The sequence below is a fragment of the Urtica dioica genome, chromosome 10 (assembly GCF_054948205.1).
Source record: "Urtica dioica subsp. dioica isolate 48M chromosome 10, U.dioica_male_clone48M_v1_H2, whole genome shotgun sequence".
Lineage (NCBI taxonomy): Eukaryota > Viridiplantae > Streptophyta > Magnoliopsida > Rosales > Urticaceae > Urtica > Urtica dioica.
Genome location: NC_142765.1, coordinates 23080361 through 23145118, shown reverse-complemented (window position 1 = coordinate 23145118; position 64758 = coordinate 23080361). Strand labels below are relative to the sequence as shown.

The window sequence follows — 64758 nt, the reverse complement described above, 5'->3', positions numbered from 1 at the left end:
ATATCTTTACAAAGAAATGCGCAGCTAATTTTTTTTCTTTTCTATTATTTATAGTCTATTCTCTTATAATTTCACATAAATAGTTCTTTAACAGCGCAACAACTCATGATGAAAAAAAAATAGGAATATTTTCTTTCATGCAGATTCTCACTGTCCGCTCAATAGTGTAGCGTTACACTTTTTTAGTCATTTTTTTTTCCGGCAATATTTAGACCTAAAAAAAGTTAGCAATTCATGACATTTTATTTTATTAATTTTAAGTTTGATTTAGTTCGACTTCAAATATTTAGATCAAAGATATTAGAATATATTTTAGTCCAAGTTTAAACAACCTTGTTTGTCATAATTAGTATATATTGTTAAATATCATTTACATAAGGAACAGCTTGGCTTTCCTTTTCCTCTTCAAAGTAGTTCATTTTCATTAAGACAAAAGGAACAGCTTGGCTTAATCACTATCTTTCTCTAATCCATTCATCTATTTCTTATAATATATAATCAGCAATATTTAAATCAAACGAACATGTATCTCCACTGATAAGTTGTGTCGTCTCTAATATCTTTAATTACTTAGCCGATATCAGCACGTGGAGTGGCCACTTCTTTGCCGTTTTTCTTTAATAAATATAAGATAATTATGCATTGTTAGCCAAATTAATAACGGCTCTACAATCCCTGTTTTGTTGTGTCCTTAAGATACCACAATTTCTAAAACATTGCTACTTGTTAATGACTAATTGCAACATTTACATTTAAAAAAAAATAAAAAAATCTCAATATCTACTGCTACATACTTAGTATATATAGATATATATACTTAGTATATATATGCATACTTAGTATATATATGCATATGTATATATATATATACATATGGAGTTACTGACGTCAAAATTTTGAAGAATGCATGTGATACTGATACACATTATGGATGATCCGCTATATTACAAGAATGCTTTTTATTTTCACTCCTTCTCTCTCTTATTCTTATTCTTACTTTTTTTTTTTTAATTCCCTTTATCCTATCTAATCTCTTTTAGTATTATATTTCTCCTGCCTCTCCCAAAAAGTCTTAGCCACTCCCTCTTCTTCTCTCTAAAAATTATTAGGATTTAAAAATTCGTGTGCGGTGGATTTGAGATTCCAGTAATCTTAATCATCAAAGGGCTCTCGTCTTGAGGGAGGTGCTTCTATTTTTTCTTCTTTGTATCTTTGTCGATTTCCTTCAACTATTTCGTCATCTCCACCGCTACGAGTCCGTCTCCGTTGTGCACACCAACGTCGATCGAGCATCTCCAATAGAAGGTGTTTTTATCGATTTAAATTTTACCTAGTTTTACATTTTAATAATCCATACATGAATCTGGATTTTGTACCACTGGATCTTTGATCAGACGGGTTTCATTTTCATTCTTTAGATCTGAACCTTTGATATGAGATATGAGTTCTTTTATTTGAGCGTGGATCTCAGTCGAGCAAGATCCTATAGAAAGCAATCGTCAACAAGTGGTAGTTTGTGTTACCTGAAAAGACTGGTAACTCACTATTCTTGATGTATCATTGATTGTGTTTGTGATCCACTTTACATCTTTTTTTTAAGGGAACTTTTGAATTTTTCGTGGAACTTAATTTGCATAATGTTAATTCTGTTTGTATGCCTTAATTATGTTTGGTCAAGTCGGGTGTAGGGTTGGCTTCCATCCGAGACGCAAAATTGGGTAATAATCAATTATGGTACTATAAGCTATGCGGAAGGTCTGACCTACAATTTGGGTCATGGGCTCAAGCGTTGACGCTATACGTATCCCTGGCCAATCTACAACGTCCTTTGAGCTCACAAATCTTAAGAATAAAACTTCGTATTCAAAAGCTCATAGATCTCATATGAGTTTTTAATTATTGATATCAATCAATTTTATTAAAGGATAAATGACAAAATCTCTCAATTTATATTTGTTCTACATGCTACACTCTAACCACTATATACTCTTCATAGAATTTTATTATATTACCTTTTGTAAATATGAGTGACTCAGTCCCAGGCGATCTTTATTTTAGAGTTGGTTGGTCATAGATCATGCCATGGTCATATACAATTAGTCTCGAAAGGCCAAGCCTTGCCCGACACGTCCCACCCGTCCACCTGACTAACCGACGTACGCAGGGACGAAGCCAGGATTTCACTTTAGGGGGGGCTAATTTGTAAAAAAAAATTCAGGGGGGCTAATTTGTAATTTGTAAAAAAAAATTCAGGGGGGCTAATTTGTAAATTTTTAGGGTAAAAAATTGTAAAAAAAAAAAATGAAAAGTGAGTAAAAAGTGCAAAAAAAAAAATTGAGGGGGGCTACCTCAGTTACACGTGGCTTCGTGCCTAGACGTACGGATAGCAGCGGCGCGTATGGTATAAATGAGCTCATGTGCATTCTAGTTTCTCTACAAAATTGGATCACCCGGTGAGAGATCAATATTATTTTAAGAAAATCGTCTAACGAGCTCTGATGTCGTTCTTTGAGTTTCTTTTGTATCAGCTTAAGGTTTTGTATTTATTATTTTATTTCTTAATCAGATAATTTTTTCCTTGTCTTCTAATTTCATTTTGTATATTATTATTTTGTTGAATTATTTTTTATTCTAAATTTCAAGAACTTGCCAATTGTCACATATTCCCGCAATTATGTATCTAATCATTTCTAACACCAATAATATGCTATGTGTTTAAAGTATTTATAGCTAATAGTTTTGAATTCATGTTTGACTATTTCATTAATTGTAACCCAGCGGATGGTATGAATATAACGTGTATGCATTTATATCTTTTTTTTTTATTATTATTATGTATATGCATATTGTTTACTGTATAATATAATACACTTACATAATATCCATTGAAATGTGTAATGTTGCCCTTCTCCTTTTATACACGTGAGATAAGACGTCAAATCATGCAGGCCCACCCCGCTTAGCGCCTATGGCATTACTTGATGATAAGCCGACCCTATTTGACTTTCACTTTAACCCTTCGGGCTTCTATTTTTTTTAAAAGGATATATCATTGAGATTTAAACATAAATATTACTAAACTCTTATCAGTTTATCAAAACTAATTAAAAATTGACAATTTTATTACTAAATGAGTTGTGCAATAATTGAAATATCTTTCATAATTTTGTGACAGATCGATCACAAAATACAAAATTCTGTGACAAAATTATGTATTTCTTGAACAATTTTAAATTTTTTGAATAAATTGGTCACGAAATAAGTGTTGCGATTTTTATGCACACAAAAACGCATGTATCGCCTAAGTAATGTAGAATAGTAAGTACGGATGACGAACACTGTCTATAATTAGTAAACAATTAGTAACATTGTTTATAATTAGAAAAAGAACAAATGTAAATCGTTTTCTCATGTATATGTGATACTGGATAATTTAACTGGCCACTATCATAGCTATAACAAATATTAAAAACACTTGTTTTCCATAAACAAGCCAAGTTTTTTTTTTTTTTTTTACCTTTTTCCTTTTAATAGATCGGTTACTGGATTATTTGAATAGAGTTATACAAATTAAAAATGAGTTGTTTAACTATCACTACTTCCAGGACCGGCCCAAACTCACCGGAGACTCTAGGCGATTCAATATTTTGGGGCCCTATAATACTAAGAAAAATTTAAATTTTCATGATAAAAAATATAATTTTTTTAGAAAATGGACCAAAAGTGTAAATTTTTAGGGTAAAAAAATATAAATTCTCTTAAAAATAAACAAAAAAAGTGTAAAATATTTTTTTTTAAGTCCAACCCAATTGAGGGCCCAAGGCACAAGCCTTGCATGCCTTAGGTCAGGTCCGGCCTTGACTACTTCTTTAGAATGTTTTGCCAATTAATTTACATACTGCAATGATAAAATGCTCATGGGAAGAAAAAGCAATTTCATTGTCCCAAAAAAATTGATAAATAATACTTTGAGCTGTTTACGGTGCTTATTTTGTTAAAAATTTTGTTGTGTTACTTGATTTTCTCAAGTAAATAAGAGCTTAAATAAACTATATCTATATATAGACATATTATTATTATATATATAACAATCATGAGAGAGAACATTCTAAGAAATCCGCCTAGGGATCGGTTAACTAATCCAATTTTCAATAGCTGTGATTAACTCAACAACACTTTTTCTCACACATTCACGCTCTCGTGGATATATTTTTTAATCATATAATTAAAAATTAATTAATTTCACAATTTATCACTCTTGACAATGCATTCTACAAACGAATATGAAAACAAATTATTATATAACATTCCTTCCTGAAAACACTATTTTTAATTTATTGCCCTTGAGTTATTTGACTACTGACTAATTGTCCTTTTATTTTTCGGATTTTAGTTTTTCGGATTTTAATTTATACGCATGTTATGTGATTTAATGACTTTTGATCAATATCCATACTAAATTTGAATGATATAAAATGAATTTATGGTAAATTAATATTATTATATATAAAATATGAAAATGAAATGACTTTTGAGTTCGTTTTGCAATTAATTAAACTATTTATATATTGTTAAGATCTCACTCTAAAATATAGTTAAATGAATAGTAAAACTATATATTTGGAGCTTCACTGTTTTTCTCTTCTACAATAAAGTTGGATTGTAAGAAATCTAACTCCATTTTATCTATTTTCACTTTTATTATAGAGTGGATTAGAGATTATCTAACAAAATTTATTAATGTTTTTTTTATCCTCGGGGTATTGTAGTTGTTTCAATTTTAAGTACGTAAATGCAAATGGATGTTGATTTCCGAAATTACTAAAAAAAAACTATACCGGAGGAAAATGTAGGCATTTATATATTATAGTGTTTACTACGTATAATTATTGTTAAAAAAAATTGTCAATTAGACTTTGACAATGGTTGCTTGTGAAGTTACATAAATTGTTTAGGGTGTGATGATGTGACGGTTTTGAAATATTATAACTTGGTGTGTAAGACTTTAATTGGCGTAGGACTTGGTTTAGGTGTTATAAACAAATTGGCAACAAGACTTTGGCTGATGAGAAACACGTGGCATTAAAAGCGGGAAATGCGCATCGCGTCACGTGATAAAAAAATTGTGTGGCCAACTACATCGTCTCACACTCCCAATCACGTGGCCAGCTCAGCCCTCCCATAGTGGGCCCCACATTCAAACGCCCCCACAATCTCTCGCGCAACACTTTTGGTAGGTGTTTCGAACATCGCTTTGCTTCCCTCACTGATTTTCATTGCTATTTAATTTTTATTTTTTTTTCGTTTGAATAATTAATTAACCTTATATCATTTTGTTTATTGCCAACTTATTTTCATTTAAAAAAAAAATACTAGGATGAGTATGATACTTTATTCTCCATGCATTAAAAACAGTAAGGTATTTAGGTTGCAAATGTTTGAACGAATTATTCAAATTTAGAAATAAAAGTTATGTAACTCTTATAAGTTATAAGCAAATCAATAAAAAAAAGAATTAATGATATTTTTGGCCCCTCGTCTTTGACCACTTTAACAAGTTGAACCCTCATAGAAAAAACTGTCGTTTTGGTCCTTTATGATAGTTAAATTTTCATTTACAACCCTTCTGTTATTTTTTATGTTAAAATAAGCGGAAAATGATTACGTGTCTGTCACACGTTAATTTAAAGAAGGGTATTACAGTAAATTAGCATTATATTAAAAAACAATTAAAGCCATCTCTCTCTGTCTCTCTCTCTCGTCAGAACCACCGACTTCCATGGTTCCCGAGCCTTTGATTCCATTTTGACCCCGGCCGAGCCAGTCGCAGTTTTGGCAGAGAGAGGAGCGCTCGTCGGAGCAGCGCACGGTGGCCGGCTGGGCGTTGCAGCACTCGCAGAGGAGCGTTCGAGAGTGCCTCTTCGACAGGATGTTGGCCGAGTGCACGTTGCGGTCGCACGACAAACACAGGCAAGCCGAGTCCGACCGGCAATACACCATCGACCGCTGGTCGCCGCTAAAATCGCACAAGTAACCCATTCTTTGTTGTTGTTTCTTCTTACTGTTCACTGCTCCCAAGCTTCAAAGCAGAGTCTGCAGAGAGAGAAAGAAAGACCAAAACTTTACAATCAGATGTCGATGAATCTAATCCAGAGTGTGAAATACTGAGGAATTTGAGCTCAATCACAGTAGATCTGTCTTCGCTTGGGGTTTCAGACTTTTTATTTATTTATTTTAGGAATTCATAATTATACCCTAAGGGGATGAAGATAAGAAAATTTAGCAAATTCACATCGATCAACAAAACGCTGAGGGACGACGGGCTGCGATCAATTCTGGGGAAGCTTGAGAGCGATCATGACAAGGAAGCGTTCGGTCTGGTCTGCAAGCGGTGGCTTTAGTTGCAGAGCGCCGAGAGGAAGAAGCTCTCCGTTCGCGCCGGACCTCACATGCTCCGCCGCATCACCGCCAGGTTCTCCGGCCTCCACGAGCTCGACCTCTCTCAGTCCGTCTCTCGCTCTTTCTACCCCGGTGTCACCGACTCCGATCTCGCCGTCATCGTCGACGGTTTCGCCTCCCTTAGAGTCCTCAATTTGCGTATGTGTGCTGCAAACGCTGACTCTTCCTTTTTTTTTATTTAACAAAACTTGTTATTAAAAACAAATAAGTCATATAGATGAGAAGGGCATTTTAATAACTTTACTCTTTTTATTCGACACGTATGCATTTTCTGTCTATTTTGACACCAAAAGTAACAGAAGGATTATAATTGAAAATTTGATTATCATAAAGGATCAAAATGGCAGTTTTTTTTTATGAAGGTTCAACATGTAAAGTGGTCAAAGACGAGGGGCCAAAAATGTCATTAATTCTAAAAAAAACAATTATGATGCTAAATATTCATTTTTCATCAGGGAGTGTTTATTTATATATTTGTCAACATCCCAAAACAAATCATTAGAAAAATACAATGTACAGATTTGCAAGACATTTCTTCAAAATTAGTTTAAAGCATGGACCACAATGCCAATCTATTGATTAAACGGATTATCAAATCTAACAATGGACGCTTAGGATATATTATTGATATCTGGATATGACATAGATAATTGCGACTCTAGAGTTTTTCATAGATATCTAAAATAATTATATTGAAAGAGAACAACGACGTTTGAATATTTGAAGCCAAAACTATTTACAAGCCTTGATTTCACAGACAAGCTTATTATTACCTCGATCTTGAAGTGAGGGCGCAATTTTTTCACACTCCATATCATTTGACTTAGCCAATATAGGCAAAATTCTAACTGATGGATTAAAAGCGACTTCTCGTTTGCAAATACATCACCAAGATATATAAAAAGCGGTATGTTATAGGTGATTAATTTAACTTTAGAAGCGACAAATGTCGCTTCTAGAATTCTGTCACACTGTTAGAAGCGATTTGTCATTTCTAATTTTGGGGAGAAGTTGAGCGGATCAAAAGTCCCTCCTTAGTGAACTCTATCGATATCAAGAATGAAAATGTGAAATATATTTACAGGTTTGAAGCTTTTTTTTCTTAAAATTTAATCACACGGGTCCATAAAATCACAACATTGAAACAAATAAAAAGATTTGATGGACTAGCACATTTTGGGAAACAAATTCAAACTTTTTTTTTTAGCATAAGTTGCTTATAATTCCAAATAAGTTTTAGGCTAAACGTTTTTCTCAATGCCCAAATTGCCTAGGCATTACATAAAATATTAAAATCCAACTTAATTGTTAGTGAGTGGCAAATAAACTAAGGTTAAAAGGATAAGAAAACTTGTTTCTTAATGACACATGTATAATTTCCTTTTTAGTCTAGATTTAATAAGAAAGATTGATGAGGTGTTACATGTGAATGAGTTTTGACTCACTACATGAATCATGGCAAGATTTTGAAGAATAGAGGAAGAGGTGGCATGACCTAAGAGATGGTCATTTGAAAATAATAGAGTTTAGAATCAAATGAACTTAATACATGTTTTTATGATTTTCATTTGAAAATCTATTTGAGGAGGAGCGAAAATGAACCGTCACTTGTTTCTTTCTGGCAATTAGTATTTGTTGTCGATCGTTCTCGGAAAACTCGAAAACAAGAAATTCTATACGACTTGCATTGAATTCCGAATTCTAAGGCTCAACGGACGGGCCACCAAAAAGCTCAACTAGGCCCAAAAGAAGCCGATGCCCACTCAAAACATCCCATCAAGCTCATCCACAAAGCAAAGCCCACACACACGACGCGTAGAAGCACTCACGCGGCGCGCGAGGGGCTCGGCGCGCTGAGGAATCTTCTTCGCGTGCTCCTTGAAATCTGATCGCGCATATGCATGCTTCAAAATAAAAAGCGCGCGTCGCGCTAAGAACATGGAACGCCGCGCCATACAAGTCGCATTGATGGAATAACGTATCCGAGACCTCGGCCCAGTGCTGATGGACGACGCCTAACCATGGCAGACATGTCAACGAGCTCATGTCATCTAGTATAGTCATGGTTAAGTCTTGACGAACAGGATTGGCCTTGGACAAACAGTTCTTGGACCTCATTATGATGCGGATAGATGGGGTTGATCTGCAGGTTTGGCTGTAGATGAACAGAGCCTGAAATGTTTGGGTTAAGTCTGTATAGATGGGTCACTAACATGACACATATGAGTTCTAGACAAGCTATATATAGGCCGCTAACAAATTTAGATGAGCCATCAGTAGACAATATTTTTGTCTCTCGTGATTTTTTTTACCTAGGCCTCTTCGGCTAAGTCCCACACACAGGGACTTGGCTTTATTTTTGTAATTGAATCTAAATTTGATTTTGTTAGAATTTATTGCCTACAAAAAAAAAATCAGGTAATCACACTACAACAAATACGACATTTACCGACGATTTTTTTCGTCGCTAAAAACCCCATAATCGTCGCTAAATCTCTTTAGCGACGATTTTAGCGACGATAATAATCGTCGCTAAATATGCGTGCCTAAATATATTTAGCGACGATTTTTTCGTCGCTAAATATTTACCGACGATATTAGCGACGATAATGTCGTCCCTAAATGTCGCGACGAGAAGTTTTTTTCCATTTTGAAACAGGAAATTAGCGACGACTTTGTCGTCGCTAATTCACGCGCGAAAATTTCCCGCGTGAATTAGTGACGACAAAGTCGTCGCTAATTACTTCTATGTAATAATATTTAGCGACGACTTTGTCGTCGCTAATTATTATTATTATTATTATTATTTTATTTTTTTCGTCGTTAATTATTTATTTTTTATGGTTTTTTGTTTATGAAATTCTAAAATGAAAAATCAAATAAAAACTAAATTATATTATCCAAATAAAGAAATATATAAAATCCGATTACGTACGTTTTCGGTTATCGAGAAATATGTAAATAATAATCTACTATACATAAAATTTCTAATAAAACACTACTCGCGACGTTTGCTTTGTCGTCCCGCCGCTCGTTTTCCTCCTCCTCGACGTGAAACGCTCTTTTGCTGGCGCTGAAGTTCTGCAGGCTGCGGCGTCGGAGTAGACTGACTTGGTCCGCCGGGCGTCGTCTGCTGGCTGGCGTCGGGAGTCCTCTGCTGGCCGCCCGTCGGAGTGTGGACGTCGGGCGTCGGAGTGTGGACGCCGGCCGTCGGAGTCTGTTGGCTGTGGGATGACGGAGCCTGCTGCGAACTCTGCGAAAATTGGGACATGAACGAGCTAAGGTTGAGGCCGGGCACCTGACTCTGTATTGTCTCGGCGAACGCGGCGAGGGTCGATGTCAACACCTCCTGCGAGACATATCCTGGTTGCGACGTCCCAGCCTCCGAACCGTAGACTTCGGCGACTTCAGCCGCCATCCGTGCTCCCTGTGGCACCAAACGTCCGATGCCGGTCAAGTGATCAGTCCGCGAACCCATAATATCGCGGATCGCCTGCTGCTCTAGAACGGAAATATCAACGTCCGCTCCTTGGTGCTCAGCCTCCGCTCGCAACGTGTTGAACCTAGCGACCAGTCGATCCTGATATAATTAACTAGTTAGTATATATTAAACGAAAAATAAGAAAAATAAATGTAAACTTACATAACGTGCGGAGGCTTCAGGAGTCAGCCATTCGGACTTGTCGGACTGATGTTGACGCTTGTAGTTCGCAAACAAGCTCTCGAAAGCGCTTGTCTCGACGCTCTTCTGCATGTAAACAAAACTTCAAGTGTTAGATAATTTTAACGATTTGATGTATCATATAAACATAAAACTTACGTTCTTCATGTGGTGGGTCGAGAACCCAATCGTCCCCTGTCGAGTCTTCGTCTTCTTCTTCGCGCGATTCGCCTTGTTCTTCGCTTGAATGGCCTGTAATATAAGTAACCGTACACGTAAAGAACAAATCGTTTGATAAAAGGGTAAACACATATTTAACGTAAATGATTTGATTACCTTAAATTCATCGCTCGTATATCGTTGTATCAGCGTCTCCCATTCGGTGTCGAGCTTAACGGTCCTCGGTTTCAGCGACCGCGCCACCTGTACGCTGCTCTTGCAGTCGATGTCGAACCATGACCGCAAGGTATGCCTCCAATCGCGAAGACGAGTCTTCGCGTCTCGAATGATTGCCGCATCGACAATCGCCTTCTTCTTCCCGGTTGCATCACCATCGACTCGAATGTCGTACTTGTCTCGAATCGCTGCTCGGATCTCGGCCTCCTTCGCCGGCCCCACGTTCGCATTCGTCCACCTTGGGACCGTAGGCGAGATCTTGTCTCGGACGACCAACCCGAGCGTGTTCGCGAACGTCGCGAGATCCGGATCCATCTCGCGTTCTGGCTGCAAGAACGACTGAAACTCCTTATTATAAACGACGACTTCCTTCACCCCGGGGCGCTGTGCACGCTCAGATCGAATCCCGACCGTCGGCCCACGCACGGCCGGTTCGATATGCTCGTCTTCTTCTTCGACGCCATCACGTACGGGCGCCGACTGGCAATAATTCGGGAGACGGGCTAAGAAGTCATCCCCGCCTCCGCTGCCTCCAGCTCCTGTAGCCGCAGCCATCTGAAATTTAAAACAAAATACGATCCTACCGAAATTTCGGCAGAACCTCCCCTATAAACTTAACAACCCGGCATCAGCCTTTAACTTTAAAACCTGCATAGAAACATCCTAAAACTAACAATAAATCCAACCTCAGTGGTTCGATCATTTTTAAATCTATAAACAACTAATTAATTTCACAATTTTAGTCATTTCTAACAAAAATTAAATCCAATTTCAATTTCAATCCATAACCAATTAATTAATTTCACATAAACTACCTAATTTTCGTTAAACTAATTCACTAATTTAAGTTTGTTACCTTTAGAGAATCGGTTGGTAATTACCTTTAAACTAATTCGTTAAACTACCTTTAATTCATTAATTCATACATAAACTACACAAACTTAAACAATTTTAAATTTTCTAATCGTAATTAACAAAATTACATTTCCTAATTTATTAATCTCTAATCTACTATACTTATATACATAATTAATCTCTAATCCTAATTTACAATTTTAAATTATCAAACATCCGAAATTATATCGTAATTAAATCCTAAATACTAAATTATATACTAAATTATATCCTAAATACTTATATCCTAAATAATTATATATATAATTATAACTAATTATGTAAATACTTATATCCTATATAATTATAACTAATTATATAAATACTTATATCTATATACTAAATTATGTAATTATATAAAATATAACTTATATATATATAAATATTTATAACACCAAAATAAGCATAATATCACAATTTTTATAACTAATTCATACAATTCAATTTATTTATAACTAATTTAAATAACTTAAATTACCTAATATAAATAACTATATACTAATTAATACAATTCCATTTATTTATATAAAGTTATATATATATATATATAAATAACTAATATATATAACTAATATATTAATTATATAAATAACTAATATATATATATATATATATAAAGTTATAAAAAAAAAACTTACCGGGGAGTAGAGGACGGTGGACGAGGACGAGGAAGAGCAGCGCAAGCTGCCGGACCGGGGCGGACGAGGACGAGGACGGCGTCGGTGGTGGAGCGGCGACGGCGTTGGCGGCGGAGCGGCGGCGGAGCTGCAGACATGAGAGAGAGAGATGTGAGGAGAGAGAGAGAAGTGAGGAGAGAGAGACTTACCGGGGAGGTAGAGATCGGCGTCGACGGTGTCGGCGACACACGGCGGAGGAGGCACACGGCGGAGGAGGAGAAAACAGAGAGAAAAAATTCGATTTTAGGGTTTGGGAGCGAATGAGGGAATTGATACGCGACCTGGTATTTAAAGACATTTACCGACGATTAACTCGTCGCTAAATGTTTAAAATTCGTAGCTAAATGAACTTAAATTTTCAGTTCATAAACCAGGCATTTAACGACGATTTACTCGTCGCTAATAGATTTTTTACACATTTAGCGACGATAAAATCGTCGCTAAATCATTTCATTTAAATTATTTTGGGGGGATTTTCCCTCTTTGAATTTCGTTAAATTTCGAAATTAATTCCAAACTATTAGCGACGATTTAATCGTCGCTAATTGTTTTCCCGCGAACTTAGCGACGAATTTACACATTTAGCGATGATAAATTCGTCGCTAATTATCTTTGCCGCCAAACTTTAGAAGTTTTGGCACTAAATAATTAGCGACGGAAATACCGTCGCTAAAAGGTTGATTAGCGACGACAAATTAGCGACGATTTAGTCGTCGCTAATACTTCCGTCGCTAAATGTCATATTTTTAGTAGTGTCATTTATTGCTAACATGAATAAAAGGAATCGATATTTTTATTAAAAGAGAGAGAGAGAGAGAGAGAGAGAGAGAGAGAGAGAGAGAGAGAGAGAGAGTTGATTTCACATCATCCAATAGTAAGCATTTATTCCACTATTATTACTATAATTATCATTAAATACAGTTTTTCATGACATATTTATCATCAATACATTTTTTTCATGACAAGTGTTGTCATAAAAGTAAAAAAAAAAAAAAAAAAAAAAAAAAAAAAAAAAAAAGCCTAATTGCTAAATAAGGAGAAATAAAACTTTCATTTATTCAAATTTTAAAAGTGCACTATACAAATTCTCAAAATTAAGATTTGAGGGTCGCCATTAAAAACCTCTAAATTTAACGGCTCTTTTTGGGAGATACTCTTAAGCATTAGAGTCTATACTAAATAACTAGCAAATACATATGGATATAGTTATAATGGATGGTTTTCACTTTTCATCCTATAAAATGCGACAAAAAATAATGCAAGTATATGTGTAAACAAATTATGTAGTCTTAGTCATCAAATTATTTATGAAACATCATCGAATATGGAGATTTTTTTTTTTTTTTTCTGATTTGTGATATCAAGTAAATTAGTGTTGATCATTTGTATTAGGGAAAAAGAAAGGGTATAGGAGAGTGAGAGTGAGAGCGTGGGAGTGATGTTGATGGTGGTGGTGGGAGTGGGTCTGCCATGTGATATGCATACGTACGTGACATTATGACATGACGGGACTCTCTTCTAAACACACATACATCTGTGTGACGGATATTATTTTAATAAACTATATTATCTAAATAAATTAACATCATGCATATATATATATATCGTAAATTAATTAATGTTACGGTGTACATAAATTTACGGTTTTTTTTTATGTTATATATATGGAATGGATCACTAGAGTTCTTTTCTTTACTTACAATAAATTAATTATTTTAATTATCTACAATGAAATATAATTTAATTATATTACAGAAAGATTGTAGCAAAATAGTTCAGCTTTTTATTATTTGGTAGCTTGCTAATAGTTTGTGCGTAGTATCCATGTGATGAAGTTTTAACATGAAGAGAACAAAATAAATTATAAATTCATAATTAGTTGTATGATAAAATATTAATATTTTTTTTACTGTTGAATGAAATAAAGAAATCAGATGTTTTGAAAAGTATGATATAATTGTTGTAGTTAAGAGTTCTTCTAAGTCATTATCGTGTAGTGTGAGAGAGAGAGTTTGAGCGTAGTATCCATGTGATGAAGTTTTAACATGAAGAAGAGCAAAATAAATTATAAATTCATAATTAGTTGTATGATAAAATATTAATATTTTTTTTTGCTGTTGAATAAAATAAAGAAATCAGATGTTTTGGTAAGTATGATATAATCGTTGTAGTTAAGAGTTCTTCTAAATCACTATCGTGTAGAGAGAGAGAGAGAGAGAGAGAGAGAGAGAGAGAGCGTAGTATCCATTTGATGAAGTTTTAACATGAAGAAGAGAAAAATAAATTATAAATTCATAATTAGTTGTATGATAAAATATATATATATATATATATTTTTTACTGTTGAATAAAATAAAGAAATCAGATGTTTTTAGTAAGTATGATATAATCGTTGTAGTTAAGACTTAAGAGTTCTAAATCTCGTGTAGTGTTAGAGAGAGAGAGAGAGAGGAAAAATTCAGCAAAATAATTCTGGGGAGAACGCAGCGCACGTGAGGGGGCAAGAAGTCACGTGCACCCATCCCCTGCCGTTCATCTGCGGAGTCTGGTATCGCGTGCGGTGGGGACCTCCCAATGTGTCTCTATCAGCCGTGAAGTAACGCCGTTAGAGCAGTTAGCAGCGTTTACGGTTCGTTCGTTTGACGGTTTGGGAACTGTCGTAGTCATTTCAGCCCGTGAGAATTGCTTCAAATAGCCAATTGCCAAAAAAAAAAAAAAAAAAAAAACGCACGGATTACTGGTTTGCTTCAACTTTTGACACTCTCACTCGGAAAGGCACACACCACCTTAAACTAAATAAACTTCAATAGAGCCATGGTCTCGTTTATTTCATCATACCAATATATTCTTTGCTCTAAAAGTAAAAAACCATGGAAGCCAAGAAAGCTTTCTTTACGAAAGAGAGGAAAATAATTAAAGTCAAAGCTTGAAAATATATGATGGCCACACACACCGTGTAAGTGGTGGAAAAGAGGAAGGACAAATAGAAATACTGTATATAGTAGGGCTTTTTTTTTCTTGATTATTTTATTTGTATATATTTGGTAGTAATTAATTAATGAATGCTATTAATGATGTTAAAAAACAGTTCATGCCTATTTGTATATAATAACCAAGCGTTTGTTATTTAGCTAGACCTATGTTTTGTTTTGCCAATTAGATAATATAGATATCATAGAAGTAGCGTTTGACATTGCTTATTAAGTTTGCTTTTAATTTTGTCTAAAGTTATATTATATTTAAGTGTTTGCTAAAATAATTTTTTTTAAAGTTAAAACTTGTTTTTCAATGTTTTAACCAAAAATCTAAAAGCTATATATTGAAATTTTTTTATACCTTAACTTTTGTTTTTGGCTTATATCAAAGATTAAAATACCGATATAGGTACATATATCGAGGTTATGGTTATTTTGATATATCGATTACGGAAAAATATATCGATTGATATTTTTATAAAATTTTCAATACCGATTATCGATGAGACTGATAATATATCGACTACCGACAGATATATCGATGAAAATCATATAACAAAATATAATTTAAAAACTTAAACTTTATATATGTCAAAGATAAAATAATTTGTATTTACTTATTCGTATGTTAAAATAGTTCTCAAATACAACATATTCAAGATAACAAATAAATTCAAAAACACGCTACAAATTATATCGTAGTATTCAAATAAAATCAATTTTGAACATAAACTAAAATATTATTGATTTTTTTTATTACACACAATGAATTAATGATCTAGTTTATAATATATTTTAACAAATTATTAAAAAAATAAAATTATGATAATTATAGAGATTTGTAACTAATTAGGCCACTTTAAACATGTTATTTTGGATCTAACCTATGTTTGACAATTTTTAGGGATATAGCCAAATGACTTATTTGGCAATAATTAAGGTCTGATTTACCCTTATTTATTAACAAATTCGTCACTTTCTCTCTCCTATTTTTTTCAAATAATTTTTTTTGCATCAAAACTTCAAAAATTCGTATCTTTCTCATACGAACTCGAAATTGAGTGATTTCAGATCCTACAAATTCGTGGCGTCGAGATCTTCAAAAATAGACCCATTGTGTTTGATGAAAAATTATGTTTAATGTATTATATTTACATTTCCATTTATTTTTTTTGATAAATTTCAATTATTTCCATATTTAAAGTAGTAACATAATTTTTCTACATCCATGGTATTAAAAATGATTTTTCATCAAACACAATGGATCTATTTTTGAAGATCTTGGCGTCACGAATCCGTAGGATTTGGAATCACTCAATTTTCGAGTTCGTATGAGAAAGATATGAATTTTTGAAGTTTTGATGCAAAAAAAAATTATTTGAAAAAAATAAGGGAGAGAAAGTTATTAATTTGTTAATAAATAAGGGCAAATCAGACCTTAATTATTGCCACATAAGCCATTTGGCTATATCCCTAAAAATTGTCAAACATAGGCTAGATCCAAATTTCATAGTTTCATTTTGGCTATTTTGCTACACTGCCCATAATTATATGTATATATATATAGAAATATATATATATATATATATATATATATATATATATATATTCAAAAGTTGATTTTCTTTTACATATAAAAATTAAAATTATGATAGCTATTTGTAAATATACATATATTTATATGTATTATTAAATATAAATAAAGAAATATTGATTATAGTAATACTAAGTAAAATAAATAAGTAAACAAAAATAAAGAATAAGAAATAAAAATAATTATTTAAAAAAATTCAAATCCGGAAGATTTTTTCTTGATATTTTAGATTTTTTATCTACCAAAATATATCGTATTTTGTCGATATATCCTTGATATTCTAACAATAGTTATAAAACGATAACGATTATAACTTATATTTTACCGAGACCTCATCGGTACTGATATATCAGTGATATATCATCGATATATATATATATATATATATATATATATATATATATATATATATATATATGTATCGCGATATTTTAATCTTTGGCTTATACTTCTCTTTTATAGTTCTTTTATTCTTGTACTTTAACTTTTAATTCTAATTATCTTTATATTCTTTTATCAAATAATTTTTTTTATGTCACCAAAAATTATAATTTTTTTTTACAATCTATAGGCACCCACTTTAATATATTTTTTATTTACCATAATTGATTAATAAAATTTAACAATAAATTAAGAACTTACATTTGCGATTTCCCTTCTCTAGATAATTTTGGTGTAGGTCACATCCAGAGAATAAGGAAGGTCAACGAGAAATGGAATACCTTCTTTAATAAACGCCAAAAGGCGAATCCAGAGAGGAGAATTGATCCATCATAGGCAGTTTGCCAAACTGATCAATATGTGAGAGAGCCGGAAATCGGTATACAAAATCTCAAGCTTCATCATCGCAGTCACCGACATCCATACGTTGTATAAAAAATGGTGAATGCATCGGCTATCGCCCATGGCCAACATTAAACATTTATCCAAAAAAAGTTGCAATCTATCAAATAGAAGACAAGTTTTTCATGTTTAAGTGCATGAAAATGTCACATTGAAGCCACTGGTTGAGAACTACACGATTTTCATCGCCTCCAAATATAGAATTTTATATATGTCAAAAGATATATATACGTGGGTTTAAAAACTCAAACTTTATATATGTTAAAAGATAAAATATTTTGTATTATTCGTATGTTAAAATAGTTTCCAAATACAACATATTCAAGATAACAAATAAACTAAAAAACACGCTACAAATTATAAATTATAAAGTAGTATTCAAATGCAATCAATTTTTAACATAAACTCAAATATTATTGATTTTTTTTATTACACACAATGAATTAATGATCTAGTTTATAATATATTTTAACAAATTATTAAAAAATAAAATTATGATAATTATATGTTTTTATATATATATATATATATATATATTCAAAAGCTGATTTTTCTTTTACATATAAAAATTAAAATTATGATAGCTATTTGTAAATATACAAAAATTTATATGTATTATTAAATATAAATGAAGAAATATTGATTATAGTAATACTAAGTAAAATAAATAAGTAAACAAAAATAAAGAATAAGAAATAAAAAAATATTTTAAAAAAATTCAAATCCGGAAGATTTTTTCTTGATATTTTAGATTTTTTAACTAGTAAATTAATAATTCAAAGATAACATTATTAAAAGAAAGAAAAGAAAAAAAAAAACTAAGAAAGTGGATATCGCAGCTTGTGAGGAAAAAGCGAGACGACTCAAATTCTTTGAATGCGTGACTAAATAATTTAATCATGACATTAAGGAAATGTTTTAATTATCTCTAGAATGTACAAACGAATATGAGATGGATTAAATATTTCGAGTACATATTGAACAGCTAATCCTCCCAACAAAGGAAAACGAACAGCTAATCATCATTTGCCAGATTTTAATAGTCCAAACATTTATTTCCCAATTTTTTATTCCGGTCATTAAAATATAGCTATAGTTAATAGAAAACAATATTCATGCAATTCGTGGCAAAAGAGACAGGTTAGATCTTTTAAAAATTAAAAATAATAAATATACAAAGGTAAGGTATGGGCATGGATTGGGATTTTATAGGGCCAATGTATGTAAGAGCACGTGCTTGGAGGCTTAGGCGGTGGTAAGGAAAAAAAAAAAAAAAAAAAAAAAGAGTCTCTCTCTCTCATCCTTTCACTTTCTCGTGACGGTGTCACGTGGGCGTCGAGTGGGACCCACAAACAACCCCTCGTCTAGGGGGAAAAAATGATAATAAAATAAAGGGAATATCCAAAAGAAAAAAAGAAAAAAAAAGGAAACAAATTGAGAAGGATTGAGTGTGATTATAGTGGGGGCATGTGCTGGCCTCTCCAAAGTGACCTGTCGTTTTTTCTTTCTTGATGACGTGGCGCACTCACGTGGTTCTCCGCGTGAGCTTTTCCCATGTGGTCCTGACGTTGCCACGTGGACGAATAGGAGACTGGCCAAGTGTCGGAACATTAGATTCGGAGGAAGAAGAAAAGGTGAGCCCATTTGTTACGAGATTCCTGGACCATTGTTCCTTCAAAATGCAAAATAAATGAATCTCTCGTGATCGCTTCAACGCATTTCAAGCGACTTTTTTTTTTTTTTTTTTTAAGTGGTTAGGACTTAGGCACGTTTTGGTTTACTTTGGTCCATACTTCTTTCTCTTTGGATGTTATTCTTCTTTTTTTCTTTTATATATATATGGATTAGAAGTTATTCCTCGAGGGCATTACTTTACTGGGAAAAAAAAAATAGTGTCACAAAATGCTAAACTACATCATTCTCATTGTCAAGCGCAAGTCAAGTTAACTGATATTATGGCTGTAAATTAGTTATTTATTTATTTATTATGAAATATGATATGACATCGTTGTTATGTAGTGATTATTTTTCATGAGAAAAGGGAAACGGAAAAAAAAAATAAAGCTTTTTTAAATTTTTTTTTTTTAGAACCTATATTCTGCTCATTGGCAATGGATCATTCCTATTCTATGACCTCCACAATGATTTTGGACCAAAATCAAATAAGTTCAATTTAATCCTAAACTATGACTATCTATTTTCTTTAAGTACAAAAATACCCTCAATAACTCACTGTGACTTTTTATTGACATTAATACAAATAAGTTCTAATGTTTATTGACATTAATTTAAATAAAAAAAAAAACCAAACAAAATCCATAACAACTCAGTTACACACGGCAAAAAAAAACAGCATACACGGTCAAGTCTCACTGCCAAGTCCAAAACACGTCCAAAAATCAGCAAATCCATGGTAAATTCATCCAAAATTCGAAAACAGCCCAAATCAACAATCCCAAGCATAATTCCAAACACAAAATCGACTCACAATATCAACAATTCTCAAGATTATCAAAACCCCCAATTTCTAATGAACATACCCTGATTTTTCGGCCAAAATAATCAAAATAATCTCCGACGCTGAAGCTCCTGGGAACGACGGTCATGGCCGCCGAAGAGCAGCCCATGGCCATCCCGGCTACGGCGACCTCGAAGTGTCCGCCGGAACAGCCCGCCATGGATTCCGCGTAGAATTTATGTGGTTTTTAAAGTTAAAAAATCAAAGAAAAAACGATTCTCGGGATTCTGGATAATTTTGAAAAGTTTCTGAATATTTCTGGGTTTTCGTTGAAGATTTATTGACGTTGATGTCAATAAAAATGCATATTTATTGACATCAATGTCAATAAATCTTCAAATGAATTTTCCAGAATCGTTGAAGATAAATCTTCAACGAAAACCCAGAAACGTTGAAGATTTATTGACATTAATGTCAATAAGAATGCATATTTATTGACATTAATGTCAATAAATCTTCAACGTTTCTGGGTTTTCGTTGAAGATTTGATTCTGGATAATTTTGAAAAGTTTCTGAAAATTTCTGGGTTTTCGTTGAAGATTTATTTACATTAATGTCAATAAAAATGCATATTTATTGACATCAATGTCAATAAATCTTCAACGAAAACCCAGAAATTTTCAGATTTTTCTTACCCAATTCCTGTGAAATTCACTATCCTCGGTGGGTTCTCTTCCTTTCCCGGCGTTCGCTTCCCGGTCGGTCTCCACGGCGACGCGCGGCGTTCTCGTCTCCTCGGTGGGTTCTCTTCCTCTTCCTCCGCGAGCTCAACTCCGTCTCTCTCTCTCTCTCTCTCTCTCTCTCTCTCTCTCTCCCGAATTCTCGTTCTTCTTCTTCCTCGCTCAACTCGGCGACAAACCACGAGAACCCCAAACTAATTTTAGGGGTTTGAAACCCCCGTGATAAGCCTCGACGGAGTTCTTCTTCTTTTGGACGCGAGAGAGAGAGAGAGAGAGAGAGAGAGAGAGAGAGAGAGAGAGAGATTTTGAACGAAGAAGAAGAAGAAAAGAAACGCAGAAGAAGAAAAGAAATAAATGATAAAAAAAGCAATGAGAAAAAATTAAAAGAAATAAAAGGATAAAAACGTAATTGTGTAAAAAAGCAAGTCATGTTTTTGGATTAAATTAGAGATATTGGATTTTGGTCCAAAACTATTGTGAAAGTCATAGTTTAGGAATAATCCCATCTTTCTAAAGCTTCAACTCAAAGATTGACATTAGAAGTTCTCATGGGCCTGGGCTTCGGCCCAATGGGCCGTAGACGCTTAGAGATTCATTTCCTTTATATTAATTATTCTGTTCCCAAAAAATACTACTCTCTTACTCTTTTGTGTTGCTTAATATACCTTTCTCTTACATCACTACTTCACTAATTGTCAAGTTATGTTTTTACCACTGTCTTGAATATTTTCTTGTCTAAATGAATGAAGAAAAATATAATGAAAAAGGGAAAAACAAACAAGCATGCAAGTGCCAAATAAAAAAACAAGTTGTCATATAAGATCATATGGCGTCATAAAAAAAACGAAAGAGGGGGACTCATCCAAGGTTGATATGCGTGCAACGAGCACAAATAGGACGCCAAAATAGGACATGGATCAAGCATGTTACTCTATAAATAGGACGCCAAAATCGATCTCAACAATCACGAGCAATTTTCGGTTGAAATGCGTTTAGAATTTATTTGTGGATCTCAAGACTTTGTCATACATGAATAAAAACAAACTTTTATTTTACAAAATATACAAAAGAATTAAATTGAAGAATATAATTAATAAGATTATGCGAGATGACGTAAATAATATATTAGAAAAATTAGTCGATCTAAGTCACATCAAACGTTGCAATTGTAATCTAGCCAACGTTTCGTTTAATTTTCGAATCTAACCAAATTTGATGACGTGTCATATTTATATAAGATGGTATTTACTATATTAGCCTTGGTTTGGTTTCAAAAATACTAGCCCACGTTTTGAAACTTGGGTTTGTAGCCGAATTTGTTATATTCGGTTTATATTTCGAATTTTAAAAAAAATTCTATATTTGGCAAAGTTGGTTATTGAGCGTTTATTTCTTTAATGAACATTATAGCCGTGTAAGCAAATACAGTGTAAATGTTGTAAATTTTTGTTAATCTCCGTTGCTTTGTTAATTTCTGTTAATTATGGTAAATTTACATATGTGCATGTAGAGCCGATTTCTTTCATTTCCTTTAATACGCATTTAATACGGTATTTTTGTTTTCCAAATTTATTTTCTAATTTTGAACGGGTCATGAGTAATTACGTGTATTCATTATTCTGTTTGACTTATTCAATCAATAAATATTTCCTTTCCCTTTTAATTACATCACCGAATTTCCTATTATGAATTCAAAAAGCTGAAATTAAATTGCTGAATACAATATAAATACGTGTATATATTTCGAATTTAAAAAAAAAAAATCTATATTTGGCAAAGTTGGTTATTGAGCGTTTATTTCTTTAATGAACATTATAGCCGTGTAAGCAAATACAATGTAAATGTTTGTAAATTTTTATTAATCTCAGCTGATTTGTTAATTTCTGTTAATTATGGTAAATTTTTTGTGCATTTATTGCATTACTGGATTCACACGCATAATATCAAATAAACCAATTTCTTTTTTTTTCCAAATTTTGAACGGTTCATGACTAATCCCGTGTATTCATTGACGTGTTTGACTTTGACTTATTCAATAAATAAATATTAGCTTTCTCTTTTAATTACATCACTGAATCTCCTATTAAATTAGCTAAATATCCAATTAAATTGCAAAAAAATATGAAATTAATTAGCTGTATACAATTCAAACCGGTCAAACGTGGGCTAGTGTCTTGATCAAGTAAGTATAAGAAAAAAAGTCAATTATGTATTTTATATCCGTAAATTTCAGTAAATGGCTAGATTGCAAAATTTATCAAATGTTGGATAGATTCCAAAAACCATGTTTCAAAATGGCTACGTTGCTAGTTTACTCTATATATTATTAGTCTGACAAAATAATTCGATCGGTCAATCTCGACAATTTGATTATAGAGAAAGCCGAATTGAAAGAATGAATCAGAATTTCTTCTACATAAAAAAAAAATCATCCTCATTTCTTGTTAAATGAAATGAAATGAATTCATAGAAAGTTGAAATCTTTCTTTGCCTCTTCAATCTCGGAGATACATTGCTGAATTATGTCCCTCATTTCAAATTCGTCATGACACATGTCCTTTTAGATCTGAGAAGCGATTGACAACACGATGAAAAAGTCTGGGTTTTTTGGCGAAGAATGTTTTTTCAGTTACATATTGTGCTCTATGCGGTCTTGAATGATCTAAACGAGCCGGACATATTTGACGAATTGCCTTTTAGGACCAACTGACTTCTTTTGATCAAGCCTAATGGATGTAGCTTTAAACAGCAAAGGCTATGTTCAACCCTGAACCAAATAATTTCAAAGAAAAGGTTAACTTCATTATTAGACCATACCATTTCAAGGAAAATGTTAACCTTTTATGTAACCATATCATTGAAAGAAATCGAGATCAAATATTGACGTAATGAGATCTTTACAAGAAGAACACAACAGTTTGTTTTAAAAGTGACTTGAAAAACAATTATTTCAATAGCGCCATGATATTCGGCCACGTTGAGTAAAATATCTAGTTATTACAAGGTACATTTAGGAAGAAATAGTGTACCGATGGTTACCAGGGAACACAACTTCGACACCATGTATGATGCTAACATGTAGATCGGAAATGAACGCCAAATCTGATACGTCTTCATCAATAACTTCTCTCAACTTCCTAAAAATCCAAATCCACGAAGCATGACAGTCGCTCTTTGCAATCCAAAATGCAAGTGGATAAAACTGTGAATTCGCATCCATTGCAATTGCACAGTGCAATTGTCCACCATATTTTGTCTTAAAAAATGCACTGTCCAAAAATTCTATATGGCACGTCACAATAGAAAAGAAAGCGTACTTGAATTTGTCACAATCTTTCACAAAGTCAATCAAAGTCCGAAGATTCTTTTGTTGCAACATGTACAGCCAAGACGGTAACTTCTGATAAGATTGTTCTGGTGTACCCCTCACATACGCAATAGCTTTCTCTTTGGATCTCTAAGCCTTCAGGTACGATATGCTAACACCCCATCTTGTCTTGACTTCCTCTCTTAGGTTATGAGCCGAATATTCAGCCATAGAGCTAGTAGTATAGTTATCTTTAAAAACGTGCCAAAGACCCATGTGTTGCGATATTTCCGTACGCAAGTGCACGTAGTCGCTCAAGTAATAAAGTTCGTAAGTACGAGTCGATCTCTCGAAGACTTTGCTTAACCAAAAATCAAATGAGCTATCAACGACTCAAAGAAAACAAGGAAATCATTATCTAAATTGCAAAAATTAAATAAATAAGCAAATTAAAATACGAATGAACAGATATGAGGAAGGCAAGGGCAACGACTTCGCTAAACTCTCATATGGTCAGGATCCCATAATTACGTACGATTTTTCGGTTCTCTCTTTCTTCACTAATCATACTCACGTAATATTATTGCTAAATTTCTCTAGCGCATCTAACAACCTATGTAAATACCGGATTTTTATCTCTCGATCTCAAACCCTAAAAAATACGACAAGCATTACAAACAAGAATGTTCACACGATTACATAGCAACCTAACTATCTCTAGCTTATGAATGTATTCTTATGCACGATTATTAATTCTCTCTCAAGCAACTAAACAATCCTAGAATTCATGAATGAGGTCATGAATCTCAAACAAGAATTAAACACATAATTAATTTTAAGCGATAGGGAAGATGAATAAAAAAATACTTCAATTAAATAAGCATGAATCCACAACTATATTCAAACAAAGCTAAGTCATCACCCTTAAGAGGTTCAATTCATGGCGTTGATTAGAACAGAAAAATAAAATAAACTAAAGCACTCCATGATAACCATAATAAAATATACATATATATATATACATATATATATATATATATACATATATATACATATATATATATATACATATATATACATATATATATATATACATATATATACATATATATATATATATATATATATATATATATATATATATATATATATATATATATATGGGAGTTTCAAGGGCAGGGATAAGAAAAAAAAACACTGAAATCGCGGTTGTCGATCGCGAAAACGGTGATCGTGTTCTCCGATTTCCTATTCTCTTCCAACGAGCCAAGCAGAAAAACTAAAATGAAGGAAAAAGTGTAGTTTTAGGTTATAAGACTTATTATATAGGTTTCATGCTGATTTTTGGAGTGGTCTGGGTCATTAAAACTGGTCCGACGACTAAAACGATTCAAAAATCGTTAATTTCCTGTTTTTTCAGACGAGGCCTCGTGGCGCGAGGGGCATACTACGCGGGGCGATGGAAGTGGTGCGCGGCGCCCTTCGATATTTTCAAGAAGTGCACGGAGCGCTCATATCGTTCGTAGATGGTGCACAAGCCTTGCGTGGCGCGAGGTTGAGCATGTGGGTAATGCACGGAACACGCGTATTGTTTGGAGACTTGCATAACATTCCGTGCGGCGCGCGGAGAAGGGTATGCAGCGCGCGGCTTGTAAACATTTCACCACTTTGCTCCGTTTTGACCCGTTTCAACTCACGATTGCCTCATTCTGTCGCGAAATGACTCCAAAGAGCTTATAGAAGCTCTTTTACTCCTTTGAACCTGTAAATCATCATAATCACTCTAAACCATAAAAAAACACCTGAGAATTAGCTAGATTCAAGCCAGAAAATAGGAGTTTAATGCGTACGAAATACACATATCACCATGGTGCATCTCCTCGATGGCCTTTGGTTCGAACCACATGCAAGCAAGAATGTTTAGAGCGTATATGTGGATCTCTTTCTTCAATTGTTTCTTGCTCTCAAACTCATTCCCAAGATATATATCTTCTGAGCTATCTATTACATTCAAATGTTAAAATTTTAATAACGTAACATATTTTATTTGCGAATTGAAGTACATCTCTTTTATATTACTTGTGGAAGAAGTTGGATATTGATTTTGACATTGACTTGGTTCTTCCTTGACAACATCATCAACTGTAAACTCGGGCGCTTTCTATGAATAAGGCACGCACTTTATTAGTGATCCTATTCTAGAAGGCTCACGTGACAGTTGACCGTGTACCTAGTGTACTTTAAATTATCCACAAAATCTTCATATTTTTCGGAGTTCGCGAATTCTTCAAACTCTTCACCTCTATCATTGTTGTGTCCATCACCTTTGTCACTACTGTGTCCATCATCTTAGTCAGTATTGTGTTCATCACCTTCGTCACTGTTTACTTCATCATCTCTGTCACTGTTGTGGTAATAATCTCTGTCACGTTTGTACACTTCGTTTTTGTCACCCTTGTACAGGTTATCTTCGTCACCCTTTTGCAAGTCATCTTCGCCACCATTCTGTCTGCTATTGATGATAGGAACATTGTATCGGTCGTTGATAATAAGATTGTTTCGTCTCTTGTTTGGTTCAAAGCGAGACTCTTCAATCATCACATTTTTTTCATTTAGCTACTCTTTCATATGCACTTGACGCTATGATTTCTTTCGATACCAAGATTACACAAAGTGGAAATCTCTTTGTGATTTTTGTTCTTCAAAACAACAGAACCCATCAGAATCATATCCATTGCATATGAGACTTCAAGTTTTAAGACGAACGTGAATCTGTCTACATCGATCGTCTTGTACACCTTATCCATTAACTCTGTGAAAGTTATGTCTTTCGAAACATTAACATCAAATGTATTTGTATTACTGAACACTCATAAGTGTTCTTTTTTCTACCACGTGTCGTTAAACAAGATAAAAACTACAAAAAATACTAAAAAAAACCCATTGGATCACATCGTAACTCATCGGATCCCATCGGATCTCATCGGAATTTTTCGAAATCCATCGGATTTTATTAGATTTCATATGAATTCTTAATCTCATCGTAGCCTATCGAATTTTATTGTAAGTTATCGGAAAATATCGTAAATTTTCTTATTTTAACATGAATTCCATCGTAAATTTTAGTTAAATTTTATCCTAAACTATCGGAGTTTATCATAAATTATTTCTTAGATCTACCATCTTATTTGATTTTCCTCAAAACATATCACTAAATCGATTTAAGATGATAAAAGAAGTGAACTTATCTATTTTTCAGCGAATTCCACCAAATGGAGGGATGATTTGAGGGTAGAAATAGATAGAGAATAGAGAAAATGAAAAAATTAGGGAGAGAATGAGATAAATAGGGTTAAATGGGTTGAAATGACATTTTGTTCAAAATTTGGTCAAAAATTTAATTTTTTATATTTTTGAACTAGGGTTTTGATATTTCTTCACTTTTAAGGTCAACAAATGAAATTTCTCAAGAAAAACAGGTTTGATCTTTTCTTTTAATAAAATAAAGCCTTACGTCTACAAGTGGGAACATCTTTGACGCGTTATCCGTTCGCAACGCCACGTCATCACTTCTATCATCATTATAATCCAACGGGCTCCTCGGCCACTTACCGTTTCGATTTAACGGCCCAGATTTCTACTGAAGATAGGTGGCGGTGGAGAGGTGTTACGCTACGGGCAGGAACATGACAGCATTCAAGAGAGTCAAACCAACCAACTCGAACGAGGGGTTTTCTCGTAAAAACATTAGTTTTCTCAACAAAATTTCCATCTGCTAGGTGACATACGGTATTTAATATTTAGAATTTTGGGGGACATTTCTCTTTCGTAGCGACAGAGAGAGAGAGAGAGTGAAGTTTGTGATACTCGGAGGAGAGAGAATGATGGTGGCGAGATTCCGGTGACCTGCGGTTCATCACGGCCGTTAATCCTCCGCGTTTCCGGTCCTGGCCATCCGTGACTCTACTTCAACGGCTCCGATCTTCCTTCTCTATTAGATATCTCTCTGATCGACTCTTGGTGAGTTCTTCTGATCATCGTCGCTCTTTTAGATCCGCGGGAATATGAAATTTGGTGTTTTGCAGTTGATTTTGTTTTTGATTCGTTATTTCAAAAATTACATGCCATTTTTTCCGTAAATTTTCTTGATCCGATGGTTAAGCCTCTTTATTTTCCCGCAGTGTTCTTCGCTGACTTTGTATTTAACTTTCTGAACATAGTCGTGACTCGTGTGTGGTTAGTAAAAAGCTAAAGGAATTGACTTTAATTTCTATAAATAACTGCGAGGTCGGTGATTTTTCGTTACTTCAGTTTCAATTTTTGTAGAGGAAATGAGACTTAGTTATTGTAAGCTAAGTATTGTAAAGTTGTGTGTAGTTTATTGGAATATAATTTTCAAAACCTCAATGCACTTATGTTATATTTCAATTGTTTCTCATTTGTTTTTGTAAAAGCTAAAATGGAGAAGGCAGATAATTTCCTGGAATGGAAACAAGTTGAAATTGCTAGTTATAATATTTATTCTAAGAATTCTCATTTTTTAAGCGTTTCAACTTTTTTGAGAAAATCATTAAAATTCCATATAACAAGACGTTTGGTGTTGCAGTCTTTAATAAATTGGTTAATTATTTACCATTATTGTTTGCTATTGGTTACTTGGTATTGAACGGATGAGAGTAAATACAAAAACACCACATCCATTATTGAATATATTTCCTGAACATGATTATGAAGTTTCATCCACGTGATTTTAATGCTGTTTGACAACACGTTGCTATGAGTTCTAAATTTGGAGTCACGAATATGGTCGTTTTGCTTTCATTTCTTTTCAATTGTATTTATTCTTTGCTATTATGTATGATAAGTACATGCCATACGTGCAGATTCAGACTCTGAAGCCATGTAAAACAATGAGAAGACCATTCGAGTACTGCACAGAGTGATTATGTCTTAGGTGTCCTTCAGATGTGAGGTTGGAGTCTTCTTACCTCACTTGTCCGATTTGTGTCGCCAGCTGGCACGCTCTTGAGAGAGTGAGTTGTATAGAAGGACTCTGAGTCGTTCGTATCATCTGTCCATGTCTGCCAAGCTGGAGATTCCGATCAGAAAGAATATGGCTCTTGCGCTCTTGAACAGGGTTCGCAGCGCTGAGCACAACAATGGAGGAGGCCCGGGTGGAAATCTCATGAGAAGGAGGCGAGTCTTTGTTCAGACCGAGACTGGCTGTGTTTTGGGGATGGATTTGGAAAGGGGCGACAATGCTCACACGGTGAAGAGGAGGTTGCAGATAGCTCTCAACATCCCGACCCACGAGAGCTCGTTGTCGTACGGGGACACAATTTTGAAAAACGATCTCAGCGGCGTTCGAAATGACTCGCCGTTGCTTCTCACTAGAAATGTCATGCAGAGAAGCTCGTCGACGCCGTGTCTCTCTCCCACCGGAAACGGCCCTCTTCAGCAGAGAGACCCGAGTGAGCCGATACAGATATTGGGTGGGAGTCGGTTTTTTGGAAGCAAAGAGTTGGTGAAGGATATTGTAGCTGGAATAAACAGCGGAGTTGACCCAATCCCGGTCCAGAGCGGGCTCGGTGGTGCCTACTTTTTCGGGAACAGAGGAGGCGAGACTGTCGCTATTGTGAAGCCGACGGACGAGGAGCCCTTTGCCCCGAACAACCCGAAAGGCTTTGTGGGAAAAGCTCTCGGGCAGCCGGGTCTGAAGCGTTCCGTCCGAGTCGGCGAAACGGGGTTCAGAGAAGTGGCTGCATACCTTTTGGACCACGATCACTTCGCCAACGTACCTCTCACGGTTCTCGTGAAGGTCACACATTCGATCTTTAACATAAACGAAGACGGTGGTGTCAAGAGTCTTCGGAGCGAGAAGAAGGTCAGCAAGATTGCCTCTCTCCAGAAGTTCATCGCGCACGACTTTGACGCGAGCGATTACGGGACGTCGAGTTTCCCCGTGTCGGCTGTTCATAGGATAGGGATTTTAGACGTTAGGATCTTTAACACGGACAGGCACGCGGGGAATCTTTTGGTCAGAAAGCTCGACCAAACCGGCTGGCTCGGTCAGGTCGAACTAACCCCGATCGACCACGGCCTTTGCTTGCCGGAGAGCTTGGAGGACCCGTATTTCGAGTGGATCCACTGGCCTCAGGCGTCGATCCCATTCTCCGAAGAAGAGCTCGAGTATATCCGCAAGCTCGACCCGGCCCGAGACTCTGAGATGCTCCAGAGAGAATTGCCCATGATCCGAGAAGCTTGCCTTAGGGTTCTGGTCCTCAGCACGGTGTTCCTGAAGGAAGCGGCAGCGTTCGGGCTGTGTCTCTCTGAGATCGGCGAGATGATGAGCAGAGAATTCCGAGTGCTCGAGGACCGTCCGAGTGAGCTCGAGCTTCTTTGCCTCGAGGCTCGGAGAAGCGCCGTGGATTGGGATGTCTCGTCGACCACGTCCTTGGAGAGCAACACAGACGATGAATATGTGTTTGATTTAGATAGTGAAAGCGCGTTCCGTTACAAGTCCAAGACCATGAACAGCCACGCCACCACGCTCTCCAAGCTGGACGAGGATTTGGAGGAGGAACGGTCCGCAGAGTGTTGGCCGAGCTGGGTTTCGGGGAATCACGAGATTCGGGGAAGCCTGAGCCGAGGGGTTAGCTCGGCATCAGGGATCGGAAGAGCCGATGAGAAGCTTCTCTCGGTGAAAAGCTTTGTGAAGCTCGCCGACATGGGTAAGGAAGAGTGGGCTATGTTTCTCGACAAGTTCAAGGAGCTTCTTCTCCCGGCTTTCATGAAGCGGAAATCTTCGAACGCCGAGCAGCTGGGACAGAAACTGAGGCTTGGGACTTCATGCCGTTTCTAAAAATAGTAAGCCACATTATAGTTCCGTGATGAAATAAATTGGTGTAGGAAATAAAAGCCTTGTAGTGTAAGATATTGATTTGTTTTAGTTTGTGATATCCATTATACATCGTTTGTGTGTGTTTAATTGGAAAAATATATAGATGTTAGTGATGATATAGAATGTAAATTTGGCTTCCCGACTGTTTGATTATAAAATATGCTGTGATAATCTGCGACTATGAGTATGTCGCAGATTGAGTGTTTCTACTGGCAACTATTTTCTTTTACTCTATTAAAATATTTAGTCCAAGAGAACTAATAGAGGGGATTTTCTAGGAGAAACTTTGCGAAATGCACAAGCTTCTAATTTACTCATAAAGTATTCGACATTTGAGTTATGCAATTCAAAGTCATGTTATTGGTAACCCAATGGTTATATAGCCATATGGAACGTTAGAAATTTCTAAATAACCAACATTTCATTAATTTTTGGTAAATAGTCACATAAATCTATTCACGCCGAATAAATTTCTAGTAAATGTGTAAATAACGTTGATTACGTCATATTTTTTGCTATTTACGAAACATTCATGGCTATTTACAAAAAAATTTACAAAACGTTAGTTAAAATATGCAAATGCTTATGTTTTTTTTTTTTTTTTTTTTTTTTTTTTTGTTATATCGCTAAATATTTGTTAATTTATTCCAAGTTTACAACAGAAACCTTGTTTAATCCCTAAAACCAATGTTAAAAAATTCATAATTTAGCAAATTAGCATTTTAATATCGTGGATTTTTGGGACGGTACAAGTTGGTGCAGAATATTTTGACTGGTTCTAAATCGGAACTGGAATTATGTTCTACTTTGTACCCTGAACCAGAACAGTTCTGTTTCTGTTGCATTTCTGGTTCCAACCCAAATCCAAAATTAGCAATTACAATTGCATTATAGCACCTTAACATAAATAGTTACATTATAAATACATTAAAACCCATGTAAAATCAAATAAAATGTTTCTGGTTTGTTCCACCGGGATATTTGTTCTGATTTTACTAGAATCCAGTTGCTTTTAACACCTGAACATTTTGTTCATGTGGCAACCAGAATTCCGCTATAAGGATGGAAAAATTTATTGATCTGTCTGTATGTCCTCGTGTAGTCACATTTACTTGCGACAATTAGCTTCATAAGTATATAAACAATAGTTTTATATTTTAAAATTGTGTTTTCGGAAAATAAGCATTTTAAAATAAATGAAACAGATAACTAAACATCGTTCGGATAGAATTAGGTTAATTATCGTTTAGAAATTGTAGTTAAGAAAATATATTCAGCCTCCCTTCTTTCGAGCCTCTTTCCTTCTAGATGACGAGTGCAATGTTACATAGGCGGGTCTAAAAGAGACACAACGGAAAATAAAGCTACAAGTGCGACAAAAAAGAAAAAGAAAAAAAAAAAAGAACTAGTCGATAAAATGATCCCTACGATGGTCGCTTTCAGAATTTCGCTAATCAATTTTGTTCGTAATATTTGAACGAGAAATTGCCTCATTTACCATCAATTTCATAACATTTTCCACTTTCCACCAAAAGACTAATTTGGACCAAAATACCACTATTTATGTCAACAATGTTGACATCTATTTTTGCTCTTCACTATTAGATGTATGTCAACATTGTTGATATAGATGGTGACATTTTGGGTCAAATTAGTCTTATAGTGGAAAGTGGGAAATTGTTATGAAATTGGTGGCAAATGAGGCAATTTCTCTATTTGAACATGTAATATCAATTTTGAAGGTAAAAGTTTACGACAGAGTAACTAGCAAGAAGATGACATGAATATTCTTCCGACAGCGTCGAACCCTAAAATGCTCGATATTAGTTATGACATGTTGCCACGGTTATTCAAGGAATACGTTTTCTGACTGGCCCCGCAATGAATTGTTGTTCGTTGATCGAATTTCAAAAGGCGAAAGAGTAGAACAGAACCACCGTGAGACCTTGGAGCACGGATAAGAAGACCTTGACGCCACCAAGTTAGGGAATGTTGAAGAAGAACATAGTGTTCCAATGTGGTTTAGGAGGCATGGTTCGCAAGGCCATCGACGAGGTCATTGGAGCTTTCTATATAGTCTTGGAGGTAATAGCGCGATTTTTTAAATTGTCGTGGTCATTACTATTCGTGATGGTCTGCTATTTTCAAAGAATACTCCAGAGTTGTTGGAATTGTTGAATAACAATTGTACCGGATAATAACTCTCCGGTCATTGGTTTCTCGGCAAATTGCGGTTTGCTGACAATTTTGACTCTGTTGTTGCAGTGCACTGGTTTTGTAACTCAAAGCCTTTGGTTCTTTGCTACCAGTTCTCTATCTAATTTGATCTTTTTTTTTATATATATATATATATATATATATATATATATATATAATAACAAAGCAAGTATTTCAGTGAAATACATCTTTGCTCAATGGATACAAAACATCCATACTTGAGCACCCAGTGCAACGACAACCAAAACCCGGAAAATTTGAATTCTCTGGAAGGAATAAAGAGTATGAACTACTTGGTACAGAAAAAAAGAAATCGAAAAGAGTTTATAAGAAAACCAGACTAAATTACGCCTAAATAAAAAAAACCTCTGGTGAATTAAGATGTTACATAAATGCCAAAGGGTCTATAATCATTGGCTGCTACAAAAATAAAATGAAAGGATTAGCTAGCAAATTTGTGTACAATTAAAAATCAAAGATAAATGATATTTATTCAGAAGACCTCCTCTTATTCGGATCTTTCTCAAACATGATGGACTGAACAACATTCTTCACAAAACTGTCTAAGCATTTCTGGCACGTCGGAATCGTATCGGACTTTGACACCTGGCGTGGTGGAAGTTCAAGGTGAGAGCAGGCCAAGCCTTGGAAAGAGAGGACCGCGTACTTCTTATGGTGGTCCAGACCACAGGAAGCCATAACCGTATGCGTCGCAATCTGTGCCATCTTCTTGAATGAGTCCACACCTGCATTTAGCTACAACTCGTGAGAAACATCCACTAAAAACAGTTCTAAATTTTACTTTTTTTTTCTATTGTAATATTGATTGCCATGATATATTCTGGGGAAAATGGTGGCAAAAATACTCAATGTTTAGACAAGACACTACTTATATACTCATTTTTTTTTAGACAAAAATACTCAAAGTTTCAAATTTAGTTACACCTAAATATTTTGCCGTTAAAATTTCTGCTTGAACTTAACTGTCCGAGTAGTAACGGACCCACTATAACGTAACATGTGGTATTATTGTCACCATTTCCCCTATATACTGCGAAAAAAAACTTATTACCTAGTCGTTTGTCTCGGTCGAGAAGCTTTAGGTTGAGCTTCACAAGACACTGAATCTCACTTTTCATATCATCATGGCCTCTCTCTTTACGAAATTCGACACTCTCATTTGTCTCCGACCTCGCATCCGAAACGCTGATTGAAATCGACCCGTTTCCACTTGACGAAGCTTCATTTACGTTCCGACGCACTGATTTCGGAGAGCCAACTGTCGGGAGACAAGAACGCGATCCCAAAGCCTCAGACACGCATTGCTCTTTCGTTCGGCTTTTCTTTTTCGCACCATCGACGAGAGACCGAATCTCACTTTTCGCATCATCACCACGGCCTCTCTCTCTACGAAACCCGAAACTCTCGTTCGGCTCCTCCGATCTCACGCACCGCTTTACAACAGCGACCGAGACTGACCCGCTTGACGAAGAAGCTTCGTTAACGTTCTGACGCACCACCGGTGGTAGAAACGATTTCGGCGGACGAACTGTCGGAATCGTCGGCTTTGCCATGGCAAACATTCTCCACGCCCTGTCCACGTCGTACGACACGAACGCGTCTCGATCTCCCGACACCTGGCGATTCGCGGGATTCGACGGCGCTGACGTTGACGTTGACGTTGACGCTGCTTCTCCGCTCGCTGCTCTCTCGTTTTCCGTGCTCCGAGGCGGCGCGGCCGAATAACTCGAGGAAGGGAAGCTCAGATCTCCGCTTCTCAGAGAATCCCAGTTGTCTCGTATCGCTCTGACTCGGCCGCGCACGCTCCGAGACCGCCTCAGCGTTCTCGCTCCGCCCCTCGAGCGACGCGGCGTCTCCTTCGGCGGATTCCTCTTGGCCTTGAGAAGAGACAGCCCTTGGGTCCCCGGCTCGGGTTCTCCGAAGCCCCGTTCGGCCCGGCAAACAGAGCAGTCGGGGCAGAACCAATCTCCTTCGGGCACGGTGGCGCCGAGCCCGACGCAGTACGAGTGAGAAGCCGAATCGCAGAGATCGCAGAGCAGCATCAGGTAATCGTTCTCTGCGCCGAAGCACACGGTGCACGAAATCTCGGCGTACAGATCGACATTGATCGCTTCACAGGCCTGTGAATATATGTCAGAAAAAAATTCGAGCCGATCAACATAGAAATCCCTAATCAAGGGAAAACAAAAAGAAGCATTCTTTTGGAATCGACGATAAAAGATTGGGGGATTCGAAGGGTACCTGGTCTTTGTGGGTGACGGAGATCAGGCGCTCGCCGGAGAAGACGCCGGGCTTGGGCGGCCGGCGGATGGTGGAAAAGCGGCGGCGACAGACGGGGCAGCGAGACTCGGTCTTGGACCACTCCACGATGCAGAAGAAGCAGAAGAAGTGGTCGCAGCAATCGATCTCGCCTCGGCAAGCTCTTCCATCGTCGTTGAAGCAAATCGCGCACACGCTGCTCCGGGAAGGTGACGAGGTCTCGGGGACTTCTGTGAGATCGGGCTCGGATTTTGGTTCGGAGAGTTGATTTTCGGCGGAGACGGTGGTTCTGAGGCGTTTGATTGGGGGTTCCGGCGGTGGTGAGTCACTAGCCATAGCCGCCGAGGATGCGAATTTCGATGGCGCGAGTTGGTTGGAAATCGAAGCTAAAGTTGGATTTATAAACAGAAAATTGAATTTTGTAGGCTATTTGAGTTTTAAACTCCACCACTCGACCTTTTAATCTTTTTTTTTTTTGAAAAATAATATTTGTTTTTTTAACCGGGCATAATGTTTAGCCCAAATAATATCTCCTTTTCGATTATAGCCTAACTATTGATTTAATAATATCAAATTTTATTTTATTAAAAAAAACCCACTAACCCGCAGTAAATTATATTAAATAAAATGAAATTTGAGCTAAAATCCCAAAAGAAACAGCAGAATAAATAATTTTAACAGATTTCTGTAACTTAGGAAATTAATCAATTTGTTGGAATAACAATTTAAAATTCCAATAAAGAACATAAAGTTAAATATAAATAAGTTTAATGCTCGATGTAAATAATAATTACAGTAATGGTTAATAATATTTACTGTCAAATATAACAACAAATGTAACTTCTAAATTTCTTGTTCAATTAATTAAATAATTAAAAGCATTAAATGTTAAGTTAATGTTATTTACTATTAGAGTAAATAATATTGACCTTCATAAAATTTTATCAAATAATTTAGAATTTGTTAACTCAATCTTAACAATAAATTTTATTAACGGTACCGTTAATTTTCATGTTTTTATCCAATAAACCGAATGGCTAATAATGTTAACATTAACGATTATACTATTATACAATTAAATTTGTAGTTATAATTTTAGTAAATTAGTATCAATTTGTAGTTATAATTTTAATTAAATTAGTATTAGTCTGTAGTTATAATTTGACTAAATTAGTATTAATTTAGTTATAATTCCAATTACAAAGAAATGAATTAAATGTATATATTTAAGAATATGATAATTAATAAAAGAGTTATTGGCATAAACTACTTATTGTTTTTCGAAAATCATATGCATATACCTAATTTTTTTTACGGTAAGAATACCTAATATTACGTTTTAGACTTTTAGTTGTACTGTAAGTACACGACCATTTAGTTGGATGGAAAACATGTGACAACCTCATATTTAATAAAAAAAAAATTATTTTACTTCAAACTAATTAAACATGAATTATATAATTTTATGTTAAAAGACAAAAATCTCTCTCCTCGTTCATATAAAAAAAATTATTAATTAAAAAAAAAACTAGTTAAACATTACTTATATAATTTAATAATACAAAAATTTACCGCTGCAAATTCTCACTTTCAATGTGAAAGCTACATCTGAGAGAAAACGCTGGAGATTCTCACTCAACCCAAATATGAGAGAAAACGCTAAGGTTACAACTCTCTTACGCTCTATACAAAAATAATCGGCGCACATGGTATTTAAAGAGAAAACGCTAAGGTTAACAGACAAGCTTGAAAATTTTAAAATATAAACCTTATAATATGATATGTGAAACATCATCGTAAGTTCTTTTTAGTAATCAAAGTCGATCAATACCTCAACATTTCCTTATACAATAAGTGGTTTGATTTAGGATATTACACTATGTTGATGTCTAAAAATAGATTCAACAATTGTCTCGATGATTGTATAGCCTGTCACAAATTAAATACAAAGACCGGATTAACCTGTAACATGAAAATGAATCTCCCCTGTCATTCGTCCTCATCTCCTCCTTTTATATCTTTCATCTGAAGGTAGGTTGATTAGACCCACGTTCTATGTCAGTTATTTTGTAACCGTGCAAAATAACTTCCATTCAGTTGTTTTGCGGTTTCTTTTGTGCTTACGTGGCCAAGTAAGCGTTATCTTGACGTCTATTATTGTGCCGAGAAGCTTTTATTAGACTTAATCGGCATTGAAGCTTAACTTATGCTTCATTGCGTTTCTCATGCTAAAATACCTTTGGTCGGTATTTTATTTAGTCTGTTCGGTGTTATTAATATTCCGATCATAACACACTACAACAAATAAGATTCTCAGTCACAATCAGGGATAGCTGAGACAAAATAATATCGCGATTATTTCAAATTTTAACATTTTAAAACGCAGTATTCAGTACCGCTCATCCATTGAGCCTAGAAAAATTTAGCCTCATACATCTGATGATACAGACACGACAAATATATTGCGGCTGAAAAGTGTATATGTTGGTGTTAAAATGATTTACTGATTGTCTCAGGATGGATTAGTGAACCTGCGAAACGATCAACCGATTACACCACTACCTTTCATCAAGTAGCCTTATTTATTTTTTAAAAATAATGAAGTAGCCTTAAATGTGTTGTATTTCCTTATGTATATCTTGACAAAAGTCACTGCGTTAATTTTTTTTCCTTCTCTAACTTTCCGCATCAATAACTTAGTTTGAGCGCTCGTCTAAAGATTAATCAACACTCATTAAGAACCTTCAAAATGGCCAGTGTAAATGTTCAAAAGTGGGTCCAAATACATAATAATATACATCAAGCAACAAATTAAATTAACTCTCCCACATTTTTTTCAGTCACATATACCTGATAATCATCGGAACAATCGCCTTTTTAAGTTGCAAGCAAAATGTATACATATATATATATATATATATATATATATATATATATATATATATATATATATATATAGGGTTGGAAGAAGAACAAAAAATTTTAATGTATTTCTACCACGATCTTTTGGTCAATTTTTAAAATGCAAACTCCTTTTATATCACTCGATTACAATATAGATACAAGTATCATATCAGTCATACACCCTCTTCTACAAAGCTTACTACACGATGTAACAAAATTGTAAGCCCGTGAAAAAAGAAACTAATAAAACTAAAAGTAAATAAAATTAATTAAATAAGTAGGAAAAAAAAAAAAAAGACGCCCTAGTATATGAATTAGTCAGTTGTTTTTGGGTGGATGAGGTCTAGGAACATGGTAATCCACATCGAAAGCTATGAAATCATCAAGTTTGGACTTCATACTTGGATTATTATTGATATGCTTTCTGAAATCGCAGTCAACGTTCAACATTCCTTTATTCAATGCGTGCCTACATTTTGCACCAAGCTTATGATGAACTTCCACTTTCACCAACAGTCTTTTAGTCATTAATTTTCTTACTCTCTGGTGCCTTGTCAATTCCAGTCCGATATTCTCACTCGAAGTAGGAACAACATCATTATTATTTTCCTGAAACAGCAAGTCAAAGATATATGTTTCAATTATAACTTCGTTTTCTCGTAAACTACCTCTATGAGAAATACTTGGTTATTAAATAACCGCGTTAGATGAAATTTTTAAACAAAATAGTCAATCTTGTTCCACATTCAATCACATAAACTAGCTACTTGATAATATTGTGTTTAAATTTGACTAAAGAATTGTAAAATATCATTTTTTTTAGAACGAGAAGTTTCCACATATATATATATATATATATATATATATATATATACACACACACACACACATTGTTACTTCCAATAGATCATTAGGGTTTGTACCTTTGGGAATATCATTCTACTTCTTGTTGCTTCAACAAACCCGGAATTACCATGAAGACGTAGTTTAGTATCAGAAGCTGAGAAAAAGAAATGGAGTATAGAATATTATAAGCTAGAAGAGAGGAATGAAAAATAAAGCAATAAAATGAAGAGGACTATACAAGCAAATGAGCTTATGTACCTTGGAAGTTGAACTTGGTTGAAGTGGAATATGTTACACATAACATAAGTAAGACTACAACGAAGAAAGAACCGGTAGACCTAGAAGACAACATGATAATAATCTTTCTCCTCGCTACTTGATTCTTAATTTGAGTAACGTTTTTTCTTATTCTTTTGCACAACGAGAGAGAGAGAGAGAGAGAGAGAGAGAGAGAGAGAGAGAGAGAGAGAGAGAGAGAAGACCGTACGAACATTATATAGAGTCCAAACTAAGTCAAAGCATGGGTTAAAACAATTTATATACTTATTAAATTTGGTTAGTTTTTCAACTTTATGGGGTTTCCCAATTAATATAAAACTACGGAAGTGGGGTTCATGCAGTTAATTATGGGGAAACTCGAACGTGACCTAAAAACGAGAACAAAAGCAGCGTTCAAATTAAGGAATGTGATATATTGTCCATCTTGAAAAAGGGTACGTTGAAAGTTAATTAATTGTTATGCTTTCTTTCTTGAAAAAGAAAAAAGAAAAAAAAAACAGGAAGTCTTTCAAATGAAAAGAATGAAATTGTGGTGTCTATTATGAAAAGTTGAATTCGATGTCGTGGAATCGAAGATACAGTGTTCAGCGCTTGTCTGCCGCCATGCATGCAACGAGGACGTTACTTTTAGGTGCCCAAATATTTGCCGCGTAAAAGCCAAACGTTCACATTGGGTTTTGCTCAGTTCTACTTCTTATTTACCAAAGCTAGTTTAATTACTTTATATATATGCATGTCGTTTTATGTATAAGACTGAAGTTATAGCGTTCCGGACATTATAACTTCATATGGATTATTAAAAAATGTTACTTGTCTCAATTTTCTAGCACTATTTAATTAAAAAAAAAAAAACAATTCATTGGAAATAGTGAGCATTATTGCACTCAGGGCCCGGCCTATAGACATATAGAAGGAACCTGAAGTAAAAAACTCAAAACAAACGGCTTAAATAAAATACATTATATCTGTTTAATTAGTTTTTTTATGAGGAAAAATATCAGTATGTACTGGAACTAATATTATATAGTATAAGTGTATAACTACCCAAACGCGAGGCTAAATATAATTTTGTTTACCGACACTAATGTATTTAATGCGAAAATTGTATTTCACCCCGAACTACACATCTACATATCTCGTCTATCTCGATTGATCCAGTATTTTTAATTTTTTTTTAATAAACATGGACGGCACCACACCGAGTTTTGTTAAAGTCCTCATTTACTTATTAAGTGGTCGAGAAATACCATGGTCATAAAATTAATGATCTAAACCGTATTGATCATTGATAACCTCCTGCAAAACACACTGTGGGAGGTTCCCAACTTACATTCGTTATAATAAGCAAAGAATATCGAGCCAAATTGTGTACATGCCTCATTAGAAGAACTAGAAATTAAGGCATAATATGAAAATGAGTAAAATTAGACATAACATTTATATCATGTAAAATCGTTTGAAGTTCCATATAAGGGATAATTCCACCTTTCACTGCCGACACCACCTTGAGAAAATCAGATTAAATAAGAATGCGGTCACAACCAAGATGACACGTCACCATAACACCCCAAAAGCTTCCGCCAAATGAAGGGTAAAGCCTTAGTTTTGCGAGGAGATACCCGAGGCTACAATGGATCCTCATTGGAGTTCCGGATCTAGACCTGATTGAGATTCATGTAGAGCTCGGATGATTGGAAATATGTATTTGCTACACTTTTTTTCCAAGCCTAAATTTGCTTTGTATTCTCGAATAATTCTTAGGATCAATTACATGGACACCCCCTGAATTATAACACGATTAACAAACCACCCCCGAATTTCAATTTGCCACAAAATCAGTATTGGAACTCATGATTTGTTTTAATAATGCGCGCCCATAAATTATGCCAAAAGCACAGTCTTTTGCCAACCAATCTATCACAATTTCGTTTTAAATTATAGTAACGTATACTAGTATTATATATAATTTTGTTTAATAATTTTTACCACACCACATCTATATAATTTTTTTGATCGTCGAGTCAATGGGGACTCGTGGACCCGCTGGTCCCCATGTGGCTCCGCCATGAGCCATGACGAATGAGAAGCCCATGGGTTGAACGGCACCCCTGACGGAGCTCTCGGCGAGACGGAAAATCTCACACGAGGCGTAACGGCGTCCCCGATGGACCACTCGGCTAGACGGAGAAACCCACGAGGCGTAACGGCGTCCCTGACGGAACCCTCGCTAGACGGCCTCAAAGACCTACGAGACGATCATGACAACCCCATTGACGATGCCTCTTGCCAAAGGTTTGGGCGAGGCTCTCGGCGTAGGCCCATGAGAGAACGTCTTCTTGCCTAAGAGATGGGCCTCCGCCCCGTAGACTCACCTCTCATCTCAAAGACTCATCACTACTACAAATGTTGGATTATACAACCCACTTTCTACAACGCTTATGACAAGCGTTGTAGAAACTTGGTGTTTCTACAACGCCAACGCTTATGGATAAGCGTTGTAGAAACTTGGTGTTTCTACAACGCATATGGTTAAGCGTTGTAGAAACTTGGAGATTCTACAACGCATATAGTTAAGCGTTGTAGAAACCTGGTGTTTCAGATTTTCCACAACGCTTTAAAAATCCGTTGTAGAATCCACGCCGCGGCGTCATGTGTTTTATGCCGCGGGGAGAACTTACTACAACGCACAGTGAAAGCGTTGTAGAAATTTCACAATGGATGTATACCGTTGTAGGAGGTTCCATAACGCTTAGATATCCGTTGTAGAAAGTTGGATTCTACAACGGATATTTAAGCGTTGTAGAAACCTCTTGGATTCTACAACGGATGTTGAAGCGTTGTAGAAGCTCCTTGGATTCTACAACGGATATTTAAGCGTTGTAGAAGCTTCTACAACGCAGGATTCTACAACGCTTGACAAGCGTTGTAGAATCATTCCACAACGGTTTTTAAGCGTTGTAGAATCCTTGTTTTGTAGTAGTGCATGCAAGAAGATCTTATCGTCCATACTCGGATCCAAACTCTCATCAGACAAGAACAAGCGTCCAATTGACAAATATTGTACAAATAATGACCTCAAACACCGTTTTGAATAAATTGACTCTCACCTAGGCAAAATTATGCCAAATTCTCTACTCATTTTCTCTAAAAAAACAAATTATTTGAGACCAAACAAAGAGAATCAATACAAGGTCACCAAACTCATACAATATCACAAAAAAAAAAAGAGAAAATCAAATACAAAGGAGAAATAATCTACTTCCATTCTCTCTAGAATGGGAGAAGAAATATTCACTCTCTCTCAAACACTTTCTTACAAACAAAAGCTAGCAAAGCCAAATTATATTCTCTCTTTAAAGTTATCCAAGAGCTTGAGAAATCTAATTCACATATTTTTCACTTAATAAGATGAATATTAATCCACTACCACACTCATATCTCTTCTTAGAACCGTGGATTGAGGGACATTTCGGGTTTAGGTCCCAAAGTGCTCTCTCTTTCTCGGCTTCAAATAAAAGAGTTGATTCCTACCCACTCGGCCACAGTTCAAAAACCATACCTTGATCTTCCTTGAGCTCCCCAAGGTCTAGAAAAGTGACTTCGGACCCACCGAGGCAAGACACGTGACCAAATCCGCCCGCGCTACGTGTCTACAAATTTAAATCCAAAATACGGCTTAACACTCAAAACTCTATCTTTATCTTCGCGTATTCCCATCGAATAGTAAGGGTTCCTATACCTCTAGAATTCGTCGAGAATAATGCATACTCGTTGAAGACACAAATTCCTATCGATACCCCATGACTGTTCCATGATACGTTAATTTCTTTGATATAGCTTGTTCTCCGGTAGTCGCATGCAAAATTATGGCAAAAGTAAACCAACCTTTTTTCACAAACTAAAAGCGTCGGGCAATGTCACAAAACATCTCTTTTCCACCACCACAACTCATGCATATATCCCTTGATTCTACATCCTCTGTGTGAAAGTATCATGGAGTTCCATCTCAAAACCAATTGGTAATGAGATGAGTAACTCGTGACTTTTATAAACTCTAGTTAGTTCTCATTTACTTTTAATGTGAGATTCCTAACAGACGCAAAATATATTTTGTAACCAACATCTGCATGAAAAACATAGTCTACAAACCCAAAAAAAATTCAGACTTTCGCATGATGAAAATAATTTTCTGTCGATGTGCAATTTGTACTAGTGTGTACTTGTTTTTCTTTTCATGCCAAACATAATAAGATTATGTTTGTATATTGGCATGCAACATGCAAAATATCAGCTTTTGCAAACGTTTGTCGGTTCAATTTTATAATAATTAGCCATCTCTCTATTCCCAATTATTGGCTAAGAATAGCAAACACATAAATTTGTTAATATAAAAAGGTACAATAATACATGTAACTATTGTAATATAGTTAAATATTTAACTAATCGTTAAAATGAAACAAAACAGAATCAAGTGATCGTAAGTTCATATAAAATAATGAAAAAGTAATTTAGGCAGAATGAAGGACACATGCTGTTCCTAAATGTCTCTGTCATTTTCGCATGGTTTCTGATGCAAATGGTAAAAGGAAACTATCGAGGTTGCTGTGTTAAATGAAATTCATTAAGGTATGTAGGTTTTCTAAAATAATAATAATAAGATAAGGTTTTTTTTTTTTTTTTTTTTGCTAAACAATATTAGGTAGGTCTATTTGCTTTCATATTTAATGTAGAACACATATGATTTTAATTTAGGGGCCAATTGGTATTGACTGTATGTCTTTGACTGAATTGAGTATTAGATCGGTGCTTAGGGATATGTGTCATCATATGATGGAGTTGTGTCTTCACATTAATCTTGAAATCTGAAACTCTATGGTCCTTGTTTTCGACTCTAATGGTGAAGCTGTACGCTATTTTATATTCGACCAAGAAATGTTTTTAGAACTTCGATATCATGAAGTTATAAAATGTCTATGAACATGCTGTAGAAGAGATACACACCAATTCCCAGGAGGCCCAGTTTTAAAATCAATAATTGTTAAAAGTAAAATTTATTAAGACTAAAGAAAAGAGAGAATATGGAAGAAAAAATAATTAGAAAGTAATTAAATATTGTCTCTTTATTCGAATAAAGACGAAGATATTTATACTTCCGTGTGCATATTATCACACGGAGAAAATCGACGGGGACAATTGGGGTCACACTAAGATCAAAAGACCCAAGATCAAGAAATTCTCGGCGTAGCGAATGGTATCATACTAATACTAAATTTGGCGTGGGATTGTTCACATACACCAATTTGATACAACAAAAAATTTAATTACAAATTCATCCCAAAAAAATTTAATTTATATTTTTCACCCTAATTTAAATAATTTATAAAAACAAATTACATACATATTAACTAATAAAATAGAGTAAATGACATTACATTCATAAGTACATAACATTATTCAAACACAATACATTCTAAATAAAATAACTCACCAATTATACTAATAAAAATATACAATACAATATCAATAAAAATTAAAATTGCCACACGTGGCATAATAAGAAAAAAAAAATATAAGTGCATGCATAATATCAAATAAAAACACAAAGTTAAATTACTTTAACAAAATTACTTTTTAGTAGTCGAATATTAGAGTTGTGTTCGAAACATTTGAAATCCACTGCCAATAATAAAGTTGGTGTTTTCTTTATAAATAAGAATGAATATACTAATGGTTAATTGATCATTTATGGGAGGAGTATTCATAGCGACTATCAACGTTTTTTGTGTTTTTTTTTATGTGCGTTTTTTTTTTTGCATTAATTTTACCTATGAAATGTAATGTTTATATAATTTTTAACCTATGAATGTTATTCCAATATATGTTTGCTTTTTTCAGGGTTTTTTTTTTATTAATTTTGTGATGCGAACATAATATTTAATATTAGTATAAACTAACTTATATTACTTAATTAAGGTCATACACAACTTATTTCAATTAATATTTAACCAAATTAGAGAAGCCATTCTCTCGAGATTACACGCAATAAACATGGTAATGGAAAATATAAAAAAATCAACAAAAAGTCTCATCATAACATGGGGCAATTAGACCAATAGCCCCCTCTCCTTTTAAAAAAATAACTCAATTTTAATTTTATTAAGAGAATAGTTCACTAGGCCGAAATTAATTAAATTAACTTCGGCCTGGTGGACTATATTTTTCTAATAAAATAAAATTTGGACTAGATACTTAAAATGAAGTAGAAAATTAATTAGTGACCATAAATAATTGTTATAACATCAACCTTCCCATAATTAATTAGCAAACAATGTACGTAATATGTGTAGCACGCAGCCAATTTTATTTAATAGGTTAATGACTACCGGCTATTTGGAATATTGCTTGTTATGGCATAATTGCCTTTAAAGCCTAAAACTTGTTGAAAACGCCAACAAAGTTTGCCTCCACAGATCCAACGTAAAACATAGAACCACGCTCGCTAAACTCACTTATACTCGTCGTGTTATAATATTCACTAAGAGGCAGTGTCCTCAAAACCATACCATTTCCATTGATTTTTATGGCCGTTGGAACCATAATTTGTTGTGATCCAACTGAAGTGGGTACGCTCGAAGCTACCCAGAAATCTCCCAATGGAGTCCTCCGAATATTGTCAGGCATTCCCTGAAAAGTGGCAACAATCTCCGATCGAAAAGCTCGCGGACCACAAAGCCTAAACCGAATTATTCTTTTGCCGATAAACTCGGCTACGAGGAGATATGAGCGGTCAAGACTAAGTGCCACACCGTTGGCACCGGAGAGGCCTCTTAGCAGAACTGTTACTTGTTTCGTTCTGTAGTCGTATTTTAGTAACCTTCCGGTTGAGTCATTCGTCGCTATTGCTTGGATGGCTTCACTGTTGGTGTTGTGATCAATCACAGATTTAATTAGATTTGAGTGCAATATTAGAATTATATCTATTAACAGGGCCGGTCCAAACTCACCGAGGACTCTAGGCGATTCAATATTTTGGGGCCCTATAATACATAAAAATTTAAATTTTTAGGGGAAAAAATATAAATTTTTTAGAAAATGAGCCAAAAGTGTAAATTTTTAAGGTAAAAAATGTAAATCTTCTTAAAAATAGACAAAAAATGTAAAATAATATTTTTGGGGGCCCAACCCAATTGGGGGCCTAAGGCACAAGTCTTGCCCGCCTTAGGTCAGGGCCGGCCCTGTCTATTAAATATAAGAAATCACAATCAAGCCAACTAGAAATTTAATTTATACTGTTGTTGGGCATCTAAAAATACGGGATAAGTGTTAATCAATTAGTTTGGTCTAAAATACGACCTAATTGCATTCTAAATAACTTTAAAAAAACATCATACATGAAAGTTAAACATAAAATTAGAAAAATAGTCAACTTAAATGTTTGACATTGCTGAATTATCAACGTTCGATAAATCTTAAGTAAATAACCGTAAATACTGACGTGGTCTATTATGTGGATGTGACTATTTATCTAAGATTTGCGTCCGTAAATGTACGTGAAAATGATTATTTACGTAAGATTTACCAAACGTTGGTTATTTAACAATATCAAATATTTAAATTGGTTATTTTCCTAATGGACCCAAAGTTAAATAGATATATTTAGAGAAACGAGATATTTCATTTTCTCTTTCAAGTGATTTTAAAGAGAAAAATCAATTATATATACATTACGTCCATTTTGATGAATTCTGATTCACAAAATCAATTTGAATATTTATTTGGGGATGAATTTGTAACATTAATAAAAACAAACAGATAATTAATGTATGATTGTGATATATTTAAACATACAAAAATGAATGCAATATTTAACTATAACTAGGAGGATATAAATTATATTTTCCATCTTGTAATCCTTCTCAATAAGAATCTGGGCTCGGCCGCCACCAGCAATTATTTATGTTGCAGGGTTTATGTGAGTTTTTGCTGTCAATTAATTTTTATGTTATAAAATTAATACTCGATCGGGGCCGTTTTCTTTGAACCTGGCTAAAGTCGAGTTTTAAATTCGTGGTACTCGAAACAAAAAAAAAAAGTATATATATATATATATATATATATATATATATATATATATATATATATATATTACCTCTGCAAAAAGACTGCACTGAAATCCGTGAAGTAAACATCTCCGGTGAGTTGGTCGATCGTCAAGTCGTTAAGAAACCTGAACGGAACTCCTTCTGCTGACGTGGCGAGCAACGTGGCAAGTCCTCCGTCACGTCCCACCCGAAAGAGGCCTCGAAAAGCGTCTGCGATGAAAAATTGGTTCTTGAGTTTGAAGAACCCCAAACCCAAAGGCCTCCCACATATCGGACGCAGCGCTGGATCATTGTTTCCGTTACACGACGCACTAGACCTAAACACATATTATTATTATTATTATTTGTAAGGGAAACGACGGTAAAAATACTCAAAATTTGCTCTAATCGATATATATATATATATATATACTCATTTTTTTTTTACTTGGACAAAAATACATCAAGCTACAAATTTAGTTATGCGTAAATACTTCCACCATTAAATTTTATGTTTGAGTTTAACGGTGCAACTAATTACGGCGCTACTAAATAATAATATGTGGTATTTTTGTAAAAAAAAAAAAAAGAATGAGTATATAAATATTGTTTTGTCTAAACATTGGGTATTTTTCCCACCATTTTCCCTTATTAGTATTACGTCCATACATAGGCATGTAGATACTCACGAAAACTTTGTTATTAAGGATTTTAACATAAATATTACTAAATACATGTCAATTTATCAAAATCAATTGTGTCATTTTAGTAATATTTGTGTCAATTTTTTTTTTTTAAATCATTATTCGAGTAGCACGATTATTATAAGATTATGATATTAAACTGGGCACGATATCTAAACAATCATCTATCTTCCATTTGGTTAACTATTTCCAATTATTTATGCATGTAAACAAGCTGAAAGAGGAGAATATATATTTCACCTATTAGGCGCTGTAAAAGCAAAATCTACGAATCGTGACAAATCTCTGTCGTATTTGAGCATTCTACCATCAGAAATTCCGGTGTAAGGTCCTGCGCCGAGCGAGTCAAACGTTATCGACTCGGGACCCGATGTTGATGGTGGCAATGGAAGCTTTCTGAAATTGGAAAGAGGTCGACGTTGTGAAATAGCAACACAAGGGAAAAGGAGGAGAAAACTGATAACCTTGACATTGAGCATTGTGATTGTTTTATTTTCTTAAACTTAAATAGTCAAGTGGGGTAATACTATTATCATCGATTACTAATCCATCATTGGTATTTATAGAGGCAAGACATTAAGTATATGTTCAAATGTCAACACTTTGTATTTGTAGATGTGTTCGACGTGAATATATAGTTATAGGATTCTAAGGTTCAACTATATATTTACTTGGACACGCATTTTGTGACCATGCATGTATGCGAGGAAGGATTAAAAGGGGGGCTAGGGCTAGGTTGAGAGTCATGATGATAATTAAGCCGATTTGTAACCACTAACTTGTTCAACTTTAATCTCGATGATATTTCTAACATGTGCTCGTTAATTGTGATATTCAAGAGAAATTCAAATCAAATAAATGATTTTAAATATGATTATTGGATTTTTAGAAATAGAGACCAAAGGAAAGAAATAGACGAGATTGAGGATAAACATGAGAGTAAGAGTAGAAAGGGAAAAACAATGTGAATAATTATAAATATATTAATAAAAAATTATTTATAATTTGGATTTTTAGATATAGAGACCAAAGGAAAGAAATAGACGAGATTAAGGATAAACATAAGAGTAAGAGTAGAAAGGGAAAAACAATGTGAATAATTATAAATATATTAATAAAAAAAATTATTTATAATTTTCAACTATGCAATTAACATCCATAAAAAGTCGGCTAAAAATATTATCAGAAAACTTAACAAATCAAGTCTAATGTAAACTCACATTTGAAAATCAAGTTTCATGTTAGACACATCAGAAAAAACCAAACTTTTAACTATGTAAAAAAAATTCAAAATGCCCTTAATTTTTCGTGAAAATTAGTTTTGTGTTCGTCGGTTTTTTATCCAAGAATTCAAGTTTTTCACTTTATTTCGAAAATTTTGATATCAATTTCAAATTTTATCATTAAAAGTTGGAATATTTTTTGTCTTTTGAAAAAACATAAGAACATTCGAGATTTAAAAGCTTATTGACATAAAAAGAAATTGAGCTTTTATCTTTAAAATAGTAGTTACAATTTTGAACTTATTAAAATAAATCTCTATGATTTCAAACTTTTTAATGCCATTTTTGAAATTTTTAACAATTTTTTTAAAATAAAGTGATAAACTTTGGATTTTTTGGTAAAAAACTGATGAACACAAAATAAATTTTCACAAAAACTTAAAGACATTTTTAGAATTTTACACACTAAAAAATTATTGACATTTTTAGACTTTAGACTTGATTTTTCAAGGTTTTTTTTTTTGAAAAATTGTACAAAATAGCCATTTGAAACTTATTGATTAGCAAAATAGTCAATGTTTCAACTTTTCAGCAAAATAGCCAAATTTACGTTTTCAAAATATTTTTGACAGACAAGATTAAATTTATTGACGATTATTATAAACAATTTATCACTTTAAAACAAATTAATCTACCATTCTTCGAAAAGAGGCAACAGCAGACGAAAATTTAAATAACTAGTTATAGAATACTATATATATTTATTTTATTATAGTTCATATTGGATATAGAGAGAATCAACAGTAATTCGTACCTAGTCTATAGAACATGCAGAGTTTGGTAAAAGTTGACCGTTAGAGAAGAATTGTAGCCTAAATCGCTGACTATATTTGAGCCAGTTTGGTCTAATTAACTATTGTTTACATGCAGAGTTAGGCAAAAGTTGACCTTTAAAGTTGATTTTGGATATTTTTTATTCTTTTTTAGAAGTGACACTGTTGACCAAAATTACATAATTAATAGTGTAAACGCATGTGATGAGTGTGTTTATACGTACAAATCGCTCGTCCTCGGACTTAAATCGAAGCGAAACTTTAGGTGTTTTTGTTATCTTTTTATGTTTTTCTTTGTTATTATATATTTTTCATGAGCTAAACATGTTTTGAGGGCAATGGAATGACTTTCGGATGATTTGAAGACCTTTCGGACGAGTTAGAGCTAATAAAAAAACATGTCGTCTTCTTTTGCATTATTCGAGATTCTTAAGTGATTATTTTGGAGGAATTCTTTTCACCATTGGTTAGAGTTTTCTCTTAGCTTTGAACGCATGTTTATATGCAAAAATAAGACATCGAAGCATTAAGTTATGGCCGATTCAGTTTCAGTACCGCGCCATTCACCGCACCGCGGTGAAAATTCGCAACAGACCGCGCCCGTCACCGCGATGCCCAAAAACACTGTTTTCGTCAATTTCTCAATTTTAAAGTGTTTCGACTTTAGGTTCTAAAAAACATTTTTTTTTATAGTTTCTCTTATAGTGTTTGGCTACTATGGAATGCTAGAGAGAAAAACTGTTCTTCGTTGGAATCGATACATCCGACGAGTTTCTTGAACTCAAATTAATTTTTTGTTCTTCCTTCTTCCTTTCTTTTTATTATTAGTTGTTGAATTATTGTTGAATATCAAATTTATATATTATGAGTTTTCTTTTGCTTTTAATCTTTGTTATATTACTTTCAATTATTATGTTTGTTTATTGTTGATTATGAGCACCGGTATAGGCTAAGTTTCTTATGGGGTTGCGATGTAGCCGAGATTGGTGGTTAAGGGGTTCGTTAGAGTTAGATGATTATTGTTTGTTTCATTATTATGGGTTGCTTGATATGAATTATGCTTAACGCTTTCTAGTACTTGATCACCATTAGAATTGTTATATAGGATTGTTTAGCTACTTGAGAAAGAGTAAAGAATCGTGTTTTTGTTCATATCTTCATCATTGACCTAGGTTAGAAAATTCTATCCAATTGTACAATCGTTTGAGCTATTGTGTTTATTGCATGTAATTGTTTTAATATGATTAGAGGCCGAGATGATAACATCTATCAATTGCATAGGTCTGCTAGAACACTCGAGAGAGTATAATGAATAATTTTGATTGAGCGAGATTAAAATCCACAGAAGTAGATTTTTGTTATTCGAGCCCGAAACCCCCGATCTAGCTAGTTCTGGTGAAATCTTGACCGCTACTTTCTCTTTATTGAAAAACTCGTGTTAGTTTTAAGCCTTCGTTATATTTTATTTTTTATTCGTACCAAACCATTTTCCGTTTACTTGGAATCAATTCGCAAAATATTTGAGTGAAATCGCTAATTTTTATGGTCCTTGTGGGTCCGACAATCGTTACTTTTATAACTAAATTACTTGGACGACATATGCGCTTGCGTGTGTGATTTATTCCAATATCAACTAAAACTATTAATTAATCAATGGGTTGATATCTAAAAATAAGGTCGTTGATTCCGTGTCATCTTTTCTTTTCCTATTTAATTATTTATCGAATGCCTTCCAATTTCGTTCCAAATAAGGTGTCTTATTCAATAGATGCAGCATCCTCTTTGCTGTATTCCCTCAGATGAAATGAAACACAAAAAGTAAAAAAATAAAAAGGTATAAATATTGTAGATGGAACAAGTTTTTTTTTGTTTTTTTTTATTCTGTTTAGAAGGTAAATTATGTTAAATTTAGTTCTTAATATCTAAAAAATTATTATATATCAATTTTTAATATATTTTAATTGAAAAATGATAATTTAATATGTATTTATATATCAATTTTTAATATATTTTAATTGAAAAATGATAATTTAATAATATATATGTAGTTATATAGTTTAAGACAGCTTATACTTCTCAAAATACATTTTTTTATTATATGCATAATCAAATCTATAATCATTTTAATCAATATTCAAAACCCAGAAGAAAAACAAAGTAAATCCTCAAGTTTCATACTCTCACATTTCCCGGGAATTAAACATCTACAATTCAATTAAAACCCAATATTTGATCGATCTGTCTCTCTCAAGGATTGAAATACCGGGGTTACCGGAAGAAAACCGATCGATATGCCGTTTTTGGCACTTGCCGATAGCTGTATGAACAAAACTGCTAGATACCGAGAAAACCGCCGGTAACCGGAAGAAAACCGGATCGGTTACCGAAACCTCAAAAACCAGGCCAATTTTTTTTAAATTTTTTTTAAAAAAAAAGTGGACCAATTTTTTAAATTTTAAAAAATTTCAGTCAATGATCGTGGGCCGACCTTTGAAAATTTTGAAACCAAAATTTTCAGCTCATGATCGTTGGTGTTAGATAATAGAGGGTTGATTGCTCTAATGGGTATGTTGAAGTGCAAAATGTGATGTATTGTAATGAAAATATTGTAGACTATTTATATTTTGGATTAATTTCATTTTTGTCTCCTGAACTTTTTGACGAACCACAGACCTTGTCCTGCTTTCTTTTTTTTGTAACAACCGGTTACCATCAACTTTATTACATTTTTCAAAACTCATCATTCCGTTAAATATTTCTAACATAATTTGACACGTGTCATTATATAAATGAGTTTAAACGTAAAATTACCAATATGCCCTTAAATTTTGTATTTTTAACAGTTAATTTTTTAATATAAATTTATATATGCATATAACAATAATCCCCTTTTCATCTCTGTAAGTTTGAACCGGTCAAACTCAAACAAAAAAAGAGTTGACTCTATCCAACCTTGTTGGTGGTGGTGACGGGGATGAGAAGAGACGTCGATGAGTGTTCTCAAGGCTATTAGGAGATTCAGAACCTAGTGCTTGAATACTTGTGTTGTTACAACCTGGATTACCTTTATGACCAGTTATTATTGCGTCTGCAGACTGGGAAGCCATTGCAGACCGATCACCTGATAAATTAATTTCCTTCGAGTGTTTGCCTGGTGTCTCAAAACTTCCTTTGGAAGATACCAAACCGATTGTTCCTAAGCGCCGTGGTAGGGGAACATTTTCGTATGAACAACAATGTATAGTGATCATATAACTGGAAGTTACGATAGTGACAACATACATAATGAAGATGGTCATGATGATAGTTCAGAGAGAAATAAAGAGATATGACATTGTGAGTTTTCAGTCATGAACAATTCTGCATCTCATTATATAAATTTTTATCGTTGATTTCTTATCTTTATTTAAAGCTACAAAGTCAGAATTCTTTTCTTGTTTTTTAGTGGAAAGATAATATGTGCCATATCTTGCAGTGAAAATGCTTTCCTTTCAATGAGGCGGCGCCGAGTCCAGCGACAACCTGCGGTTCAAGGACGGTGGCGAGGCCGACCCGTTCCACATTCCGGCGGACTACATGTGGATCGATGCCTACGAGAAGAAGCGCCGATTGAAGGCCAAGACCAAGAAGCACGAAAAGCATTTCGGCCCCTAGTGCCGCCATCGCCGCCGCCGGAGATCACCAGCTCAGCAAAGATGCGAAGAAGAAACTCAGCGTTGAAATGAGAGAGAGAGAGTAAATGTTTAATAGATATTGCTAATATTAAATGTTAAAAACAAATAAAAAAATGAATTTTTTTTTTTTTACGATTTTATCCAATATTTTAGTTAAATCTGTTAAATATTTGACAGAATGATGAGTTTTGAAAAAAGTAATAAAGTTAAAAGTAACCGATTGTTACAAAATAAAATGCGGGACAAAATATGTGGTTTGTCTAAAAATTTAAGGGACAAAAGTAAAATTAATCCTTATATTTTTATCTTATATTAAAAAAAAATGATATATATTTTTCGGTAAATCACGTTAATAACGATAACTTCATCGATCATCACTGCAAACTCCAGTAAAGCATTGTTATCTCGCAGTTAACCCAGTAAAACACGAGTCACGTAACCGTATCGGTAACGGTAACCTTATTTCAATCCAGTCTCTCTCTGTACTCATCGGCGGATTCACCGTCGTCGTCGTCGTCGATAATCTTGACAACGCCCCCGAAATCGCCATCCACCGAGTCCGAAAACTCGCCGGAGATTTCGGAGATAACCTTTCCTTTCACAAGGTATGTTTTTCCTATTTCCAAATCTCCGAATATTTTTATTCCGCTTTCTTCGATTCTTTCATTTTCCGATTCGGAGTTTCGTGCCTCAACGCGTTTTTGCTTTATTATTCGTTCGTCGATTTTTGTGTTTTTGAAGGTTTTCGTGGCTTTGTATTGTTTAGTCATGTTTTTTGCTGTACTTTAAGCCTTAATTAGACCTGTCTCCGTACTAGGTCTCTCCATCTAGGGTTTGATTGGGATTGCGAAAATGGTGACTCGGTATCAGGGCTCCAAAGAAGTAGACCCTCCCGGAGAACGCTCTTCACGTTCTCTCTTCCTCAAGACCATAGAGATCTTCGAGGATGCTTCCGAGCCGGAAGACTTCGATTACAGGCTCGGCTCTGTCCAGAGCATTTTCAAGTCTACGGTAATGTGGCCTTGCTTCCAATGTTTATTGTTATCACTGGAATTCGCTTGTTTTTTTTTTTGTTGTTGATGATGAATTGTTCCTCAACTTCGATCGAATGGTTGAAATTTGAGTATGTTCAATTTGATGGGCGTGGGAAAAATAATGTAGCATTTTGAACTAATTTGAATCTCTTTGACTAGGTGTTTTTTTTTTTTTTGTGCTATCAATATCATGTTAATTTGTTCAGATATGAATAGATTGTAATTCGTCCTGAAATAAACTCTCGCTCAGGTCTCACGCAGTTCTGACAAACTACGAGAATTGGCAAGGAACATTGTAAATTATAAGTCCAGTAACTTGAGCTTTAGTACTTTGAAGAACCGGGTATTGATGGAGAAAAGCAGTGAAGCAATCCCTGTTCCGAAGGAGGTTAATCTGCGAGAACAAAGACAGGGACCATGTTCTAAACGGGCTCGGTTCTCTACAAATCCCGATTCCAAGTATAATCTGCGGTAACTAATCAGCTTAACAGAAAAAAATTTATGATTTAACATTTGATCTCTCTCCACAGTCTGGAAGTTGTTAATACTGAGGCAGCGCTGGACGTCAACGACCCAGAGCGGTTCTTCAAGGCCTATGAACAACATGAGAGTGAGCTTCTTTCTGTGCCTACCGTTATATCCTGATTCTTAGTTGCACGTGTTTGTCGAAAGAGTTGTTAAAATGGGTTATGATTGTTTTGTAGACGTCAAAAAAGGAATTAAGAAGCAGAAGCGTGGCGTCTTGTCGGATTCAATATTGCAGAACACATTTCTGACCAATCAACCACGCCAGAAAGGGAATCCGGATCATGATAAAAGGTCCGTTGCATATATTTCAGCATTTTATCGTCTTCGTAATTTACGTCCTTTCTCAACTCACCCCCACATCTCTGTCTTGCTAGTACAGGTGTGCGATCAAACATCTTCATCAATCTGATGATTCTAAAACCGATAAGAATGCTGTATCTTCTCAAGAGCTAATGGATTCAAGGATTTCCGATCATGAGTTTAACAGTGCAGAAGAAGAAGAGAATGAAGCCATCCCTGCTCAGGCCAAGGTTAATGTCCGAGAACAAAGACCGGGATTGGGACGTAAACGGGCCCGGTTTTCCATAAAGCCTGATTCAAGGTATAAGCTGCGATACCGTATTGGCATATGGGATTGTTTTCTTATCAGTATTTGAAGTGGGTCATCTTTACTTACAGTCAACATGTTGTAAATATTGAGCCGACGTTGGATGTCAAAAACTTGAATGACCCAGAGGAGTTCTTCAAGGCCTGCGAACGAAAAGAGAGTGAGTTTTGGCGTCGCTTGATCCTGATTCTCTCCGCTCCACACTTTTGTTGTCAGAGCTGCTAAACTGAGTTATGATTGTTTTGTAGACGCCAAAAAAGAAATACAGAGACAGATGGGTGGCGTTTTTTCAGAATCCGAATTGCAGACTATGTCGGTTATTAATCGGACGCGTAGGCCGGGGCTTCTAGATCATAATAAAAGGTCCATGGAAATGGAATACATTTCAGTGTTTTACCGTGTCTATAGTTTCCGTCCCTTCTCCGCTTACCTTCCTCTTTGATTTGCTAGTACAGGAGATCCTTATACAAACATCTTTATCAATCACATGATCTTGAAACCAGTAGCACTCTTGTACCCACTCAAGAAAGTACGATTTCAGGCATTTCCAATGAAGAGTATCACGGCTCAGGAAGAGCTAGTTATTGCAGTATTGCTTCAGAGGGAGCACAATCGCATAGTAAGCTTAGCATTTACAAGATCACTTTTATTTTTCCTAGCTTTTTATGCGGGTCATATGCCACTTTCTACATATTTGTTTGGTTTTCATTATCTCTTGTCACACACACACACATCACATCTCTTATAAGTTACCTTTGATAGTGTTGACTATGGGCTAAATTTATTCTGACTATGTTCGATATCTGGTGAAGCAGATAAAGTCAATGAGATTTTGGATCAACTGCTTTCTTACAACGGAGAAGAACTTGAAGGCGATCGAGTAATTGCTGTGTTACGAGAGCGCTTGAAGATCAAACCGATTGAGCTACAGAAATTAAACCTTCCAGATTTCCCAGACTCGCCAAAGATAGGTTTGAGTCCGGCAACATCTAGAAAGTTGCAATTCAGCAGTAGAACACATATGTATCCAAAAGATGGGCCAGGAAGTTCTATTTCTAATATAGCTTCTCCCAGCACACAAAAGAGTCCATTTGCATCATTTCCGTCTTTGACTCGGCAAATTTCACGTTCAAGACCATCAAGCGATCCATTTTCAGCTGATGACATTGATTCGGAACCAATCACAAATCGTAGTTTCGAGCAACTCAACAAGGAATTCACTGACGCAGCACGGAAGACCATTACCGAGTCTCCTCTGCCCGAAGTAGGGAAAAACACTGAGATTCCCAGGACCAGTGCGAGTAAACTAAATGAATCTCTTGATGTGGGCTCTAGTGCGTCTCATCTTCCAGGGTCCGATGACTTGGACACCAATACAGATAATGAGTTTGCGCGTGTGAGCCCATCAAACGATCCAGTTTCAGCTGATGACATTGATTCGGATCCAATCACATGTCGTAGTTTTGAGCAACTCAACAAGGAATTCGCTGACGCAACACAGAAGGCCATTACCGAGTCTCCTCTGCTCGAAGTAGATAAAAACACTGAGATTCCCGGGACCAGTACGAGTAAACTTAATGAATCTCTTGATGTGGGCTCTAGTGCGTCTCATCTTCTGGGGCCTGATGACTTGGACATCATTACAGATAATGAGTTTGCGAAGGACAAGCTAGTTGCTCAAATAAATGAAGCTGCTGTCAACAATGAGGTAAGCTATTTTTTGCTTGTTCATTTTTAGTTATGGGGTTCCGTTCAAATGTTTTTTCATCAACTTAGTGGGTAAGCTTGTTGATCAGATACACGTGGAAGACGAACTGCACGATTCGGATGTTACAGCTCAGCCTTCTCTTATCACAGAGGACGTAGCTTTAAACAGAGATCCTGAAGAGCACATTGAGGTATAAAGTTTCATCTTTTTATCGTCAATATTTTGTTTACTTTCTGTTCAAGAGGCAAATATATGCCTGCCATATACCAGTATTGTGCCGACTAAATTTATTTATTCTTACGGGAAATAGGTAAATCAAGAACAATCCAACACATCATTGGATAAGAAAGGCAAAGCAAAACCACAGTCACGGAAAGCCGCAAAGAAACGGAAGACGCAGAGGAGGCAAAGCCTTGCAGTTCCAGGTCACTTTTTTTTTTTCTTAAAAAAAAAATAAAATTATCTCTAGCTTTAAACTGCTATTACTAATCTCGTTCCGTGTTTCGCGCTAAAAAAAATTGGAAATATTAATTTTTATTTTTCTTCTTTAGGGATCGGAACAACGTGGGATGACGGGGTGAGGCGAAGCACCAGGATCAGAGTCAGACCTTTGGAGCATTGGAAAGGAGAGAGATTGCTCTTCGGACGCATACATAACAGTGAGTGTATATATATATATATATATATATATATATATATATATATATATATATATATATATATATATATCAAATTCCATAATTAGTATTTTAATTAATCGTACGATCCGGCCCCGCAATTTGGTCAGCATATTACAAAACCATCACTAAATGTTTTGCGTAATAATCGCAGGTCTTCCAACGGTGATCGGTTTGAAGTACATTCCCCCGGGAGAGAGCAGCGACAATCCCGTTCTGCAGGTCAAGTCCTATGTCGGAGACGAGTACAAAGAACTTGTCGATGTTGCTGCTCTGCATTGATAATGAGATCATTGTCCTCCTATCTGTAATCTTGCACGTGGTAGTGAAATTTCTACTCCCAAAACTTTTTTTCTTCCCTTTTTTCTGGAGAATTTGTGTCTGTACTATGTATTGTATTACTAGTTGGAAAATGTGATGGTTAATATGTTCACAAGCGCGCTGTGCCGGCACGTCCCGCCCTTTGTCGAGCAGTGCTCACCTTTTTGTGGTTCGATTTTATTCGCGAGCCCAAGTCGGGCTTAACTTGGATTCGGCTCAGAATATTCCCTTTTTTTTTTGTCTTTGATAACCGAATGTAGCCTTACATTCTCTACTCTCGAGAATGGCTCAACGGCGTGTTTGATTTTTTTTTTCGATGGAAAATTGACAGACAACATTATGTATAAATATAAAAAGGGTTATATAGCTATATAAGCCACACGGGTATAAGGATTTTGGTTTTAGCCAACTTTCTGTTAATTTTTTGTTAACAGTCACAGCAATCTATTTACAGCATGTTAAAAGACATGAATGACCTTAAATAACTCCCGCCCATTTTTACTCCAGATATTAAAAAATTAAAAACCAAATATTCGGTCAATAACTACTCCCGCTATTCAAGGAACGTCATTAATTAATACCCCAAATCACGCAGCCTCAACAAATCACTCGAACACAATTTCATAACAAAAAAACCCAAACCATTTCAGAGCAAAAAAAAAAAAACTCAGATCGAAACTCGGCAAATGAAGAAGTTCTGGAACTTTTCAGCGATTAAAGAGTTTTCGGAAGCTTTTATACAATTGAAGATCATAAACACTCGAACCCGACAACAAAGAAAAGGTAATATCCCGAGTTTTTTTTTTTTTTTTTCAAAAATGGCTGTTCTAAATTTTTTTTACGGCTGCTCTAATTTTTTTTTTTTTTTTTTTTTTTCCAAAAAAGGCTGTTCTTACTTAACCGAGAAATTGTGTTTGCATCCTAATGTTTTTGTTCAAGAATGTTAATTAAGGATTTTTAATATGAGAATGGCGTTGTTTTTTAAATCAATAGTATTGTTTGAGTGAGTGGCGTTGTTTTTTTGGATCTGCTGTAGAAAATTGTTTGAATCTGCATCGGGATCGAGTATGAGAAGGACGCTGTGGAAGAGGTTACGCAGGGATCGCGGTGGATGGAGACGAAGGCGCGGGCCATTTTGGGGTACGCGGCGGTGGGCGGCGTGGGGCTGTTGCTGGTGGCGACGAAGGTGGCGGCGACGAGCAACACTTCTTGCTGAGAGAAGTTTATGGTTTTTTTTTTAATACAGTATGTTCGTGTAAATAGATATCATATTTACAGTATGTTCGTGTAAATAGAAATCATATTTACAGTATATTTCTGTAAATACGAAGCTTATTTACAGTATATTCGTGTAAATACGAAGCTTATTTACAGTATATTCACTGTAAATAGAAAGCCAATTTACAGTATACTCGTGTAAATAAACTGAAAAAATTATGGAAATATTTTGAGCACGAAAATTCTGGAAATTATGAATATATGGAAGACAAAATAATATCAATGAATGAAGAATTAATTTGAAATTAATTACCTAATGAATTGCAACGAAAATAGAAACTAATTAACTAAAGTCAACGCTGAAAATTTCCAAATACATAACAATTAATGGCTGAGAACTTTCAAAATCTGCTCAAAATTCAAATTTCAAATTTGAAAACTTCCCTATTAGGTTTCAATATTTAATTCGAAATTTAAAAAAAATGCCTAATTAAAATAGCGTAAGGACAAAAAGGTAAAACTAATTCAATTAATAAGCTGCCACGTAAGTAAGATGACTATTTACGGGAAATTAACGAAAGGTTGGCTAAAACCAAATTGCTAGTGTTTTAGATGGCTAAACAGCTAATTATTTGATATAAAAAATACTTGTCTGAAACACGTGCTTCGCACGTGATGGTTGTAGTTGTAATCAGTAAATAATTATAATATGTATAATTTAATTTATCAAGTTTTTCTTTAAAGCATGAGGTTATAAATGAATATTAAGATATCAAATATTCAACCATACATAATACTGAGTTTAATTTTTGAAAGACTCATAATAAGTGCAAACATTTCAAGTAAATATATAGTCAATAACATACTTTAAAATAAGAAAAATTGACATGAGTAAATAAAATGCCAGAAGTTTGGTGTCTTGATAGACAAAAAGAATGAAGAAAAAATTAACAAACCAAAAAGTTTAAAAGTCACTTAAAAATACATGTTTTTACTCAAATTTTTTGCTTTTTGTTGGAGGTTGATGTTTTTGGGGAGTGATCTTCATCTTTCTTTTGGACTGTGTCTCGTTGTCTTGATCATCGACAGTGTGTTGTTCTTTGTTTTGCAGCTCTTGGTTGAAAGAACGAAGCTGGACGGAATGGCTTCATGAACCGTAGTTGTCGCCGGTGAGGAGGGGGGTGACGAGGACAGTGGAAGGACTGTCTGAGTGATGAATCACATATGGGTCGGATTGACTCAGAGATGGATCAACGGCTTTGATTTCGCCTGATATGTTGGAATTTGCAGCTTTCGATTCGCTGGTCATATTGAGATGATAATCTGCAGAGAGAAGGGAAAAAAAATGCAGATGAGTATTGTCTGAGAGAGAGAAGCAGATTTGCGTATCTCAATAAGGGAAAAAAAAAACGCAATAGAATAAGTTTAGATTTATCGCTCTGATACCATATAAAAACAGGGAAAGCAATAATGGAGATTGATGATTTTATTAAATGAATATGCCTTGTTTATATAGGCGTGTACATAACTGATATTAGCTATACAACAGGAAATATAATAGGAAGCGATATAACAACAGATTACAATCAAAATAATAGGAAACTAATTAGTGGCAGGATAATAGCAAGTAATTGTTATGGAGATAAAATAGGAACTAAATCCTGGCTGAAAGTCAGCGTGAATGTGGAAGGAGTCAGCGTGGATGTAGACGTGTATATTGTTCAACAATAGACTTTACTAACTCTAACAAAGCACGTACAATAGATTACTTCACGTTGCAAAAAATATTAAGCGAGCAATAATATAATTTGGTTTGAGCAATTCAGCCTTGGATGCATACTCTGGGTACAATCGTCTCCTCATGACCCAAATATCTCTTTTGAAAAGAGGACGAAGTCTCATATCAACATAAATGCACTCACATCAGTTTGAGGTCGTGATTTCGAGTCACAATCTGAACGAATTTCCTCTTAAAAATTACAAAAACATTGTCTTTGCTTTTTGGACCTAAAATATCACGACGACAAACAATTTAATGTTGAATCTCATTTATATCCTCAAATCTCTTTCATCTATCTCATTTTGTTCCGAATCACTTCCAAAAATCCCATATTCACATTCGAAATCCATCTTCGAATTAAAAAGTGGATATATATTTTTCTTCATATTTTTGGATAAGTTTTAGTGCATGTAAATATCATTGAAGAACAAAGTGAAATAAAATTTCACGGAAATCCTTCAGAAAACATTAGTCTATCGGAATCCGCGGAATCCATCAGAGTATATCACAGAAAAAGTATAACTTTTTTATTATAGAATCTGATGATTTCTACTTTGTTCTTCAATAATATATTTACATGCATAAAAAAAAATCATAAAATATAAATAAATGATTTTGAACGCATTTAAATTTCACAATTTGTTCGAAAACGGATTTTCAAATTGAAAATTAAAGTCTGAATGAAAAATATGTAAAACACTGAGAGTAAAAATGGAGGTAAAGAAAAAAAAAAGAATGAGAAATATTAAGGATTAAAAGTAACAATTTGTATATTTGATACAGGTTTAGGTTACGATTTTTGTTTTTGTTTTTTTTTCTTCGGTATTACTGTTGAAAGCAGTATCCATCTATTACTATCTACATGGAATATAGTTACAAGTTCTGATGCAAAAGAGAGTACAAGCTCTCCAAGATTCATCATTTCCCACGGACTTCTAATATTTTCCCTTTCCACATTAAATTGCATTACACACCAAAATTTATAGGGACTGAACATATTGGACAGTTGAGTCAGTCGGGTCTCTTGTCGCGTTGAACGGCTCGTGGGACGAACGACAAGCCGCGAGCTTTGCGGCGACCAAAAGTGACAGCCGAGGGAGACGAGTCAGAAGTGGTTAGCTTTGACACGGCAGAGACGAGACCTTCCATGGCATTGTCGCATTTGCTCTCGACTTCCATCGCCGAAGAAGATCCATCGTCGGATTGTCTGTGCCGTGTGTGCTTTATGCGGTGTTTCTTGGAGGGACGGGACTTTCTGAAGAACTCGAACGAGGTCGGAAACTTGTGCTTGTCCACCACATGTTGATGACGGCTTTTGTAGCTTTTGAATTTCAGACCACACTCTTCGAGCAGGCATTCATACTGAAACATCACACCAAAGAGCCAAATAATTGAAACATGAACATTATTTTCTGCAGGAAACAGCGTGAAAATCGAAATTCGATGGGGAAAATTTTATGTGCGCAATCTGTCTGATAATTTTCAATTTTTCTAAAAGCACGTCCAGATATAAATGTGAAAATATTTTTCACTCGCAGCTTCTTCTTCAAAATTTAAGTTTTTGAAAAGTAAAATCCGTGTTCCTGAGGAATGGTTAGCGCTAAATACACAGATTTATACCTTATTTTGCCCGATGAAAGTCTAAAACGTAATATAGAGTGAAGAATCGAAATTCAAGGGAAATCGCGTGTACGAGTTCTTTCCCACCGTTAATTTTCAGTTTATCTAAGGTGTAGTTTCTTTTTTCATCTTCAAATTTTCAATTTTTTTTCAATAAATAAAATCCGGTTCCAAACAAATGGTTGACACCAAAACACAGGCATCCAAGCCTTCTTTGGGATGATGAAAGTTCAAAACATGAAGTTTATTTCCCTCGGAAAAACGGAACAAGAAAACAAAGTTTTAAGGGAAATCACATGCGAGCTCAGTACTTTCTCTCTGTTAAAATTTTCAACTGTTATTTAATTATAGAAAAATGCATAAATCTTTACTGAGATCAAAAGCGAAAATGAGGTACCACTTCATAGCCTCGTGCGAGTTTGGCCTGAAAGAACGAGTCATGCGATTCGGAAATGTGAAGGCTAAGTAGTCTAGATGTCGAAAAAACCCTCGAGCAAATCGAACACGAAGCCGTGTGACGAGCATTGTAATGATCTTCGAACTCCTCCAACGAACCCAATCGCGAATCACAGCCAGCAATGGGACAACAAATAACCCTGCCAAATAAACCAAAACGACCCTATTGAAAAAAAAAACACTAAAGCGCTATCAATTATTTTCTTTATGTGCTTGAATCAGTAAAGTTAAGCAAGAGTGTGACCGACCATACTGGAAATCTTCATTCATAAAGTTTCAAACATAGTGCTTTTCGTCTTCGGTTAAGTCAAGAGCAACCTGAAAAACTAGAACAGTTCCATCATAAAGTTAACGAGATTTCGAATTCTGATGATCGCAATCGGAAAACAACCTATTTCCGATCTGACAGCATTCACAAAGGCCTAAACTCTACTAACTCACCCCTATGATCTATGTAGGAAATACGATCAACACCAATTAGGCAGTATTTTATCCTAGCTTGATCTACACGCAACACAGACGAACCAAATAACAAGATGAACAATAAAGAAAGAAGAACACTGGATTGTTGACGAGGTTCGGCGTTAACTAGCCTACGTCCCCGCGAACTCCTTCAGGCAAAGGTAGTCCGATTTGCACTAATCACCAAGAACAAATACAACCGTACAATCCACACTTCCTCTGAGTTCGATCTAATACAAACACACATTCGAGCTCGGCTTTTCTCTCTCTAAGAATCTCACTCAGAGCTTGCCTCTTTCTCTCTCAAGTGTTTTTCAGATCTAAAACTCTCAATCAATTGTTACATTCACATTACAACGAAAACCAGAACTTAAAGACTTCATAACAGACTTGTAACCGTT

At 34.9% G+C, this 64758-nt stretch overlaps 5 protein-coding genes and 1 pseudogene across 6 annotated transcripts; 2 read left to right on the top strand and 4 right to left on the bottom strand.

Moving 5' to 3' along the window:
* Positions 1-6329: 6329 nt before the first annotated feature.
* On the bottom strand, positions 6330-10848 carry LOC149384168 (uncharacterized). Its single transcript, XM_089627996.1, has 5 exons — positions 10457-10848; positions 10280-10372; positions 10103-10207; positions 9475-10039; positions 6330-6625 (listed from the first exon to the last, which is right to left on the bottom strand). The coding sequence occupies exons 1-5, from the start codon at positions 10829-10831 to the stop codon at positions 6330-6332; spliced, it is 1434 nt and encodes a 477-aa protein (XP_089484122.1). The 5' UTR covers positions 10832-10848.
* A 16948-nt stretch (positions 10849-27796) lies between these two features.
* Positions 27797-31114, top strand: LOC149384167 (phosphatidylinositol 4-kinase gamma 7 pseudogene; annotated as a pseudogene). Its single transcript, XR_016301716.1, has 2 exons — positions 27797-28024; positions 28888-31114. The product of XR_016301716.1 is annotated as a phosphatidylinositol 4-kinase gamma 7 pseudogene (transcript).
* Positions 31115-33390: 2276 nt separating this feature from the next.
* On the bottom strand, positions 33391-35818 carry LOC149384166 (uncharacterized). Its single transcript, XM_089628210.1, has 3 exons — positions 35385-35818; positions 34195-35263; positions 33391-33868 (listed from the first exon to the last, which is right to left on the bottom strand). The coding sequence occupies exons 1-3, from the start codon at positions 35736-35738 to the stop codon at positions 33612-33614; spliced, it is 1680 nt and encodes a 559-aa protein (XP_089484336.1). The 5' UTR covers positions 35739-35818; the 3' UTR covers positions 33391-33611.
* Positions 35819-45280: 9462 nt separating this feature from the next.
* LOC149384165 (protein STRICTOSIDINE SYNTHASE-LIKE 12-like) lies at positions 45281-48713 on the bottom strand. The gene is made up of 3 exons (XM_089629307.1): positions 48457-48713; positions 47581-47850; positions 45281-46347 (listed from the first exon to the last, which is right to left on the bottom strand). The coding sequence occupies exons 1-3, from the start codon at positions 48693-48695 to the stop codon at positions 45861-45863; spliced, it is 996 nt and encodes a 331-aa protein (XP_089485433.1). The 5' UTR covers positions 48696-48713; the 3' UTR covers positions 45281-45860.
* Positions 48714-54331: 5618 nt separating this feature from the next.
* Positions 54332-59099, top strand: LOC149384164 (centromere protein C-like). The gene is made up of 14 exons (XM_089629322.1): positions 54332-54551; positions 54817-54957; positions 55231-55439; positions 55511-55590; positions 55685-55799; positions 55888-56109; positions 56187-56275; positions 56364-56478; positions 56571-56734; positions 56928-57823; positions 57912-58013; positions 58134-58248; positions 58375-58482; positions 58655-59099. Exons 3-14 carry the CDS (start codon positions 55330-55332, stop codon positions 58780-58782), a joined length of 2244 nt encoding a protein of 747 aa, XP_089485448.1. The 5' UTR covers positions 54332-54551; positions 54817-54957; positions 55231-55329; the 3' UTR covers positions 58783-59099.
* A 3610-nt stretch (positions 59100-62709) lies between these two features.
* LOC149384163 (uncharacterized) lies at positions 62710-64180 on the bottom strand. Its single transcript, XM_089629279.1, has 3 exons — positions 64149-64180; positions 63837-64035; positions 62710-63181 (listed from the first exon to the last, which is right to left on the bottom strand). The coding sequence occupies exons 1-3, from the start codon at positions 64163-64165 to the stop codon at positions 62831-62833; spliced, it is 567 nt and encodes a 188-aa protein (XP_089485405.1). The 5' UTR covers positions 64166-64180; the 3' UTR covers positions 62710-62830.
* Positions 64181-64758: the final 578 nt, after the last annotated feature.

Coding starts and splice junctions, on each gene's coding strand:
- LOC149384166 (XM_089628210.1), bottom strand. CDS start 35,738: ATGGCTAGTGACTCACCACCGCCGGAACCCCCAATCAAACGCCTCAGA. Junction 35,264..35,384: donor CCGTCACCCACAAAGACCAG/GTACCCTTCGAA, acceptor ATATATTCACAG/GCCTGTGAAGCGATCAATGT. Junction 33,869..34,194: donor CGACCGAGACAAACGACTAG/GTAATAAGTTTT, acceptor AGCTAAATGCAG/GTGTGGACTCATTCAAGAAG.
- LOC149384164 (XM_089629322.1), top strand. CDS start 55,330: ATGGAGAAAAGCAGTGAAGCAATCCCTGTTCCGAAGGAGGTTAATCTG. Junction 55,800..55,887: donor AATCCGGATCATGATAAAAG/GTCCGTTGCATA, acceptor TTGCTAGTACAG/GTGTGCGATCAAACATCTTC. Junction 56,735..56,927: donor AGAGGGAGCACAATCGCATA/GTAAGCTTAGCA, acceptor TATCTGGTGAAG/CAGATAAAGTCAATGAGATT.
- LOC149384163 (XM_089629279.1), bottom strand. Junction 63,182..63,836: donor TCGCACGAGGCTATGAAGTG/GTACCTCATTTT, acceptor GTGATGTTTCAG/TATGAATGCCTGCTCGAAGA.
- LOC149384168 (XM_089627996.1), bottom strand. CDS start 10,831: ATGGATCCGGATCTCGCGACGTTCGCGAACACGCTCGGGTTGGTCGTC. Junction 10,373..10,456: donor ATACGAGCGATGAATTTAAG/GTAATCAAATCA, acceptor CTTATATTACAG/GCCATTCAAGCGAAGAACAA. Junction 6,626..9,474: donor ACGAGCGGCGGGACGACAAA/GCAAACGTCGCG, acceptor ATAAAAAAAAAG/GAAGAGTCAGCGTTTGCAGC.
- LOC149384165 (XM_089629307.1), bottom strand. CDS start 48,695: ATGCTCAATGTCAAGGTTATCAGTTTTCTCCTCCTTTTCCCTTGTGTT. Junction 47,851..48,456: donor GCTTTTACAGCGCCTAATAG/GTGAAATATATA, acceptor ATATGTGTTTAG/GTCTAGTGCGTCGTGTAACG. Junction 46,348..47,580: donor AGTGCAGTCTTTTTGCAGAG/GTAATATATATA, acceptor CAACACCAACAG/TGAAGCCATCCAAGCAATAG.